This window comes from Aegilops tauschii, chromosome 5, assembly GCF_002575655.3.
Source record: "Aegilops tauschii subsp. strangulata cultivar AL8/78 chromosome 5, Aet v6.0, whole genome shotgun sequence".
In the NCBI taxonomy this organism is placed as follows: Eukaryota; Viridiplantae; Streptophyta; class Magnoliopsida; order Poales; family Poaceae; genus Aegilops; species Aegilops tauschii.
This window is the reverse complement of record NC_053039.3, coordinates 507387988-507458896: the sequence shown is the minus strand read 5'-3', so window position 1 is coordinate 507458896 and position 70909 is coordinate 507387988. Positions and strand designations below refer to the sequence as shown.

The following is a 70909-nucleotide window of genomic DNA, read 5'->3' as shown; positions in this document are numbered from 1 at the left end:
TCTGAACTTTACTCTGCTGTCATGGAACGCAAGTGCATCATCTATGGGCCCTATCTTATGCAGCTTATCGAGGACACTGATACGTCTCCAACGTATCTATAATTTATGAAGTATTCATGCTATTATATTATCTGTTTTGGATGTTTATGGGCTTTATTAAACACTTTTATATTATTTTTTGGGACTAACCTATTAACCCAGAGCCCAGTGCCAGTTCCTGTTTTTTCCCTTGTTTCAGTGTTTCGAAGAAAAGGAATATCAAACGGAGTCCAAACGGAATGAAACCTTCGGGAGAGTTATTTTTGGAACGGAAGCAATCCAGGGGACTTGGAGTGCACGTAAGGGAAGCAACGAGGAAGGCACGAGGCAGGGGGGGCGCCCACCCCCTGGGCGCGCCCTCCACCCTCGTGAGCCCCTCGTGGATCCCCTTACCGACTTCTTTCGCCTATATATCTCCATATACCCTAAAACCATCGGGGAACAGAATAGATCGGGAGTTCCGCCGCCGCAAGCCTCTGTAGCTACCAAAAACCAATCGGGACCCTGTTCCGGCACCCTGCCGGAGGGGGGATCCCTCACCGGTGGCCATCTTCATCATCCCGATGCTCTCCATGACGAGGAGGGAGTAGTTCACCCTCGGGGCTAAGGGTATGTACCAGTAGCTATGTGTTTGATCTCTCTCTCTCATGTTCTTGATTTGGCACGATCTTGATGTATCGCGAGCTTTGCTATTATAGTTGGATCTTATGATGTTTCTCCCCCTCTACTCTCTTGTAATGGATTGAGTTTTCCCTTTGAAGTTATCTTATCGGATTGAGTCTTTAAGGATTTGAGAACACTTGATGTATATCTTGCTGTGCTTATCTGTGGTGACAATGGGATATCACGTGATCCACTTGATGTATGTTTTGGTGATCAACTTGCGGGTTCTGCCCATGAACCTATGCATAGGGGTTGGAACACATTTTCGTCTTGACTCTCCGGTAGAAACTTTGGGGCACTCTTTGAAGTACTTTGTGTTGGTTTGAATAGATGAATCTGAGATTGTGTGATGCATATCGTATAATCATACCCACGGATACTTGAGGTGACAATGGAGTATCTAGGTGACATTAGGGTTTTGGTTGATTTGTGTCTTAAGGTGTTATTCTAGTACGAACTCTTGAATAAGATCGATCCGAAAGAATAACTTTGAGGTGGTTTCGTACCCTACCATAATCTCTTCATTTGTTCTCCTCTATTAGTGACTTTGGAGTGACTCTTTGTTGCATGTTGAGGGGTAGTTATATGATCCAATTATGTTATTATTGTTGAGAGAACTTGCACTAGTGAAAGTATGAACCCTAGGCCTTGTTTCCTAGCATTGCAATACCGTTTACGCTCACTTTTATCATTAGTTACCTTGCTGTTTTTATATTTTCATATTACAAAAACCTATATCTACCATCCATATTACACTTGTATCACCATCTCTTCGCTGAACTAGTGCACCTATACAATTTACCATTGTATTGGGTGTGTTGGGGACACAAGAGACTCTTTGTTATTTGGTTGCAGGGTTGCTTGAGAGAGACCATCTTCATCCTATGCCTCCCACGGATTGATAAACCTTAGGTCATCCACTTGAGGGAAATTTGCTACTGTCCTACAAACCTCTGCACTTGGAGGCCCAACAACGTCTACAAGAAGAAGGTTGTGTAGTAGACATCAAGCTCTTTTCTGGCGCCGTTGCCGGGGAGGCTAGGTAAGCGGCACTCACACCCCGTCAATCAAGCTCTTTTCTGGCGCCGTTGCCGGGGAGGTGAGTGCTTGAAGGTATACCTTTAGATCTTGCAATCGAATCTTTTAGTTTCTTGTTTTAGCACTAGTTTAGTTTATAAAAGAAAACTACAAAAAATGGAATTGAGTTTGTCTCATACACTTCATCTTTTTAATATCTTTCGTGAGTATGATGGAAAGGAAAATTGTGCCAAAGTCTTAGAAGAAGAATGCATTAAAATGTTTGGCACTAAATCTTTGAATGATGAGCATGATTGCAATGTTGTTAGTATGAACTCCTTGAATATCCATGGTACTAATGATGATTGCACTAGTCATGATGAAAATATTTCTTATAAGCATGTCGATTTTTGTGGAGTGCATAGAGTTTGCAAATACATACCAAAAAGGGAAGATAGATTTTGTAAGAGGCACAAGTACTTAGAAACTAAATGGTTGCAAGAGAGGCTAAATGTTAGTGCTGAAAATATAAAATATTTTAGCCATACTTGTGAACTTTGCAATGAACATGGTCATTTAAATATCAAATACAAATTGTTTCATGATCGAATCGTGTCCAAAAATTGTGATGACTTGATTTCCCTTGCACATCATAATGAACTTAGTCTGCTTTTGGGTTATGAAGAATTGAAACATCAAACTAAATTTATTCCAGAATATAACCTCGAGAAATTCCTTGATATTGATCTAGAAGAAATTTATATGTATTGTGCGGTGAATTGCATTGAAAATCCTTATATTGCCAATTACATAAAGAAAAGAAAAGAAATATAAGATGAAGAGAATACTAATGAAAGGGAAGAGACTTCCCAATATTCTCCTAATATTTCTTATGATGAATCAGGTAAGGAGGAGGAGCCTTCTATTCAACCAATCTCATCAATAAGGAGCTCCAAAAAGAGGATTGAACCTACACATGATGTGAAGAAGAAAAAGAAAAGACGGAGAAGCAAAGGTAAAAAGGTATCCCTCCCAAATGATGTTGCTCCTACTACTCATTGTGATGATGATAATTGCTATACTCTTGGTGCTATCCATACTATTAATGATGAGAATGATTATGCTTATGATATGAAAAGGCCCAAGCTTGGGGAAGTTATGTTTGATGAGGATGAAATATTTGAGAATATATTTGCTGAAATTAATGTTTGTCCCAAGCTTGGGGATGCTATGTTTAATGAAGATGATGTTATTAGCCTCCCAAGTTTTGATATGCAAATTTATAATGATGATAGCATGCCTCCTACTTATGATGATTATATTGATGCAAGTGGGTTTGGAAGAGTGTCAACTTTAGGAAGTAATGATCCCACTATTTTGGAGGATGTTGAATCTTATAATATTTATGAAAGTGGATTTGGAGAGGTCATGACTTTATTTAGTGATGAGTCCACTATCTTGGAAGAGGTTTCAATCAATTATGATGAGAACAAAGTTGCTACTTATGATGATTATTGTGATGAAACTTATGCTATAAAAAGTAGTGATGATTATATTTATAAAACTTGTCATGATTATGATTACCCTTTTTCTGAACATTACTCTTTTAATGTGGAAACAATTTATAGTATTCAAGTCTCTTATGATACTCCCACTATTCCGAATAAGAAGAATTTTGCTTATGTGGAGAGTAGTAAATTTTCTATGCAAGTAGATCATGAAAAGAATGCTTTAGGTGCTGGTTATATTGTTGAATTCATTCATGATGCTACTGAAAATTATTATGAGGGAGGAATATATGCTTTTAGGAATTGCAATAATATCAAGTTTCCTCTCTATGTGCTTAAAGTTTTGAAGTTATGCTTGTTTTGCCTTCCTATGCTAGATGATAATTGTTCCCATAAGTTGTTTGATCACAAAATCCCTATGCATAGGAAGTGGGTTAGACTTAAATGTGCTAATCATATTCTTCATGATGCTCTCTTTGTGTTTCAATTCTTATCTTTTATGTGAGCATCATTGAAATCATCATGCCTAGCTAGGGGCGTTAAACGTTAGCGCTTGTTGGGAGGCAACCCAATTTTATTTTAGTTTCTTGCTTTTTGGTTCTGTTTAGGAATAAATAATCCATCTAGCTTCTGTTTAGATGTGGTTTTGTTTTTTAATTAGTGTTGTGCCAAGTAGAACCTTTGGGAAGACTTGGGTGAAGTCTTTATGATCATGCTGTAAAAAACAGAAACTTTAGCGCTCACGAGATTAGCTAAAACTTTTTACTGGAAAGTGATATTTAGTTGATTATTTTTGCAGATGATTACTAGACAAATTCCTCAGGTCCACCAATTTGTTTTAGAATTTTTGGAGTTCCAGAAGTATACGTATGATACAGATTACTACAGACTGTTCTGTTTTTGACAGATTCTGTTTTCTATGTGTTGTTTGCTTATTTTGATGAATCTATGAATAGTATCGGAGGGTATGAACCATAGAGAAGTTGGAAAGTAGATATTACACCAACATGAATTTAGAATGAGTTCACAACAGTACCTAAGTGGTGATTTATTTTCTTATACTAACGGAGCTTACGAGTTCTCTGATAAGTTTTGTGTTGTGAAGTTTTCAAGTTTTGGGTAAAGATTCGATGGACTATGGAATATGGAGTGGCAAGAGCCTAAGCTTGGGGATGCCAAGGCAACCCAAGGTAATATTCAAGGACAACCAAGAGCCTAAGCTTGGGGATTCCCCGGAAGGCATCCCCTCTTTCGTCTTCGTTCATCGGTAACTTTACTTGGAGCTATATTTTTATTCACCACATGATATGTGTTTTGCTTGGAGCGTCATGTCATTTTATTTTGTTTTGCTTGCTGTTTGAATAAAATACCAAGATCTGACATTCTTAAATGGGAGAGAGTCTTCACATAGCTACATAATTATTTAACTACTCATTAATCTTCACTTATATCTTTTTGGAGTAGTTTGTCATTTACTCGTGTGCTTCACTTATATCCTATGAGTAAATGGTTGAATGAATTGAATATCATAAATATGAAATTATATATGTTTCATATGCTTATCCCATGGGGAGTAATGACTTTACATATAAGAAGTAGAGGTGGTAAATTCATTGAAGGTTAGCAAACATTGTATTGGTCACTTGAACAATTCATGAAAGAATATTGAAGGAAGAGAGATTTCACATATAAATATACTATCTTGGACATCTTTTGTAATTGTGAGCACTCATTAAAATATGACATGCTAAAAGGTTGATGTTGGACAAGGAAGACAACGTAATGGGTTATGTTTTCTTATATCCAAAATAAAGTATATTGTCATGGATCGCCCAACACGTTGAGCTTGCCTTTCCCCCTCTTGCTAGCCAAATTCTTTGCACCAAGTAGAGATACTACTTGTGCTTCCAAACATCCCTTAAACCAGTATTGCCATGAGAGTCCACCATACCTACCTATGGATTTGTTGGGGAACGTAGTAATTTCAAAAAAATTCCTACGCACACGCAAGATCATGGTGATGCATAGCAACGAGAGGGGAGAGTGTTGTCCACGTACCCTCGTAGACCGAAAGCGGAAGCGTTAGCACAACGCGGTTGATGTAGTCATACGTCTTCACGATCCGACCGATCAAGTACCGAACGCACGGCACCTCTGAGTTCAGCACACGTTCAGCCCGATGATGTCCCTCGAACTCCGATCCAGTCGAGTGTTGAGGGAGAGTTTTGTCAGCACGACGGCATGGTGACGATGATGATGTTCTACCGATGCAGGGCTTCGCCTAAGCACCGCTACAGTATTATCGAGGTGGACTATGGTGGAGGGGGGCACCGCACACGGCTAAAAGATCAAACGATCAATTGTTGTGTCTAGGGTGCCCCCTACCCCCGTATATAAAGGAGAAAGGGGGAGGTGCGGCCGGCCAGGAGGGGCTCGCCAGGTGGAGTCCTACTCCCACCGGGAGTAGGACTCCCTCCCTTTTCCTAGTTGGATTAGGAGTGGAGGGGGAAAGAGGAGGGAGAGAGGAAGGAAAGGGGGGGCGCCGCCCCCCTCTCCTTGTCCTATTCGGACTAGGGGGGAGGGGCGCGTGGCCCTGCCCTGGCCGCCTCTCCTCTTCTCCACAAAGGCCCACTATGGCCCATTAAGCCCCCGGGGGGTTCCGGTAACCCCTCGGTACTCCGGTAAAATCCCGATTTCACCCGGAACACTTCCAATATCCAAATATAGGCTTCCAATATATCAATCTTCATGTCTCGACCATTTCGAGACTCCTCGTCATGTCCGTGATCACATCCGGGACTCCGAAAAACCTTCGGTACATCAAAAAATATAAACTCATGATATAACTGTCATCGAAACATTAAGCGTGCGGACCCTACGGGTTCGAGAACTATGTAGACATGACCGAGACACGTCTCCGGTCAATAACCAATAGCGAAACCTGGATGCTCATATTGGCTCCCACATATTCTACGAAGATCTTTATCGGTCAGACCGCATAACAACATACGTTGTTCCCTTTGTCATCGGTATGTTACTTGCCCGAGATTCGATCATCGGTATCTCAATACCTAGTTCAATCTCGTTACCGGCAAGTCTCTTTACTCGTTCCGTAATACATCATCCCACAACTAACTCATTAGTTGCAATGCTTGCAAGGCTTAAGTGATGTGCATTACCGAGTGGGCCCAGAGATACCTCTCCGACAATCGGAGTGACAAATCCTAATCTCGAAATACGCCAACCCAACAAGTACCTTTGGAGACACCTGTAGAGCACCTTTATAATCACCCAGTTACGTTGTGACGTTTGGTAGCACACAAAGTGTTCCTCCGGTAAACGGGAGTTGCATAATCTCATAGTCATAGGAACATGTATAAGTCATGAAGAAAGCAATAGCAACATACTATACGATCGAGTGCTAAGCTAACGGAATGGGTCAAGTCAATCACATCATTCTCCTAATGATGTGATCCTGTTAATCAAATGACAGCCCATGTCAATGGCTAGGAAACATAACCATCTTTGATCAACGAGCTAGTCAAGTAGAGGCATACTAGTGACACTCTGTTTGTCTATGTATTCACACAAGTATTACGTTTCCGGTTAATACAATTCTAGCATGAATAATAAACATTTATCATGAAATAAGGAAATAAATAATAACTTTATTATTGCCTCTAGGGCACATTTCCTTCAGCCTCCCACTTGCACTAGAGTCAATAATCTAGTTCACATCGCCATGTGATTTAACACCAATAATTCACATCATCATGTGATTAGCACCCATAGTTCACATCGTCATGTGACCAACACCCAAAGGGTTTACTAGAGTCAATTATCTAGTTCACATCGCTATGTGATTAACACCCCAAAGAGTACTAAGGTGTGATCATGTTTTGCTTGTGAGATAATTTTAGTCAACGGGTCTGTCACATTCAGATCTGTAAGTATTTTGCAAATTTCTATGTCTACAATGCTCTGCATGGAGCTACTCTAGCTAATAGCTCCCACTTTCAATATGTATCCAGATTGAGACTTAGAGTCATCTGGATCAGTGTCAAAAACTTGCATCGACGTAACCCTTTACGACGAACCTTTTTGTCACCTCCATAATCGAGAAACATATCCTTATTCCACTAAGGATAATTTTGACCGCTGTCTAGTGATCTACTCCTAGATCACTATTGTACTCCCTTGCCAAAATCAGTGTAGGGTATACAATAGATCTGGTACACAGCATGGCATACTTTATAGAACCTATGGCTGAGGCATAGGGAATGACTTTCATTCTCTTTCTATCTTCTGCCGTGGTCGGGCTTTGAGTCTTACTCAATTTCACACCTTGTAACACAGGCAAGAACTCTTCCTTTGACTGTTCCATTTTGAACTACTTCAAAATCTTGTCAAGGTATGTACTCATTGAAAAACTTATCAAGCGTCTTGATCTATCTCTATAGATCTTGATGCTCAATATGTAAGTAGCTTCACCGAGGTCTTTCTTTGAAAAACCCCTTTCAAACACTCCTTTATGCTTTGCAGAATAATTCTACATTATTTCCGATCAATAATATGTCATTCACATATACTTATCAGAAATGGTGTAGTGCTCCCACTCACTTTCTTGTAAATACAGGCTTCACCGCAAGTCTGTATAAAACTATATCCTTTGATCAACTTATCAAAGCGTATATTCCAACTCCGAGATGCTTGCACCAGTCCATAGATGGATAGCTGGAGCTTGCATATTTTGTTAGCACCTTTAGGATTGACAAAACCTTCTGGTTGCATCATATACAACTCTTCTTTAATAAATCCATTAAGGAATGCAGTTTTGTTTATCCATTTGCCAGATTTCATAAAATGCGGCAATTGCTAACATGATTCGGACAAACTTAAGCATAGATACGAGTGAGAAACTCTCATCGTAGTCAACACCTTGAACTTGTCGAAAACCTTTTGCGACAATTCTAGCTTTGTAGATAGTAACACTACTATCAGCGTCCGTCTTCCTCTTGAAGATCCATTTAATCTCAATGGCTCGCCGATCATTGGGCAAGTCAATCAAAGTCCATACTTTGTTCTCATACATGGATCTCATCTCAGATTTCATGGCCTCAAGCCATTTCGCGGAATCTGGGCTCATCATCGCTTCCTCATAGTTCGTAGGTTTATCATGGTCTAGTAACATGACTTCCAGTACATGATTACCGTAGCACTCTGGTGCGGATCGTGCTCTGGTTGATCTACGAAGTTCTGTAGCAACTTGATCTGAAGTTTTATGATCATCATCATTAACTTCCTCACTAATTGGTGTACGCATCACTGGAACTGATTTCTGTGATGAACTATTCTCCAATTCGGGAGAATGTACAATTACCTCATCAAGTTTTACTTTCCTCCCACTCACTTCTTTCGAGAGAAACTCCTTCTCTAGAAAGGATCCATTATAAGCAACGAATATCTTGCCTTCAGATCTGTGATAGAAGGTGTACCAAACTATCTCCTTTGAGTATCCTATGAAGACACATTTCTCCGATTTGGGTTTGAGCTTATCAGGATGAAATTTTTCACATAAGTATCACAACCCCAAATTTTAAGAAACGACAACTTTTGGTTTCTTGCCAAACCAAAGTTCATAAGGTGTCGTCTCAACGGATTTAGATGGTGCCCTATTTAACGTGAATGTAGCTGTCTCTAATGCATAACCCCAAAACGATAGTGGTAAATCGGTAAGAGACATCATAGATCGCACCATATCTAATAAAGTACGGTAACGACATTCGGACACACCATTACACTGTGGTCCTCCAGGTGGCGTGAGTAGTGAAACTATTTCACATTGTTTTAACTGAAGGCCAAACTCGTAACTCAAATATTCGTCTCCGCGATCAGATTGTAGAAACTTTATTTTCTTGTTACGATGATTTTCCACTTCACTCTGAAATTATATGAACTTTTCAAATGTTTCAGACTTATGTTTCATCAAGTAGATATAGCCATATCTGCTCAAATCATCTCTGAAGTTCAGAAAATAACGATACCCGCCGCGAGCCTCAACACTCATCGGATCGCATACATCAGTATGTATTATTTCCAATAAGTCAGTTGCTCGCTCCATTGTTCCGGAGAACGGAGTCTTAGTCATCTTGCCCATAAGGCATGGTTCGCAAGCATCAACTGATTCATAATCAAGTGATTCCAAAAACCCATCAGCATGGATTTTCTTCATGCGCTTTACACCAATATGACCTAAACGGCAATGCCACAAATAAGTTGCACTATCATTATTAACTTTGCATCTTTTGGCTTCAATATTATGAAAATGTGTATCACCACGATCGAGATCCAACAAACCATTTTCATTGGGTGTATGACCATAGAAGGTTTTATTCATGTAAATAGAACAACAATTATTCTCTAACTTAAATGAATAACCGTATTGCAATAAACATGATCAAATCATATTCATGCTCAACGCAAACACCAAATAACACTTATTTAGGTTCAACACTAATCCCGAAAGTGTAGGGAGCGTGCGATGATGATCATATCAATCTTGGAACCACTTCCAACACACAACGTCACTTCACCCTTAACTAGTCTCTGTTCATTCTGCAACTCCCGTTTCGAGTTACTACTCTTTAGCAACTGAACCAGTATCAAATACCGAGGGGTTGCTATGAACACTAGTAAAATACACATCAATAATCTATATATCAAATATACCTTTGTTCACTTTGCCATCCTTCTTATCCGCCAAATACTTGGGGCAGTTCCGCTTCCAGTGACCAGTCCCTTTGCAGTAGAAGCACTTAGTCTCAGGCTTAGGTCCAGACTTGGGCTTCTTCACTTGAGCAGCAACTTTGCTTGCCGTTCTTCTTGAAGTTCCCCTTCTTCCCTTTGCCCTTTTCCTTGAAACTAGTGGTCTTGTCAACCATCAACACTTGATGCTCTTTCTTGATTTCTACCTTCGTCGATTTCAGCATCGCGAAGAGCTCGGGAATTACTTTCGTCATCCCTTGCATACTATAGTTCATCACGAAGTTCTACTAACTTGGTGATGGTGACTAGAGAATTCTGTCAATCACTATTTTATCTGGAAGATTAACTCCCACTTGATTCAAGCGATTGTAGTACCCAGACAATCTGAGCACATGCTCACTGCTTGAGCTATTCTCCTCCATCTTTTAGCTATAGAACTTGTTGGAGACTTCATATCTCTCAACTCGGGTATTTGCTTGAAATATTAACTTCAACTCCTGGAACATCTCATATGGTCCATGATGTTCAAAACGTCTTTGAAGTCCCGATTCTAAGCCGTTAAGCATGGTGCACTAAACTATCAAGTAGTCATCATATTGAGCTAGCCAAACGTTCATAACATCTGTATCTGCTCCTGCAATAGGTTTGTCACCTAGCGGTGCATCAAGGACATAATTCTTCTGTGCAGCAATGAGGATAATCCTCAGATCACGGACCAAATCCGCATCATTGCTACTAACATCTTTCAACATAGTTTTCTCTAGGAACATATCAAAAATAAAACAGGGGAGCTAAACACGAGCTATTGATCTACAACATAGATATGCTAATACTACCAGGACTAAGTTCATGCTAAATTTAAGTTCAATTAATCATATTACTTAAGAACTCCCACTTAGATGGACATCCCTCTAATCCTCTAAGTGATCACGTGATCCATATCAACTAAACCATGTCCGATCATCACGTGAGATGGAGTAGTTTCAATGGTGAACATCACTATGTTGATCATATCTACTATATGATTCACGCTCAACCTTTCGGTCTCAGTGTTCTGAGGCCATATCTGTTATATGCTAGGCTCGTCAAGTTTAACCTGAGTATTCCGCGTGTGCAACTGTTTTGCACCCGTTGTATTTGAACGTAGAGCCTATCACACCCAATCATCACGTGGTGTCTCAGCACGAAGAACTTTCGCAATGGTGCATACTCAGGGAGAACACTTATACCTTGAAATTTAGTGAGAGATCATCTTATAAAGCTACCGCCGAACTAAGCAAAATAAGATGTATAAAAGATAAACATCACATGCAATCATAATATGTGACATGATATGGCCATCATCATCTTGTGCCTTTGATCTCCATCTCCAAAGCATCGTCATGATCTCCATCGTCACCGGCATGACACCATGATCTCCATCATCTTGATCTATATCAACGTGTCGTCACATGGTCGTCTCGCCAACTATTGCTCTTGTAACTATTGCTATCGCATAGCGATAAAGTAAAGCAATTATTTGGCGCTTGCATCTTATGCAATAAAGAGACAACCATAAGGCTTTTGCCAGTTGCCGATAACTTCAACAAAACATGATCATCTCATACAACAACTTATATCTCATCACGTCTTGACCATATCACATCACAACATGCCCTGCAAAAACAAGTTAGACGTCCTCTACTTTGTTGTTGCAAATTTTACGTGGCTGCTACGGGCTTAGCAAGAACCGTTCTTACCTACGCATCAAAACCACAACGATAGTTTGTCAAGTTGGTGCTGTTTTAACCTTCGCAAGGACCGGGCGTAGCCACACTCGGTTCAACTAAAGTTGGAGAAACTGACACCTGCCAGCCACCTGTGTGCAAAGCACGTCGGTAGAACCAGTCTTGCGTAAGCGTACGCGTAATGTCGGTTCGGGCCGCTTCATCCAACAATACCGCCGAACCAAAGTATGACATGCTGGTAAGCAGTATGACTTATATCGCCCACAACTCACTTGTGTTCTACTCATGCATATGACATCTACGCATAAAACCAGGCTCTGATACCACTGTTGGGGAACGTAGTAATTTCAAAAAAATTCCTACGCACACGCAAGATCATGGTGATGCATAGCAACGAGAGGGGGGAGTGTTGTCCACGTACCCTCGTAGACCGAAAGCGGAAGCGTTAGCACAACGCGATTGATGTAGTCGTACGTCTTCACGATCCGACCGATCAAGTACCGAACGCACGGCACCTCCGAGTTCAACACACGTTCAGCCTGATGACGTCCCTCGAACTCCGATCCAGCCGAGTGTTGAGGGAGAGTTTCGTCAGCATGACGGCATGGTGATGATGATGATGTTCTACCGACGCAGGGCTTCGCCTAAGCACCGCTATAGTATTATCGAGGTGGACTATGGTGGAGGGGGGCACCGCACACGGCTAAAAGATCAAACGATCAATTGTTGTGTCTAGGGTGCCCCCCTGCCCCCGTATATAAAGGAGCAAGGGGGGAGGTGCGGCCGGACAGGAGGGGCGCGCCAGGTGGAGTCCTACTCCCACCGGGAGTAGGACTCCCTCCCTTTTCCTAGTTGGATTAGGAGTGGAGGGGGAAAGAGGAGGGAGAGAGGAAGGAAAGGGGGCGTCGCCCCCTCTTCTTTTCCTATTCGAACTAGGGGGGAGGGGCGCGCGGCCCTACTGGCCGCCTCTCCTCTTCTCCACAAAGGCCCACCATGGCCCATTAAGCCCCCGGGGGGTTCCGGTAACCCCTCGGTACTCCGGTAAAATCCCGATTTCACCCGGAACACTTCCAATATCCAAATATAGGCTTCCAATATATCAATCTTCATGTCTCGACCATTTCGAGACTCCTCGTCATGTCCGTGATCACATCCGGGACTCCGAACAACCTTCGGTACATCAAAACATATAAACTCATAATATAACTGTCATCGAAACGTTAAGCGTGCGGACCCTACGGGTTCGAGAACTATGTAGACATGACCGAGACACGTCTCCGGTCAATAACCAATAGCGGAACCTGGATGCTCATATTGGCTCCCACATATTCTACGAAGATCTTTATCGGTCAGACCGCATAACAACATACGTTGTTCCCTTTGTCATCGGTATGTTACTTGCCCGAGATTCGATCGTCGGTATCTCAATACCTAGTTCAATCTCGTTACTGGCAAGTCTCTTTACTTGTTCCGTAATACATCATCCCACAACTAACTCATTAGTTGCAATGCTTAAGTGATGTGCATTACCGAGTGGGCCCAGAGATACCTCTCCAACAATCGGAGTGACAAATCCTAATCTCGAAATACGCCAACCCAACAAGTACCTTTGGAGACACCTGTAGAGCACCTTTATAATCACCCAGTTACGTTGTGACGTTTGGTAGCACACAAAGTGTTCCTCCGGTAAACGGGAGTTGCATAATCTCATAGTCATAGGAACATGTATAAGTCATGAAGAAAGCAATAGCAACATACTATACGATCGAGTGCTAAGCTAACGGAATGGGTCAATTCAATCACATCATTCTCCTAATGATGTGATCCCGTTAATCAAATGACAACCCATGTCAATGGCTAGGAAACATAACCATATTTGATCAACGAGCTAGTCAAGTAGAGGCATACTAGTGACACTCTGTTTGTCTATGTATTCACACAAGTATTACGTTTCCGGTTAATACAATTCCAGCATGAATAATAAACATTGATCATGAAATAAGGAAATAAATAATAACTTTATTATTACCTCTAGGGCATATTTCCTTTAGGATTGAGTAAGATCCTTCAAGTAAGTTGTCATCGGTGCATGCAATAAAAAATTGATCTCTAAATATGTATGATCTTTTAGTGTGGAGAAAATAAGCTTTATACGATCTTGTGATATGGAAGCAATAAAAGCAACGGACTGCATAATAAAGGTCCCTATCACAAGTGGCAATATAAAGTGACGTTCCCTCGCATCAAGATTTTGTGCATCCAACTATAAAAGCGCATGGAAACCTCTGCTTCCCTCTGCGAAGGGCCTATCTTTTATTGTTGTCCTTTACCTTATGCAAGAGTCATGGTGATCTTCACCTTTCCTTTTTACATTTTATCCTTTGGCAAGCACATTGTCTTGGAAAGATTATATCCAATTGGATGTAAGGCATCATGAGCTATTATTGTTGACATTACCCTTGAGGTAAAAGGTTGGGAGGCGAATCTATAAGCCCCTATCTTTCTCTGTGTCTGATTAAAACTTTGAACCCATAAATATCGCGTGAGTGTTAGCAATTGTGAAAGACTAAATGATAGTTGAGTATGTGGAGTTTGCTAAATCAAAGCTCTGACATAGACTCTTTCTAAAAATAAGATGAATTGTAATTGTTTGATGACTAATAACACGGTTTGTTAGTTTTCAAGAAAGTTTATGATCTATACTTTAACATGTGAATAGTTTGTTACTTGATCAGGGAAAGTTCTATGACTTGAGCTACTATTATGACATATAATGATGCTAGAAAAGGTGATTAAAATTATCATTGATCAAACTTATGCACCTGCTAGCATTCACACTTCATAAATTATTTCTTTTATCATTTACCTACTCGAGGACGAGCAGCAATTAAGCTTGGGGATGCTGATACGTCTCCAACGTATCTATAATTTATGAAGTATTCATGCTATTATATTATCTGTTTTGGATGTTTATGGGCTTTATTAAACACTTTTATATTATTTTTTGGGACTAACCTATTAACCCAGAGCCCAGCGCCAGTTCCTGTTTTTCCCTTGTTTCAGTGTTTTGAAGAAAAGGAATATCAAACGGAGTCCAAACGGAATGAAACCTTCGGGAGAGTTATTTTTGGAACGGAAGCAATCCAGGGGACTTGGAGTGCACGTAAGGGAAGCAACGAGGAAGGCACGAGGCAGGGGGCGCGCCCACCCCCCTGGGCGCACCCTCCACCCTCGTGGCTCCTCTTACCGACTTCTTTCGCCTATATATCTCCGTATACCCTAAAACCATCGGGGAACAGAATAGATCGGGAGTTCCGCCGCCGCAAGCCTCTGTAGCTACCAAAAACCAATCGGAACCCTATTCCGGCGCCCTGCCGGAGGGGGGATCCCTCATCGTTGGCCATCTTCATCATCCCGGAGCTCTCCATGATGAGGAGGGAGTAGTTCACCCTCGGGGCTGAGGGTATGTACCAGTAGCTATGTGTTTGATCTCTCTCTCTCTCTCTCTCTCTCTCTCGTGTTCTTGATTTGGCACAATCTTGATGTATCGCGAGCTTTGCTATTATAGTTGGATCTTATGATGTTTCTCCCCCTCTACTCTCTTGTAATGGATTGAGTTTTCCCTTTGAAGTTATCTTATCGGATTGAGTCTTTAAGGATTTGAGAACACTTGATGTATGTCTTGCCGTGCTTATCTGTGGTGACAATGGGATATCACGTGATTCACTTGATGTATGTGTTGGTGATCAACTTGCGGGTTCCGCCCATGAACCTATGCATAGGGGTTGGCACACGTTTTTGTCTTGACTCTCCGGTAGAAACTTTGGGGCACTCTTTGAAGTACTTTGTGTTGGTTTGAATAGATGAATCTGAGATTGTGTGATGCATATCGTATAATCATACCCACGGATACTTGAGGTGACAATGGAGTATCTAGGTGACATTAGGGTTTTGGTTGATTTGTGTCTTAAGGTGTTATTCTAGTACGAACTCTTGAATAAGATCGATCCAAAAGAATAACTTTGAGGTGGTTTCGTACCCTACCATAATCTCTTTGTTTGTTCTCCTTTATCAGTGACTTTGGAGTGACTCTTTGTTGCATGTTGAGGGATAGTTATATGATCCAGTTATGTTATTATTGTTGAGAGAACTTGCACTAGTGAAAGTATGAACCCTAGGCCTTGTTTCCTAGCATTACAATACCGTTTACGCTCACTTTTATCATTAGTTACCTTACTGTTTTTATAATTTTCCGATTACAAAAACCTATATCTACCATCCATATTGCACTTGTATCACCATCTCTTCGCCGAACTAGTGCACCTATACAATTTACCATTGTATTGGGTGTGTTGGGGACACAAGAGACTCTTTGTTATTTGGTTGCAGGGTTGCTTGAGAGAGACCATCTTCATCCTACGCCTCCCACGGATTGATAAACCTTAGGTCATCCACTTGAGGGAAATTTGCTACTGTCCTACAAACCTCTGCACTTAGAGGCCCAACAACGTCTACAAGAAGAAGGTTGTGTAGTAGACATCAGACACTTGGGCAGCCAAGTTTCCAGATGAGGAGCTTGTCACAGACAACATGGTGTCTCATGACACTATCGAGCTGCGTCAGAAGGAGAAGTGGAGTTCGTCTACTCCGGCACCTCCAGTGGAGGAGACTGTCCTATCTGATGATGAGGAGGAGGATGATGATGGGCCGGAGTATGTGCCCCCATCTGAGGAGCCCTCTTGGGCGAAGAAACTCAAGGAGAAGATGAAGCGTCTGTTCTGCCTTCAGGCCAAGGGCCAGTACAAGGCTCACAAGGAGGCCAAGATGGCTCGTCGCCTTGAAAAGGCTATTATGAGACAGGTTGGCCTTGAGGCTCCAGATGGCTCTGCGGAGAGGATCACTGATGAGGAGTCCTGGATCAAAGTGCATTGCCCGTGGTCTGACACTGAGGAGGACACCAGAGTTCATACTTCTCCCCGTGCTGCAGAGGTTTCTGAGGATGAGGAGGAGGAGGAGGAGGAGGAGGAGCATGACTGGTGATGCCATGGAGACCTACTACCATCATGTGTCGTGTCGTCCCTTTTGGTGTCTTGCTGCCAAAGGGGGAGAGTTAGGGATTTGCCTTAGGTCTTGTGTTGGCGTGTATGTTGGCGTGTTCGTGTTTGTGTCTCGTGTTCGTTCGTTTTCGTTCGCTTTATTTCGGCTGTGAGCAAGACCATATGGTGTAAGACATATGTGAACTACCCTATCCTATCTACTTTAGTATCAAGTACCCTATTATATTGTGAGATGCTTCTTTTTCAGCATTTATATTATTGCTCTTTGCTCGTCCTTGCTTAGTTGTACTTGTTGTTATTCTTATATGCAAGGATGTTGCCTGACTACAAAATATAGGGGGAGTTTGATCCTAAAGATGTGCACATAGCCTTTCATGCTAATTCCTTGGTGCACATCTCTAGGGGGAGCCAGTCTATATTTTGTTAGAAGGGGGTTTGCTTACTTTCAGTTACTATTTTGTGCAAACCCCGTGTTGTCATCAATCCACCAAAAAGGGGGAGATTGTAAGGGCATATTTATCCCTTAAGTAGTTTTGGTGATTGATGACAATACGTATCATGTGCACTAAGTGTTTCAGGTGATCTAATATAAGGGAACTTTGTGATTGTTACCCCTTGAGGCCTTCACTTTGAACGGATTATTTTCCTTCGTTTCTTTTCGGTGGAATTGAGTCGTAGGGATAACCGTACTATCAAGAGGGGATCCGTTTCAGAAGAGTATGGGTGGAATCATCACGTACACATTTTCCTTGCACCCACACTGTCTTCCTGCCTGTTGGAGTTTCTGTGTTGTGCAAAACAAGGGGTGCCTTGTGCTAAGCGGTAGTACCGCGGCCAGAGCGGTAGTACCGCTTGTTAGTGCTGCTGGTACTACCGCTCCTGCTGTGGTCTCGACTTTTTCGTGTCGGGTTTTCATATAGGACCACGCAGGGGGCGGTAGTAGGGACGGCAGTAGGGCGCGGTAGTACCGCCCTGAGGGCGGTAGTACCGCTCCTACTTCCGCTCCACTGCCGCTCTGCTCGCTGACCTCCCCTATTTTTCCAGCGGCTGTAGGAAGCGGCAGTACCGCCTATAGGCGGTAGTACCGCTCTCAGGGTGGTAGTACCGCCCTAGTGCGTGTACTTCTTCCTCCTCGGTCCTGTTTGTCCGTCTGCCTGCTTGCCACAGCGGTAGTGCCGCTGTGGCTGCGGTACTACCGCTCCAGCAACTGTAGTACCGCCCAGATGCGGGCTGCGGGCTGCATAACGGTTGGATGTGTCTCCCCACTATATAAAGGGGTCTTCTTCTCCAAGAAGACTCACCTCTTCCATCCTCAAACTCCATTGTTGCTCCAAGCTCCATTTTCGCCCGATCTCTCTCCCTAGCCAATCAAACTTGTTGATTTTCTAGGGATTGGTTGAGAAGGCCCGGATCTACACTTCCACCAAGAGAAATTTGATTCCCCCCACTAATCCCTTGCGGATCTTGTTACTCTTGGGTGTTTGAGCACCCTAGACGGTTGAGGTCACCTCGGAGCCATAGTCCATTGTGGTGAAGCGTCGTGGTGTCGTTGGGAGCCTCCAATTAAGTTGTGGAGATTGCCCCAACCTTGTTTATAAAGGTTCGGTCGCCGCCTTCAAGGGAACCAATAGTGGAATCACGGCATCTCGCATTGTGTGAGGGCGTGAGGAGAATACGGTGGCCCTAGTGGCTTCTTGGGGAGCATTGTGCCTCCACACCGCTCCAACAGAGACATACTTCCCCTCAAAGGAAAGGAACTTCAGTAACACATCCTCGTCTTCACCGGCTCCACTCTTGGTTATTTCGTACCTTTACTTGTGCAAGCTTATATTGTGTTGCACCTCTTGCTTGCTTGTGTGCTTGTTGTTGTTGCATCATATAGGTTGCTCACCTAGTTGCATATCTAGACAACCTACTTTGATGCAAAGTTTAATTTGAGAAAGAAAAGTCTAAAAATTGTTAGTTGCCTATTCACCCCCCATCTAGTCAACTATATCGATCCTTTCAGTAGCCCATGTCAGGGCCAAAAGACACTAGCAAATTGGTGGGACGTATTCCCACCTTAGGCCACCGCCACGACAGTGAAGTGGACGCCCATGTCTCGACGCAGAATTGGTCATTGCCATTCCACACCGGTGCGAGTCCATCATATGTCGTTGTCGATGTCCCGATGCTAGAAGCCGGTAGTGAACTGCCAGTGCGCCTCTTGCTCATCAACGGCGGACTATGCCAGTGGCACCTCAAGCAAGCCTCCTTGTGCGGTGGCCGCTGCTCTCGTGGACGATTTTTTTTGCGTCGCTAGGGATGGCCACATGCGACCATCATCACAGCGCCTGTAAATAGGCCGACACGCCTTTAGATGCGCTGTTGCGCCCCTTGATCTCCTTGTCACGTTCGTCTAGGCGACGCACTGACCAGCGGCCATCGCCACCGCCCTCTCTTTCCCTCGATGGACCAGGCCACCGCCTGACACTGTCGTTGTGTCCAACAGAGGCCGCCATCGTCATGACTCTCAGCCGTGCACCTACACATCAGTTTCAGCACCATGGTCTTGCTGACGGTCCCAACAATCTCATAACATCCAAGAACGCCGCCGTCGCACACGGTGTGCCCCCTGTGGCAAAGCCCAGACCGCCACGATTACCATGCCAGCCTTGCAGATCGCGAACGGCAGTGCCAGCACTGCGCCGCCGCGCAGCACCGACATGGTGCCCTGGTGAATCTAGCCCTCGCCGTCCAGAGATGGGGCCTTGGGCTCCGATGAGAACATGGACGGCATCGAGAAGGGGGCTAACTATGCTGAGACGAGGTTGGCCGCCGCCATGCAGTGGCGGAGACAGGGGGGAGGCGGCCCCGCCTGCCCCCCCTAACGATCGAGTGAACGTTGAGTATAGGCTAATATAATTAGCGATAGTGAAACGTACAGAATACTTGGCCTCCCCTATCTTGACGTCAATTCTAGAAAAATGGAAAACGGCCCATGTTAAAGCCCAATAGTGAAACGTTTTCAGGTCCATGGCAACATCCGATTGGGCAACTGCTCTCTGCTATCTCCTGCGCGTCGGGCATTATCTCCCGTGATCAGCCCCGCGCGGCCGCCGTCCTGTGCCCTTGCCGGCCGCATGCCCGCCTCTGCTCTTCCCACTCACGATCTGACTCTTACGGCGGCACAACGCACAAGCTGCTGCTCGTCGATTCTTCAGGATGTAGCCAATGAAATAGCAAGGTTAACACATCACACTTTCTACTAATCTCTCTCAATTCACATCTTGTATCGTTTCGAACATATTCATCAGATTTATTTTATTTTGGCTATGTGATTTGTGATGCATCATTAGGGCATATGCACCCGCAATCATTCTAAAGCTTGGATCTGAAATATCGGTGAGCAGTGACGGTTGCCTAGAGTATGCCAACAACGACCAGCCGATCTACTTCTACCTAGCGACAAAGGGGACGAGCAGAGGCTAGATTTATTTCTCTAGGTATGTGTTCTGCCAATTTTGAATACTTTTGCCTAATACAACAAACAAAAAAGTTCTAATGTAATTACTGATGATTTGCCATTCAAATATTATTTTTGCTGGGATTTGCAATTCAAATATGTATAAATACAATGATTGTTCTTTCCATATGACAATGTTTTGTAGCAAGACATTTCATGTCATGTTTCGGAGTAGTTTGATTATCACTTGGTCTACTTTGCGCATACGTGAAATTATTGACCATATTAACTATAGCTAGACAATCCACACAAAAAAAAACTATAGCTCGACACAACCCAACTGAAAAAAATCTGTCTACACAAATTAAATGCAAAATATACTTGGATATATAACTATTGGATAGTTTGCGAGAAAAAAAAAATTCCCGCTTGACCATCATTGCCCCCCCCCCCCCCCCCCCCCCCCCAATGCCTAAATCCTGGCTCCGCCCCTGCCGCCATGCCAGTCGCCACCAGTGGCTGCGACGTGTCCAGAGCCTCCATAGATCGCCACACAAATCACCTCTCCAGCGGCAACAGGGGTCATAGTCGATTAAACGAAAGATTAACCATGGACAAAGAACATCTTTACTGCTAGACGGGAGCACAAGTTTTCAAGCGAATATTATGTGTGCCATGCCACTGCCATCCATGGCCTTCGGTTCATACATTCTCCCTTCTTTCTCAAAAGAAGCACGTGCTGTTCCCACTAATTTTCGCAGTCACGATCCACACACAGACTTGTCCGGTGCTCTGCCTCCGGGGCCTTGTTCCGCACCTCGCCGTAGAAATAGGAGGCGAGGCCCCAGAGCGACAGCCCCAGGGCGACGCCCTTGGTGCCGCTGAAGGGTTCATGGAAGAAGACGACGGCCAGGACCTCGGTCACCGGGAGGAGCACGGTGATGATGACTCCGGCGAGCAGCGCCGAGCCGTAGTAGATGGCGCCGATTATGCCGAGGCAGAAGCACTGGTACACGGCGGCTGTGCCGACCAGCAGCAGGTAGTAGCCCGCCTGGCCGAGTTCGGACTGCCGGGCTTCTCCTGGGATTGCCTGCATCACAATGCTCAAATTAAACTCTCGATTTTATGCTAATAATTTTAGGTCAGATATTCTAGTTTATACGAAAATCAAAAGTATTCAAAAAAAGTAGTCCCTCTGTAAGAAAATATGAGATTGTTTAGATCACTACTTTAACGATCTATAAGCGATTTAGTATTTCTTTATAGCGAGAGTACTATGGGCACTAGGCTCAAAAGCAGGCATTGATATCCTCCCTGTCAAGAACCTTTTATAGGCGAGAAACAGTGAGGTAAAAAAAGGAAATACCCAATGGTTCTTGGTTGTATATGCACCTTATATGGAGATTTTTAAATAATTAAATAAAAAGTCAAAATAGTTCAAAAGTATTTTTAGATTAAACTTGACTTTGTTTTGCACTAGTATATAAATTTTCACGAAAAAAAACAACGTTGACTTCAGGGCAAAAAAGGCAGAATTTATTTGCTATTATAGGTCATTATTCACACTATTTTGACCGAAAATTTGTCTTTTTGAAAAGAAGTCAAAGGGCGATTTTATTTTTGTGAAAATTTTCTCACAAGTATAAAGATGGTAAAGTTTATTTCAAAAATATTTTCTTATTTTTGACTTTTTGTTGAATTGCTAATTTATTTTTTCATATAAGGTGTATATACACCCAGGAACCAAACGTTCCCATCCGGTAAAAAACCACTATTTTCTTTAACACAAAAAACCACTATTTTTATAGCATCAAGAAAGGAGCGCAGCTAATAGCAACAGCCTTAGCGTATTGTAAGGGAATTTAGACAGATTTCATTTATACTTAATCCAGATTAGCATGATCACAAGATTACTGGCGTGACAAATCGCATACGACAGGCTAGAAACATTTAGTGCATAGGCATATGGACCAATGTCATATGTCAAAAGAGAGACATGATTAGAACGAGGGCACCGGAAACTCCGATGCAACATGATGTTCGGGCATGGTGATGAAGATAAGGTGGTCGTCCGTCGTAGAGGAAGTAATCAAAGCAGTCAAACTGACGTCGAGAATATAGTCGAACTTGAGCGAGCAGTCGTGCAGACGCTTCTCAAAAGCCCTATCACCCCTTACTTGATGCAGATTCTCAAGAGACGGGGTTGTTAGAATAATCCGATGCGCATAGTCGATCATCTGAGGATCAAGGCACGACACCAAGATTTGTTAATGAGGTTCACCCCCAGGGCATGACTACAGGCGTCCATCCCGTGACACCGTCACAATACCGCACATCGGTCATCAGATGCCAGTACACGCCCCAGCTCCCCTTGCGTGTGCCTGTGCTATATGTTGGCATAGTTTACATCGAGTGTCTACCCTTTCATTATATAAAAGGCGTATGATACAAGTATCCTATTAGGACACAACTCCTACATTATCTAGATACAGTGCAACTCAAAATCTAACTGTAATCTACATTGTACACAATATTCCACACAACTCTAACAGAGGTTTCAGATGCCTGCTCTACCGGACGGCTATGCACGCAATCATCAGGATGGGGTCGTCGGAGAAGCATCTAAGCATATTGAAACTCGGCATGTGTTCTGTTCTGTGTGCTGTGCAATCTGTAGTCTGTCTCTTCTTTGTACTACACCCGTTCTAGATTATTGGTCCCCTTTATAATTTGTGCTAAATTTAATTAAAGATTTAACTAACAAAATATTAATGCATGTCAACAAAAATTATATCGTTGGATTCGTATTTGAACCTAATTTTTAATGATACATAGGGAGAAGAGATGCAACTGATACGTGGTACTAGAACTCAGAGGAAGGATAAAACGTGCCCACAACGAGCTTGAGTATTGGCGCGTGCACCAGAACTAGGTAGTGCATTGCCAAGCGAAAATTTAGTTCCTTCAATATGACGCATAACATTAATTTAGTTCGATTCACAAAACGCAACATGTGCATTGCGCGTGAGAGAGTGAGTGAGCATGCATGTTAATGCTTTTTTTCGTACTACTCCCTCCGTTCCTAAATATTTGTCTTTCTAGAGATTTCAGCAAGTGACTACATACGAAGTAAAATGAGTGAATCTACACACTAAAATATGTCTATATACATCCGTATGTTGTAACCATTTGAAACGTCTAGAAAGACAAATATTTGGGAACGGCGGGAGTATAAGGAGAGGTAGAACATTATTGGCCCACTTGTTATGGATTCAGCCTACTCGCACCCACAGCCACATGTATCACCGGGACTAATATGATTAACCGAAAAGACGTGGAGATGTCGATCATATTGACCCACTCGCTATTGAGATAGGGAAAAGTATATTTTTTGTCCCTCTATTTTTTTTAAAGTATAGAAATGGTCCCTTAACTTCAAAACCAACAAAACTCAGTCCTTCAATTATCAAAACCAGCAAAACTTAGTCCCTCAACTATCAAAACCAGATAAGTTTAGTCCCTCGTGCGGTTGTGGGTGGTTTTCCGCCAACATGGAGTGGTATACTGTAAAAACTGAGGAGCAGGGGAAAACTGCGCGTTGCCGAGGGCCCTCGTCGCGACTCGCGCTCCCCTTCACCACTTACGCCGCCATCTCGCCGGCGCACAAGCAGAGCAGGTAGCACCACACGTCTGTCGAGCCGGCTGCGCCATATGCCTGTTAGACTATGCCGATGGCGCGACCGTCCGGATTCCAGCCTGATGGACGCCGAGAGGTGGCTTGCAGCGCTGGCGTGATGTGGTCCGCTCCTAGTAGACACGCTGCAGGTTGATGCACTCGCACGTACGCAGCAAACGCACCGGCCAGAAGCGCGCGTCAGGAGAGCTTTGCTTTATACGCGACCTGATTGATGAGCTAGTACGGGGCTAGCTTTGCACAAGAAAATCACAGCAGGAAGAACTACATTAGCTAGTCACCAGCGACGGACATTGCTCATCCCACTCGTCATGCTGCGTAGCCAGTTACTGAGCTGCCGTCGCTCATGGTGGCACCGCGCTTCGTCCGGCCGAGTCGCCTGGAGACTATTCGCTGCCCGCTGCGTGATGTCGGCTCCATAAGAATTTAAAGTGAACAAAAATGGGTGGATGAGGTGGGCCCACACTGGCCAGCTAAGCCAAAAACCACTATCGTCGGTAGAAAACCACTCGTTGTGACATGAGAGACTAAACTTATCCGGTTTTAAAAGTTGAGGGACTAAAGATTGCTGGTTGTCTAGTTGAGGGTTCATTTCTATACTTTCGAAAGAGTTGAGGGACGAAAAATATACTTCTCCCATCGAGATAAGCCTCAATCACTTGCAATCTTGTCATCTTTATGTCCCAATTTAAGTGGAGTAACACACAACTGCTTTCTGGCCCTTACTATTTCCGAATAGTAATAGCCGTGGAAGCTTTGAAAAGTTGAAAATTTAGTGGTCAAAAGATTTGAGGAGTGCTCAGCGAAAAAACAAACGGAAATCTGGGTCTATAAGAAAGTTTGAAAAAACACCTTGTTGAAAGCTGATTGTTTTTTCCTGAGAGCTACTAATGTCTATTCATCGTGAAATTTTAGCACACTAAAGCATCTTCAATGCCAACAAATTTTAGTTTTTTTTGTCAATGCCATCATTTTTTTTCACTATTATTTTTGAATTTACTGTCAACTGGATAGAGATGAGCTTGGACTCAGACTGATTGCCGCATTTTAACCTCTTTTTTAGTTTTCTCGTTGGAGTATTTTACCAATCGCAACAGAAAGTAGGCGAAGAGTCTATAGATAGCAGAGGCAAGTGAAGCAGGAATTAGTGCTGAAAACTCACCTGGAAATCGTTGTTCGCCAGCATGCCGACGGCGCAGAACGCCGTGGCGGTGAGCCCGATGACGACCTGAATCTCGACGACGAGCGTGTAGGTGAGGGCCGCGGCGCCGGCGCGCGCCGCGTGCCACGCCTGGCTGAGCTCCATGACGGGCAGCACGAGGCCGTAGAGCGCCGCGGCCGCCAGCGCCATGCCGAACCCGGCGGCGTACTGCGCGCCCGACACCCCCGCCGGGCGGTCCCCGCCGGAGCCCATCCCGAGCATGGCGGCGCCGACGCTGAGCAGCACGATGGCGTTGACCGTGGAGCCGGTGAAGCGCTGGCGCACGAGCAGCAGCGCGAAGGCGGCTGTGAAGGCGAGCTGCGTGGAGATGAGGATGGAGGAGGTGGACACGGGGAGGTAGGCCTGGCCGTAGGCGTAGAGGAAGTTGTCGGCGCCGGTCATGAGGCCGACGACGGCGGACGCGGCCAGGAGGCGGGGCGTCATGAGGAAGACGCCGCCGCTGGCCGTGGCGTCGTCGCCCTGGCGGCTCCTGCGGCGGCGGCGGGAGGAGAAGGAGAAGCAGAGCGGCACGAGGAGGAGCGGCCAGCCGGCGGTCTGGAGCAGGCTGGAGAGCCACTTGCGGGAGCCGCCGCGCAGGAAGTAGAGGCGGAGGAGGAGCGGGCCGCAGGCCGCGCCGACGGCCAGGAGCAGGAAGTTGACGGCGAGGAGTGGGTCCCGGAGCGGCTTGGCGGCGGCGCCCGGGAGATCACGCCATCGCCACGCGCTAGCTTCAACCTTGGGCGCGCGGTGCTCGGTCGGGATTTCGACCTCCATCTCTGCAGTGCATGCAGCTGAGAGCTAGCTCGTCACTCCCTTGAGCGTGTCCTTATCTTGGTGATCGAGTTTGCCAAGACCTCCCGCCATTTCGGCCTCGTATTTTAAGAGTACCCAGTCGTTCTCAGCACTGATTGCAGAGGAAAACGGGGACGATGCTTGGAGAGTCAGAACTGTCGGCTGCGTCTACGATCATCTCGGTTGTACGACTTCCACGCCGGATGGATAGATGTTGACCGTATTCTTGTCCGTGCTACTGTGCCAAGGAGAGTGGATTTCTTCCTCCTCAGCTCCATGGAGCCCTGTTTCTGAAAAAAAATCGAAATTTGTATTTTAAAGTTTATACGGATCCTGGAAAAATAAATACACATAAACATTGCGACGCTTACTAATAGTGGAGCTATGTTAGCAGTACTGATGCCAGAATTTTTCTGAAAAAAAATCGAAAATTGTTTTTTTCTGTTTTGATTAAACTGATTTGTTTGGGTATGGTTTGTCATTTCATTTCGTCGGGCAGATGGCCTGCTGGGAGTGGGAGGGACTCAAACAGACTGACAGACACAGACCAGTCGTAACTGAAAGCGACTGTGCATCGCGCTGAGCAAAGCTTCTTTAAAAAAAAAACTAGTAGCTTCTAGCGCACGAGATTGGTACGTTTCAACTAGCCGGGTTGTGTTGCATGCAAAATAACAAGTTGGTAGCAGTGATTCATTCGTCAACCTCCATATGGAAATATTAATCATTCTTGTGCTATTACTTTTGCCTTTCAAAATAAGTTCCAAAGCCTCAAGTCTTGCTGCGGTCGGTTGTTGTATATGTTCACTAGTAAGCAGAGCTAGACGGTAAGCACTACGACCTGGGAAGCCCATCTATGGCTAGGTGGTGTAGTTCGGGTAGTTTTGATTGGTTTTCGTCTCTGTTTCCTGTCGTTGTGGCTGAGGCTGCGACGACAGCACTGATGGCGAATAAAAGACCCTCCTGAATATGTTTCCACTTTCATCTGCGTCATCTTACCCTATTTTGATCGGTTGTGGCAAGAAAATTTAAGATTATCGTCGTATTGTTTGAGATCTTGTTTTTGAACCTGAACTTTTTTTAATAATATGAATGAAGAGGCCGTGGGTATTCCTTCTTTAAAAAAAATATCTCCCGCGACCGTGGGGTTCCCATGGAGGTGGATGTTGAATATGCCCATTGTAGCAACGACACATCCAATTTCGACGACGGTAAAGGAAGCAAATAACGAATGTTGTGGTGGGTTGCGCAGAAGACGTCTCTTTCCGGACACTTTGCAGACACTTCTCCGCCTTTTGCATTGTATAGATATTTATTGCATGTATTATGAAATAAAGTACCTTCAGGTGTTCTTTCTATGAAAAGGTTGCCGCCAAAACTGATGAGCCAGTGTAAAACCCGCTGGTATAGGGGTTGCAAGATCATCGGCCAATTTTGACGTTGCATAATGTACTGTAAAAAGTCCCAAGAATATATATACGTAGTGTACTCTTTCTGTAAACTAATGTAAGAGTTTTTAGATCATTAAAAAGATGTTATGCTTGAAAAATGTTCTTATATTATGGGACGGAGGGAGTAGTTTACAGATGGAGTATGTACATATCAAGGAAATTGATAAAGTGGCACTCTTTTATTTCATGTTTCACTCATATCTTTGAGTGACCATTAGATCAAATGTCACATCTGTTTTTTGTCGATAAAATGACATCCGGTCCTTTGGCTTTGGTCTGCCCCCGGTGACTGTGAGGCTCGATCAGATCGATCGATTTTTGTGTGCGCGTGCGTGAGGAGGCTGGCGACCAGAAGCAGAGGAGAGGCGGTGCAGACGGAAAGAAAATTCCCCGCGCCACCGCCGCCTGGCCGCGCTCCACCCGTGTCCCTGCGCCGCTGCCTCGCCGTGCTCGGCCCGATCCTCGATTCTCAGGCGGATTTCCGCACCAGGTCCTCCCATCATCGCCCCGCGTACCGCACGTCAGGGCGCCGCTGTTGATCAGGCAGTCTCGTCGTTAGACGGTTAGAGCATCTGTCTCTTTCTTCACGTAGGAAATCGGCACCGCATGTCATATTCTGCTCCGCTGCCGTGCGCGGCCGCCGCCCTCACGCCTCTGCAACTGCAAGCGGCCACCACCACGGCCACAGCGGCGGCGTTCTCTTGTACGGGAGCACGCGCACGCAGGGTCACAACTCACGGCGCCATCTACATCGCTCCGGCCGATTCATCCCCTCCCAACCCCTTCTGGCAGCCGGTGTGCATTTAGGCCAGCGCATCCTCTCTGCATCCACTCCGCTTGGTTGGTTCGCGGACCGATTTTGTTGCTGCGCGGTGGTGCCCTGCGGCTCCGACCGTGCCCCGATAGGTTTCTTCTTCTTCAGCCCCCAAAATCCGTACATTCCTGCCTAAGTGTGGAGTAGACATTCTGCGTTCTTGTGCCGATTTGTGAAGTGGAAGTAGCTTTGGGAAGTAACTGCAAGTCCTAGGCATTGGCTGTTCATGTTGAGCGGGTCAATTTAGGCGCATGCCACGCGTCACCCGGCCAGGTTGTGTCCTAGACAGTTGTAGGATCATCGCAACACGAACCATGTTGCAGACAACCATTGCAACATGAACCATATTGTGGTCACCTTTGGCTTGCGTGACATTGCATTACTTGGGCCTTTTGTCATCCAATGCAATATGGGCCATGTTGTGGTGACCCATTGCAATATGTCCGATGTTGCGAACCCACCTTCCCATCAACGAAGCCTCTCATGGCCGCAACATCATCCATGTTGCATGCCTTGCTACCGCAACATTGTCCATGTTCCAGTCGTCTCATGTGTCCCATGATCACAACATCTCATTGTTGGTCGACGTCTATGGTCGCAGCTCCGCTGCCCAGGGCTCGTAGCATGACCTCCGGCAACACGACCATGGCGATTTGTCATAGCAAGATCCAACCAGGGGGCACATGTATGTGGTCGATTTGGGTGCGTCGAGGAGGCACATCCATGGCGGAATCAGGAGGCAGGAGAAGAGGGGGTCCTTAGCAAGTTCATGGAAGGTAGGAGAAGAGGATCCATGCCAGGAATAGGGAGACAGGAGAAGAGGGATCAGGGGAACATGTGGTTGTGCTCGATTCGGTTGGAGATCTTTCCTACTTCTAAAGATTTGAGTTGATGGTGAGTTCACACACCCCCTCATGCTCTTACGTGCGGGACATGTTGTAATTGAAATAAAAAAATTCCAACACTGGATAGGAGCAAGCACCTCCTTTTCACGTGGAGCTTCCTCATCTTCTCATGCAACCGCAAAAAATAAAGGAGCTCATGTAACCACCACTGTCCATCAAGACTAAGATGAGTAATTTAAGCCCCCCCCCCCCCCCCCTAACACGTGTAAAATAAATTGAAACAACCGACCATAATAACATGCTAGAGGAAACAATAATCATAATTTTAAACTTGTACTTCAATATGAATTTTTTTCGTGAATTTCAAAACAGTTAATGAGTTTTTAGAATATTCACAAAATTTTAAAATTCATGAATTTAGAAAAGTTTGAAATTAAAAAATTGTTCCCAGTTGTACAAAACTCTTCACAAATCTAAAAATATGTTCATGAATTTATTTATTTTCACAAATTTGGAAAACTTTTATGAATTTGAACTAATGTTCATTGATTTAAAGTATGTTCCCAAATTTCAAAATATATTCGTAAATTTGAAACATAATCACGGATTAATTTTTTAAAAAGAATAGAGAAAGGAAACAACTATAAAACAAACAGGAAAAGAAAAAGGAAAAAGAAAAGAAATACAGGTAGAGGAACAAAAGAAAAACTGGAATTGAACCTTCCCAAAACAGAAACAATCGTCGTACTTAGCCGGACCATAGCGCCCACCGGGTTTCGTGTGCTCGACCCCTTCGGAGATGTGCGTGGATTATGAACTACTTCCTCCATTCCATAATATAGTGCGCCCACGATTTTTGAGATTCAACTTTGACCATAAATTAGACCAATAGTACATAAATTATTTTACTAAAAAATTATGAGTTTGAAAACTTTTTTCGAATACAAATTCAAAGGTATCTGTCATGCTCTCGCCGTAGTCGCTCATGTTGGTTAAATTTATGATCAAAGTTAAATCTCGAAAAATGTGGGCCCACTACATTATGAAATGGAGGGAGTACCATAGTAACTATCAGGAGAAAAAAAATGAAAGTAATTCCACAACCGAAGAACGACGCGATAAAGCGAGCATTACCCTTTCATTGAGTAATTAAGCTCCCTATAGTTGGAACCTCTTGGCGTGTCGAGGGATGTGGGGTCGTTGGGCCCGGCCTATCAAGGTGTTAAATTTGTGAATAATTTAAAGTTCACCAACATTTTAAAATTTATGAATAGTTTTTAAATTCACTAACCTTATTACAAATTTTTGAAAATTTTATGAAATATATAAATCATTGTTTTTATTTGCGAAAAAATAAAATTCAAAATTTAGATCCATCTACATCCTTTGATTTAACAAACTTTGTGAGATAAAAAAACATCACCAACTTTGTATGGGCTGCAGTTGAGCGAGCAGAAAAAGAAAAAGTTTGGTAACCTGTATTAGGGCCAGTCATGCCCGCCAGATGCAATTATGAGTGGTTGCTTGAGTTGCAATGAAATCTTGGGCCGTATGAACCGTAAAGCATCTCGAATTGTCATTTTTTCACAACCACCCATACCACTCAAGAAACAGTGAAGATTGAGTGTCAAAAAAGAAAAAAACATTTTATAGGCCTAAAAAGGAAGCAGATTTTATTCGCAAAAAAAAAGCAGATTCTAAAAAAGGCTAAAATATGGAATTCTTTCTTCCTGCACCGCTGCACGGCCAGGATCTGATCAGGAACGGGAAACAACGGTGGACGATCGGACATGGGATGTTCACATGTCAGAGGCCTCGGCTCGGCTGGCCGCCACTCTCTCCGGGCCCCAGCAAGTTCCCCTTTACCACCGCCTACGCCGGCCGACCGTGTCCGATTCGCGGAATCTGAGCCAGCCAGCCACCGCCCGCCCACCATCACAAGCCACCGACAGCTGGGCCCCTCCTTTCCACTTGGGCCAAGATTCAGGCATCCTCATCCCCATCCCATCATGCCACCTCATTCCCTCACTGACAGCTCGGGCCGTGCATCTGGTCCCACACCGTCAGCGCGTGGCGGCTACGCGAGCCCACGGCTCACGAGGGAGGGGAGGGACGTCACGCTCCTCTCGCCCCTCCCTATACCACCCCCCTTTTCTCACCCCCGCACACGCTCGTCCGCACCGACGAAGCTTCCCTCCGGCTCCCCACCCCCGCACCGCCACCCGGGGAACCCCAGCGAGAAGGGAGGGGAGACGCGGCGGCGGCCGCCGGGCAGGGCAGGACAGCGCGTGCGCGCCGGGAGCGAGGGATCGGTCGGGATGTCGACGCCGGCGAGGAAGCGCCTGATGCGGGACTTCAAGCGGCTGCAGCAGGACCCGCCCGCCGGCATCAGCGGCGCGCCGCACGACAACAACATCACCCTCTGGAACGCCGTCATATTTGGGTAACGGCACAAATCCTGCCCTTTTTCTCTTGTTGTTCCATCCCTAGGTTTTGGTGCTTGGGGATCTCGCGGGGTCGCGATTTCCGTTATAGCTCGGTGCGTCGTTGATGTATGGTACGGCTGATATCGTCCCCTGATGTTGTTGTTGTTTCGTGTGATTCTGCAGGCCTGATGACACGCCGTGGGATGGAGGTGAGCCGCCGGTTCGATTTAGGTTTCAGTTTGTTTCATTCATTCATCCGTGTGTATGTAGCTGCTCGATTACTAGTGTTTGCCTGTTGTGTGATATGCTGATTGGTTGATTGGCGCTGCGGCTGGACCTATTTATGATCTGTCTGTAATCGCGCGCGAAAGATTGTCGTCTTTCTAGTTTGATTTCTCATGTACAAGGTGTGGATGTAGAGCTAATTGAGTAGAAGAACTTTCTGCCCCCAAAATAGCAACCTGCCTAACTAAGCCTGTCGTTTACCGGTCGGTTTATGTCACTGGTATGGCAGGAAACCGAAAGCTGTAGCATCGGTGATGTCCATTGTTTAATGGAAACGTAATGGGCTGCCTGTTGTGATATAGTGATTGGCTAATTAGTACCGTAGTACGGCCTATTTGTAATCTGTAATCGTGTGTGAAATTGTCGTCTTCCTCTTTTGATTTCTCATATACAAGGTGTAGATGTGTAAAGCTAATGGGAAGTGCAATAACTTTCTGCCCCCAAATGCCTACCTGCCTAACTAAGCCTGTCGTTTACCGGTCGGATTATGTCACTAGTACGGCACGAAACCGAAAGCTGTAGCATTTGTGATGTCCGTTGTTTAACGGAAACGTAACGGGCTTCCTGTTGCGATATAGTGATTGGTTAGTCGGTACCGCAGTTGGACCTATTTGTAACCTGTCATTGTGCGACAAATTGTCGTCTTTTTCGTTTGATTTCTCATAGTGTAGATGTAGAGCTAATGTGAAGTACATTAGTCTTTTGCCCCCAGAATAGCAACCTGCCTAAGTAAACCTGTCGTTTACTGGTCGGTTTATGTCACTGGTATGACGACAGGAAACCGAAAGCTGTAGCATCCGTGATGTCCGTTGTTTAACGGAAATGTAAAGTGCTGCCTGTTGTGATATAGCGATTGGTTATTTGGTACTGAAGTTGGACCTGTTTATAATCTGTAATCGTGTGAGAAATTGTCGTCTTCCTTGTTTGATATCCAATAACTTTTTTTGTCCCAAAATAGCTACCTGCCTAACTAAGCCTGTCGTTTACCGGTCGGTTTATGTCACTGCTACGACAGGAAACCGGAAGCTGTACCATCTGTGATGCCCGTTGTTTAACGGAAACTGAAAGGGCTTCCATCATGTGTTTGATTGCTGCTTTAATGCTAAAGGGTGTCATCCTCTCACAAGTTAGCAAGAAACATGCTTTTACAGATGTTAAATTTGGTCTAGTAATGTGCACAGTGCAGCTATTTTAAAGCAAGGTTAATTCCTACTCTTGCCTCTGTGTAGTGCCTATCTGGCCTAAGCGCGCGCCTAGCAGCGCTTAAGGCTAGGCATTTCGTTGTCGCCTAGTGCCTAGGGCACACCTAAGTTGCTATAAAGTGTACGTTACAGTTTGCCATACTACCTGGCACACCTGAAATCAGTAATAAGCATATGGCCCATAAAAGAACATGCTCTTGGCCCTTGAAATAATAGTGACGGAGTGTGTGCGTTTCTCCCGCTGCATCAAATATAAGATGTTATTTGACACTATGACAGTGTCAAAAAAGGTCTTATATTTTGATACAGAGGGAGTAGTATGTACTACCTTAGTCTTAGCCTTATGTCATGAGTTCGTCATGTACATGTGTAGCCATCATATGAGCGGTGATTGGGGAGCCCTTGTTTGAGATGGGGTCTCTATTCCTGCCTGTGCATATTGAAGTATGATTTATTTAATTATTGGTATTTGTTCTCGTAGCACAACTGGCATATTTTATCGTGGCACAGTGTATTTTTGTTGGGCGAGGTCAATTCATCTCTAGAGCCCAGAGGACAATCAATTTTGTCTTCTGCAAGGTACTGAGGTGGGGCTGCAGTAATTAAATATCAGCTTTATTTTGCGGGGTTTTGTTTGTTTGGAACAAAATACTCTAGAAGCCTAGAATACATGATCATCTGATTCAGGAATGTCTACTTTCTACCCAATTTCGGTTGCCTGCAAGGCTGCAAGACTTAAACACACCCTGGAATTGTGATAACTGATAATATTGTTTTTTTGGATCCAGTTCGATGTTCATTGGATTGTACCCCTTTGGTTTGGTTTGTGGTTTATTAAGATCGCAACCTACTTAGTTTAGTTTGACAACCTTATGCTCATGATCCAAGGAAACTACATACATGGTACCAGTGTAATATGGTTCACACTGTGTCTTTCCATTGCTGTAGTCTGGAGAACAAACTAGTGGTTTTAAGTAATCATAAGTTTTCTAACATTTATTATGTTACACATTATAGGTACGTTCAAGCTGACCCTGCAATTCACAGAAGATTACCCCAACAAGCCACCAACTGTTCGGTTTGTCTCAAGGATGTTTCACCCAAACAGTATGTCCTCTTTATGACTACCATTCAATCAATTGATTACTTCTTCAAATGACTAAACTGTTCTCAGGGATTGAAGCCCTAAAGGTCTGTTGGAAATTGGTTTAATGTATTCCATTATCTGTCCAGTTTATGCAGATGGAAGCATCTGCTTGGACATCCTACAGAACCAGTGGAGCCCTATATATGATGTTGCAGCAATATTGACCTCTATCCAGGTATTCTTTAGGCCATCTCTTACTGTGATTATATCAATTTGACAGCTTTGTTGGTTGCTGTTCACTTCATTACACAATGCAACCATTGGTACCTACCAACTACTCTTAAGTTTGCACAATCTGTAATTCTGTATTGCTGTCATCAGAAGTAAAACCTGTTTCATTTTAACAGTAGTATAGAGGCAACAAGAACGGTGCTTGCCTGTGGATTTGCATGAGTTGCACAGTACTGTCACTGAGGCCAGATCCAGATCTTATTGACAACTTTTATTGTGTAACAACCACCTGTCCTATAGGTAACATGCGACCAATAAATAGTTACCAGTGACAGCATGCTAAAGTTTGATCATAAATAGCAAGTTACCAAATACAGCCTTTTCTTCCGTTCTGTTGTGGATGTAAAGATTATTTTCCTTGCTTGCTTCGAAAGTAGTGACCTGGGGCGCCATGGGTTATCTGTCCCTGAATCCACACACTTTACTTAGTTTACTTATTTCTGTCGTGGTTTGCTCTGCAGTCCCTGCTGTGCGACCCGAACCCGAATTCTCCTGCGAACTCTGAAGCAGCCAGAATGTACAGCGAGAACAAGCGCGAGTACAACCGCAAGGTTCGTGAGGTCGTGGAGCAGAGCTGGACAGCGGACTAGCGTCGCCAGATCCTGCAATAAGCAACGCCCGGAACGTCTCCATTTCTGGCTTTGCTGGTCTGTACCGCCGAACTAAAACATTGAAAACCCCATGGCCGTTGTGTCCCTGTGCTTGATCTCCTGTTGTTTTTTCAGTGTGTGTGACCTGTTTGGTGAACTAAGGCATGTTAGCCATTGTAAAGATTTTATGTTATAGCTAAGAAGTTGTTGCTGGTTGCGAGTCTTTGAACCCTTGTGCTTCCTACAGATGGTATTTGTGCTGTTTTTTATACTGATCGGCGTAATTCTCAAGGCATTGGTAGAAACAGGAACGATATGCTTGCCCAACATTATTATTATTATTACTAGCATAGAGTAAAAACATAGGAAAAATTGCTCTCTCTTGAGATGAAGGCTTCAGGTAGAGAAACAACAGGGGGATTGGAAGGGAAAAAAGGAGCTCTACACTGACAGAAGAAAAACAACCCTAATAGTTGGAGCCTCCTTTTCTGCACATCCTGGAGGATAACTCGGTCACCTGCAGCGGCATGTTCATCCATCCTCCTGGGAGCTGCACGGTTTGGACGGGAGAAACAGCTGGTTCATCGTCTATCTGCTGAATCTGGAGGACCTGGCGGTCCGGGACGACGACACCGGGGACTCGTCGCCGCTCCGGATCTCCCCCTCCCAGTCGTCCTGCACCTGGGTGGCGAACTGGAGGTTCCAGAGCACGTCCTCGACCGACGGCCGGTGCACCGCCTCCTTGGCCAGGCACCTCAGGCAGATCTCCATGACGGTCCTCAGTGATTCCTCTGAACAGCTCTTGCTCACCGCAGGGTCCACGAAGCTCCTCCTCCTGGCCCTGTCCTCCTCGGCCATTGCCCACAGCAGCTGCAGCACAAGCAAGATTCAGGTATCTGTGCTGCGTTGTGCACTACCATCTACAACTAGGTGACCGATCATACATACCAGTTCCTTCATTATCTCCACCTCATATATGGATGTGATCGGCTTTCCAGACACAAGCTCAAGCAGGATCACCCCGAAATCAAATATATCGATCTTGTCGCCGAGCATCGTGCTGTAAAGTGACATTGCAGAACAAGGAAAGATGAAGAGAATATTAGTTGTGCCGGTCGAAACCGCTAGATGGTAAGCATCTGAAGCTCGAACCTTGTATATACCTATCAGTTTGGTGCCTGCTTCCAGCCCCTCCCTGGTTGGATTGACAAACAACATGCATTGTTGGTCAGCAATAGCCATAAAAACTTCACTCTAGTTAGTTTTTCGCTGAATTACCTCAGATTTTGCAGCCTCTCCTAGGATTGGGATATTGTAGCTGCCGATTTTGGCGACATGGTTCTGGTCTAGAAGAATGTTGCTGATCCTCAGATTATTCCCGAATAGACCAGGTATGATCCCTCCATGCAGGAACTGGATGCCCTTCGCGACACCAATGGCGGCCGATATCCTCTGCCCCCAGGTAAGCTTCCGTCCTTCGGTTCCGTCTGGTAAAGAACAGTTCAAACAAGAAACATAACATTCAGCCATTCGACTGCCAGAGCAAGTGAAATTATGAAGGAGATAAGAACCGACAACTTACGTGAAATCCTGCTCCTCAAGTTCCCGTTTTGCACATACTCGAACACGAGGTAGAGTTGGGTTACGGTGGAATCGTCGAGATCATATTCAAAGCAATGCCCTAGGGCGCTGACCAAGTGCCGATGCCTGAGCCTAGATATCGTTTCGATGTGGCGGTTGAAGCTTTGGGAGCTCTGGTTCCTCTTAACCTTGAGGCTCCTGATTGTCACCGAGGCACCATTGCTTAGCTTCCCCAGATACATCTGACATAATGAACTCATATCATGAGCATAACTGAACAAGTCGTGGTAAAATTTCAGGAATCACTTGCCCAACTCAGAACAGACTGAAGAAAAGTCAGTGGAGAGATCGACGACGCTGTACCTCGCCATAAGAATCTTGCCCGAGCAGGCAAGAGTTTGCGAAGTTGTTCGTCGCCGCCTCGAGCTCGACCAGAGAAAATGATCTGTATGGTGGGATCCCCAAAGCTCCTAGCTTCACTGTCTGTGATATGTAACCTTTTTTTCGTGGTCCCAAATGCCAAAAGGGAAGCAAATGTTAGTGATTTTTCATCAAGTTTGATTTCAAGAAATGAAATTCAGGGTCTCTTAGACTAATTTCACAAGTCAGATGATGAAATTCAGAGATCGATCGTACGTGCATCGGCGAACAGCTTGGAAGGGTAGGCACTGGAAGTAGAAGTATGGTCCTCCATCAATGTCGCCGAGGGCCTGGTCTTCGCCCCTTCCATGGTCATCTTCTTGACGGCGAAGAAGGCCATGGCGCCGACGAGCGAGACGGCGACGAGGACCGCCATTACGATGCCGGCGATGAAGCCCGCGTGCCTGCTAACTTTCTTCTTTTCATTGTGACGAGGAACTATCCCCACGGCCAGTGCCTGGTTCTGACAGAACGGCGACGGGTGCTGCGAGCCGTCGCCCCTGTCCAGACAGTTCTCCGACGAGAGCACCACCGTCGCCGGCTTCCCGCCCGGCCTCAAGCAGGCCGGCACGCTCCCCATCAGGAGGTTCGACGACAGGTCGACGAGCCGGAGGTTGTCGCCGCAGGGCACCTTGTCGGACAGCGCCCCGGTGAACCTGTTCCCGGCGATGCTCAGGTACTGGAGCGACGGCAGGGACAGCAGCGCCGGCGGGAACGGCCCGACGAAGCGGTTCAGCGACACGTCCAGATGCTCCAGCAGGTAGAAGGAGCTCAGCTCGGCGGCGGGCAGGCCCCCGGTGAACTTGTTCCGGCTCAGCACCACCGACGCCACCTTCCTCCCGAGCCGCGGGAACGCCGGTCCGAGCGAGTTGCCGCCGACGTCGAGCACCTGGAGGCTCGCCAGGCCGCGCATGTCGGGGAGGTTCCCGGAGAGGTTGTTGGAGGCGAGCACGAGCGAGCGCAGCGACGGCGCCCTCCCAAGCGACTCCGGCACGGTGCCGGCCAGCGAGTTGTTCCGCAGGCTGAGCACGGCCAGCGCCGGCAGCGCGGTGCCGACCCAGCCCGGCACCTCGCCGCCGATCATGTTGTCGTCGAGGATGAGCGTCTGCAGGCCCTGTAGCCGCGAGAGGCCCCTCGGGATGGGCCCGTAGAGGTAGTTGCGGCTCATGTTGACGATCTCCAGCCCGGCGAGCCGCTCCAGCTTCCCCGGCAGGGGGCCCCAGAGGCCGAGGCCGGAGAGCGTGAGCACCTTGAGGTCGGGGAGCCTGGACAGCGTGGTGACCAGTGCACCAAGGGAGAAGTTAAGCGGGAGCGGCGGCGCGCCGCCCGCATCCCCGGCGATGTGGAGCTGCGTGACGGTGTCCCCGTAGCAGACGACGGAGGCGGAGGGGGCGACGGTGCCGCCGCCGCCGCAGAAGTCGGTGGTGCGGCGCCAGTGCCGGAGCGCCGGGGGGCGGCCCAGCAGCTGCTGCACCTTGAGCAGAGTCCACGTCTGGGAGGCCTGCAGCAGCGGCGCGCCCCCCGGGAGCAGCACCGCCAGGAAGACCAACGCCAGCAAGCAGCTCGGACCAGCCGCCGCCATTGCCGGCCAAGAAGACGGCGATTCCTTCGGCGTCACTGCTCGAGCGATCGATCAGCAAGAACCGGCGGAGCAAAAAGGCGATCGGATTAAGAATGTGTACTGCACAAGCCAATCTGCTTTGGCGATTGCTTTCCGGCTTTGGTGATCGAGGACTGTACGTCCCGGCAGCTGCTGCGGAATGGAGCTTTGGATTGTGGGTTGTGGGTACAGGGAAATTTCAGAGGCCTCGCCTGGATGTAAAGCGGCAAAGCCGCCTGAGGGACAGGTGCTGGTGAGTGGTGACCAGACAACAACAATGTGCACAAGCAGAATGGCGTCCAAATTAATCTCTCACAAGTCACAAAGATGTTGGCACTAGACTAGACTATAGCTTCCTCCAATGTCCAATGCATCCCCGCCCAGCAGCATTAGCAGAGAAGCCTGCTGCAGAAAGATTTGCAACGGCATTAGAGTATATACTTGCTCAGCAGCTGGCGAAAAGAAACATAAACAAGAGTCGGCGTGCCGAGCTACCACTTTGGGGCCAAAGCTGCTTGACAGGAAACCATTCAGAAAATAAAATGAGTTTTACCTTGTAGTTAGTGGAGGAGCAGCAGCCATGGAAGAGGCCAAGAGAAGTTGTGATGGGCAGGACGATGAGCTCTGTTTCCTATTGCGTTTTGGCTGTCATACACACATGCATGCATACGCTCGTGGTGCACTGTGGTGCCTAGTGGAGGGAGGGAGTGTCCTGTGAGCTATGCTACTGGTGCAACTTGTAGCTGCTGCGGTGGAGATTAGTACCGTTCACGGGGGTGGCGGCGGAGGCGCCAGGGAACCGGGAACCCGGAGCAACGGACAGGTGGTGCCTGAGCTGGAAGGCTGGCGCAGGCATCAGTCCGGCGCTCTCCTTTACTCTCCGACGCCCTCTTCCTCTGTCTATTTATATACCGTACCAGCTACTGTAGTATAATCCTTCATTGCTTTCTTGGGATTATACAGATTTTGGTCTCCACCGGTTTCCAAGTATGAGTAGGATATGGCGTTGCTTTATGTCTCGACCTTCTTTTACACAACTTTGCTGATTAAGAGGGACGTGACAGGCTTTCAGCTTTGAGAATGGTGGTGCCGATTTGCCATGCTTCACACCAAACTACCAACACTTTGGCTAATACAGTAAGTAGTAATATAGTTCTGGCCTTCCGGGGCAGAAGTAGCCGTTAGGACATAACATGATGCTATGATTGCACGGTAAACCGTATGGTGCTAGGCTAGCATTGCCCTTCAAATGAACCTTTTCCAAAGTGATGAGTACCTGTGCTACCTCCATTCCATACGGCCGCCCCTTTTCGCACCTACTGCTGGCTACTGTGATCAAGTATCATCAACATGGCTCGCCTCTTTTTCTTGCTTTTCCCTTGGATTCCTTGGTTCTTTCCTTTCCTTTCCTTTCCTTTCGGTAGACCACTTTCACTTGTAGTGCAAGAGGCCACTTGATTTTTCAGGATTTCCTCTCTGCTTTGGTTAAAGATGATGAGGGGGCAGGAAATCAAAGAATGCTCTCTATTCCTGGCATAGAAGAAGGCGTACTTGTGTTAAAGATGAGGTGAACACGGAATGCAAAGGGAGGCACCGCACGGGGTTGTTTTTTGCACTGAACCCATGATGGGTTCTTCCAACTGCAGAGTGCTCTGATGTCCGTGAGATTTATGCGTCGATCGAACCTTGTGAGATAATAAATGCCCATCCCCCAGCCAACCTGTGCCTGTGCCTGTGCCTGTGAATTGTCCTACTCAGACCACGGACAGAAAAAGTTCTTCTCGGTTAACTTTCCATCTCCTCTCAATTCACTTGGCATAAATCAATCATTTTCCCAATTCCTCACATGTGCATATGCAATTGGATTATGGTGAAAATAAAGAATGCATACTACCTCCGTTTCAAAATAGATGACTGTTAGTACAAAGTTAAGTCATCTATTTTGGAACGGAGGGAGTAATAAAGAATGCACTATGCTTTACACCGGAAACACGTAAATGGTGTGTACGGTGCAAATCCAGAACCTTGTAATAATATTGATGGACTGTTTGGAAAGTAGGATGTGAAAAACATAGAAACAAGAAAACTGTAAGACGATATAATATCTTGTGTTGATTGTTTTTGAGATAGCTAACCGCTCATACCAAGGGGTGATATAATATCTTCTGGATTTGTACAGAAATCTGCAAAACATAAATGGTACAACATCGTTCACCACATCCAGGAATTCTTCAAGCTTTGGATGCTTATTAACCTTCCACGTCGACGACCTCGCGGAGGATGACATAATTTGGAAGCACATGGCAGTGGTATCTACTCAGCACACCCCACCCCCCCTATAAGGCAAAATTCTCTCACCCATGGACTATATGATTTGGAAGATCTGGGCACCACCTAATGTCAATTGTTTTGCTTGGTTGGCCATTCAAAATGTCAACCACAAGTAGATTGGTCAAGCGAGGTTAGATAAATTGTGGTCTTTGTCCGCTTTGCAAGAGGGAGCAAGAGACCGACGCACACATCCGCTTCAAATACCGCTTCATCTTGAGACTTTGGAGTTTGGTAAAACATTGGTTGCATCTCGAGGTCGATATCTCCTCTTGGCACTTGGACCGCTCCGTGAAAGAATGGTGGACCAACCGGGCTGGCTCTAGCAAACCAAATAGAAAAGCCATTACATCCCTCACGATGCTCGTTATTTGGACAATTTGGAACGAAAGGAATGCAGTGCTCTACCTGCACAAGAGTGCACCACCGTCAATCTTGCTAAACATCATCAAGACCGGCGCGAGCCTTTTGTGTCGCTTGATGACCCACAAGTATAGGGGATCAATCGAAGTCCTTTCGATAAGTAAGAGTGTCGAACCCAATGAGGAGCAGAAGGACATGACAAGCAGGTTTCAGCAAGGTAATTTCTGCAAGCACTGAAATTGTCGGTAACAAGTAGTTTGATAGCAAAATAATTTGTAACAAGTAACAAGTAGCAATAGTAACAATAGGTGTACTTTGTGGCAAAGGACAGGCCAGAATGGTCTCTTATAATAAGCAAAGCGTTCTTGAGGGAACATGGGAATTTCATCTAGTCACTTTCATCATGTTGGTTTGATTCTCGTTCGCTACTTTGATAATTTGATATGTGGGTGAACCGGTGCTTGGGTGAGGTTCATACTTGAACAAGCCTCCCACTTATGATTAACCCCCTCGCAAGCATCCGCAACTACAAAAGAAGAATTAAGATAACAATCTAACCATAGCATTAAACATATGGATCCAAATCAGTCCCTTATGGAATAGCGCATAAATTAGAGTTTAAGCTTCTGTCACCCTAGCAACCCATCATCTAATAACTACTCCACAATGCTTTCCCTTAGGCTCAAAGATGGTGAATTTTCATGTAGTCGACGTTCACATAGCACCACTAAGGGAATCGCAACATACATATAATCAAAATATCGAACGAATTTCAAATTCACATGATTACTTGCAACATGACTTCTCCCGTGGCCTCAAGAACAAAGGCAACTACTCAGAAATAATATTCATGCTCAAGATCAGAGGGATATTAAATAGCACAATGGATCTGAACATATAATCTTCCACCAAATAAACCATCTAGCATCAACTACAAGATGTAATCAACACTACTAGTCACCCACAGGTACCAATCTGAGGTTTTGACACAAAGATTGAGCACAAGAAATGAACTAGGGTTTGAGATGAGATGGTGTTGTTGAAGATGTTGATGAAGATTGACCTTCCAAAGATGATAGGGTTGTTGGTGATGACGATGGCTTCGATTTCCCCCTCCGGGAGGGAAGTTCCCCTGGCAGAATCGCTCCGTTAGAGGGAAAAAGTGCTCCTACCCAAGTTCCGCCTCGAGACGGTGGCGCTCCGTCTCGAAAGTCCTCTCCTTATTTTTTTCTAGGTCAAAAGACCTTATGTACCAGAAGATGGGCACCGGAGGTGGGCCAGGGCCCCCACTACCCACCAGGGCGTGCTAGGAGGGGGTGGCGCGCCCTGGTGCCTAGTGGGCACCTGGGTGGCCCCCTATGGTATTTCTTTATTCCATTATTTTTTTATATATTCCAAAATAATTCTTCGTGAAATTTCAACTCATTTGGAGATGTGCATAATAGGTATCTCTGACATGGCTTTTTCAGGTCCAGAATTCCAGCTGCCGGCATTCTCCCTCTTTGTGTAAACTTTGCATATTATGAGAGAAAAGGCATTAAAATTACTCCACAAAGTGTTATAATGAATAAAAACACTATGAATAACAGTAGGAAAATATGATGCAAAATGGACGTATCAACTCCCCAAGCTTAGACCTCGCTTGTCCTCAAGCGAAAACTGATATAAAAAATCATGTCCACATGTTTAGAGAGACATGTGTCAATAAAAACAAAATACGGACATAGTAGCATCATGCTTATTATCATAACAACAATAAACTTTATCATATAACTTCTTATGAGCAAGTAACAATTCATCACTACATCGAAGTATAAGACATAAACTTTATTGAAAACTAGCAAACTATGTTCTTAGTCAACTTTGCAATTACAATTCATCATATTTTCAGGAAGGGTCTCGTGTCGGAGCCTTTTGGCTAGTCCACATACTCAACCATCATTTAGGCTTTTATGATTGCTAACACTCACAATAGGGGCTTATAGTTTCGTCTCCCAACTTATTCACCTCAAGGGTGATGTCAACAATAATAACTCATGATCACTCACATCCAACTTGATATATGTGCCTAGATCTTTCCCCACCACATGTTGCTTGCAAAAGATAAAAATAAAAAGGAATAGAGTAAAATACTTTGACTCTTGCATAAATGGTAAATACATAAAAGTAAAACATAGGCCCTTCGCAGTGGGAAGCAGAGGTTGTCATGCCCTTTTGGTTTTGTATGCACAATCTCTTAATGCAAGAGAACGTCACGTTATATTGCCCCTTATGATAGCAACCTTTATTATGCAGTCTGTCGCTTTTATTACTTTGCCATCACAAGTTCGTAAAACGCTTATTTTCCTTTACACCAAAAGATCAAACACATTTAGAAGCAATTTTTATTGCCCTTTTTGCACCGATGACAACTTACTTGAAGGATCTTACTCAATCCATAGGTAGGTATGGAGGACACTCAAAACATGAATTTGGGTTTAAGGGTTTTGGATGCACAAGTAGTATCTCTACTTAGTGCGGATTTTTGGCTAGCAAAGATATTGAGCAAGCACCACATGTTGGAGGATCCATGACAATAACTTCTATGTGAATATGAACAAACATAAATCATTATGTTGTCTTCCTTGTCCAACATCAACAATTTGGCATAAAATATTTAATGTGGGCTCACAATCATAAAAGATGTCCAAGATAGTATATTTGCATGTGAATCTTCTCTTCCCTTATTAATATTTGTCGGAGTAATGGGCCACGGGTAGCCTAACCCGAGTCCCTGAACCTTCCAAGACATCGGGGCCGGCTGCGCCCCTCGGAGCCTTGAGATGAGGCGCCGCCTTCTGATGGCCGGCTGGCCCAAGCGGCCGGCTGCCTGAAGGCGGCTAGGCTCCAGAAGGCGGCACCAAGACGGGCCGACTCCTTGCAGGCGACCTCCAGAGAGGCCGGCTTCTAGCAGGCGGCCCACGGCGCCCTCAGAGTCTGCGCCCCCATTAAGAAGACAAGACATGGTGAGGCTACAGTGTAGCCCATCACCCCCATATCCAGGGCCGGACGTGGCCACAGTGCTCCGTACGGGCGGAGATCTCCGCTCGGCGCGGCACTGTTGCCACTCCACCCTTGACGTCATTGCTGGCAGGCGGAGCCCTGTTCCCACAACGGCCTGTCGGTATGGCCCGTAGGCGGCGGGCCCTACTAGGCAGCGAGAGCCCGGAGGACGGCGGAAGCCTGGCCAGTCGGACCCGAGGAAGGCCGGCCTCTAGCAGGCGGCCCATTCCCTCCCCGGGGCCCACGCGCCGTTAACCAGATAAGACGCGGTGTGGCTACAGTGATCTCCCACCAGGCGGCGGGACTGTAGCCACGCTCCCCTGACCAAGCCTGCGTCATTAGTATCACGACTACAGTAATCAGCAGCCGGCAAGACCCCCGAGCGGCGGAGCGGCCTGTCGGCTCCGTACCGGACCAGTCGGCAGGGCCCACCAGGCGGCGGGCCCCAGCAGCCGGCGGAGAAGCCGGCGACCAGAGACACTGACAGCCGGGTCCTACACCCGGCCAGATTACCATTGTACCCCTGGGGGGTAGGCCTATATAAACCCCCAGGGCACCGATGCAAAGGGTTCCCAACCTGTTAGAACTAGACTCACACCTAGAGGAAGGAGAGAGCGTGCCTGCCTTCTTCTACCTCTAGCATACAACTCGAGGAGCACCATTATACTCGCTAGTGCCTTAGTGATCATGCGGAGACCCCGCAGAGCAGGACTAGGGGTGTTATCTCCTAGGAGAGCCCCGAACGTGGGTAAAGTGCGCCGGCGTTCGTGTCTACGCCTCATCCCGCTTCCAGGCACTAGCGACATTCTACTCGCTCCCACCATGATAAGCCATCCATTGGCATATGTCGCACCCAACCCCCGACATTTGGCGCCCACCGTGGGGCGAGGTGCACCGTCTCCCGGAGACCTGTTCTGGACGGGAACCTTGTTCCTTCCTGGCGAGCGCAGCCAGTCCGGCACGCCAGACGGCATCTGCGCCGATGCGCTGCACGGCGTGGAGGTCGCCTGCGCGGCGAGCTCCCTCGCCGATCTTGTTGGCGAGATTCGCCTCTCCGACGAGCCCGCGTCTGATGCGGGCACAGAGGGCCCCGAGAGCCGCCTCGTGAGCCTCCTCGACCAGCTCCACGTCGCCAGCGAGCCTGCTGCAGACTTGGAGTTGGTTGGCTCCACCGACCCGATGCTTTTCGACTTTGACACGGCGTCGCTTAATGCGTTCCCCACCAACGCGGTGGTCTACGACGAGCCGCTTCCTCGCGCGGACAGCGGTGGCAGCACCATCACGGAGGTGCTCGTCATCAGCCATGGCGAGCACTCTGGCGGAGGTGGCCAGGATCCGTTGCAGGCGGTGATGCAAGACCTGACTGCGCCCATCCCGGAAGACGCCGACACCGAGACGCTGGAGGCACGCCGCGTCCAGCTCGTCGAGAGCGCCAACCGGCTGGCCAGCATGAGACGCCTTTCGGAGGCCTACCAGCGTGAGATGGACCGTGCCGTCGGTGGCACGCCGGCTCTTGGTGGGCCTAGCCACATTGGCCAGATCCGACAGCGTGGCGTAACCATCACCAGCATGTTTGGGATAGATCGTCCCGTCTACGCCGCGCCTGCGGAGAACATACGAGCTGCCCAGGCGGCAACAGATGAGCTAGACAAGCTCGAGGGCGATGAGCGTCGCCACATGACGGAGCGCGTCCAGCAGCTCCTTGACGCGGCTGCTGAGCAGCAAGAGGCCGGGTGCCGCACTGAAGCGCCCAACCGGCGAAACGACGACCTGCCTCCTCGCCGAGACCAAGGCACGACATCCCGTATGCCGACTGGTGGCGTCCGCGGTAGAAGAGACAAGGAGCCGGCTGCCAGCCGTAGCCAGACTCGCATCACCATCGAGCGCGACCAAGACGGCCGCCCCAGAGGAGTGGAACGACGGGACGACTGCCCACCTCCTCCTCCCCCTCGCAGGGAGAGGCGCGTTTCCCCGCCGCCTGTCAGTCACCCGACACTCGGTGACCGCCTTGGCCGCCGAGAAGGAGTCGAGAAAACGATGCCCGCCACCGGATCGACTGCCTCAACCGATCTCTGGCGCTAGAAGAAGAAGACGAGCTGGGTCCGCCTTGTTTCGGCCCCCGCATTCGAGATGAGCCCTTCCCCAAAGGGTTCACTCTCCCAAGAGATACGCCCAAGTACACCGGCTCCGTGAAGCCGGAAGACTGGTTGGTCGACTACTCCACAGCCGTCAGCATCACGAACGACAACAAGCGTGTTGCCGTGAAGTACGTTCCGCTCATGCTCCAGGGCACAGCCCGGACATGGCTGAACAGCCTGAAGCCCCGAAGCATCAACAACTGGGTTGATTTCACTGAAGCCTTCATTCGCAACTTCACCAGCACGTAGAAGCGGCCGCCCAAGCCTCGCCAGCTCTCCTTATGCGTCCAAGGCCCCAACGAGTCGACTCGCGACTATCTCACGCGCTGGGCCGAGCTGCGCAACTCCTGCGAGGGTGTGCACGAGGTGCAGGCCATTGAGTATTTCACTGCCAGGTGCCGAGAGGGCACCCTCCTCAAGCACAAGCTTCTCTGCGACGAGCCGACAACCCTCGATGAACTGCTGATCATAGCAGACAAGTACGCCACGGCCGACTCCTCCATGAAGGCGGAGATCCAAGTTGAAGCATCTGGCAAAGTGGCTTCCCAAGCTCCTCGGACCCCGGCTGGTGACACCAGTCGACGACAACAACAGAATGACCATAAGCACAAGGCCACGCAGCCGGCTTCCACAAGCCGGCAGGTGGCGACAGTCGAAGACCAGCAGCCGGAAGGGAAGCCCCCACCCAAGCGTCAGAAGGGCGGCAGGCCCAACTGGTTGCCCGCCTTCTCGTACGAGCAGACCCTTGATGCACCCTGCAAGTTCCACAGCGGCGTGAAGCCGTCCAACCACACCACTCGGAAGTGTCACTGGCTCACCAGGATCGCCAAGGGTGACGGACTCCTGCCTCCTCCGCCCGCCGGCCCGCCGCCTCCTCCTCCCCAGCATCCGGTGGTTCGGCCTGTCGGCGCAATACAAGATGAATATCTTGAAGAGCATGGAGCCTATGTCGTGTTCACCAGCGTGGTCGACGATAGGCACAGCAGACGGCATCGACAACAAGAAGTAAACGCAGTGGCATCAGAGACCCCCGAGTTCATGCATTGGTCTGAGAAGCCAATCAGCTGGAGCAGAGCTGACCACCCGAAGGTGATGCCCAATCCCGGTTCTTATGCCTTGGTTCTGGATGCCACTTTTGCCACGGAGAGGCGGGCTGCTCGCTTCTCCCGAGTCCTGATAGATGGCGGCAGCAGCATCAACATCCTGTACCGAGATACTATGGAGAAGTTAGGAATCAAACAGAGGCAGCTTCAGCCCAGTCGGACCGTGTTCCATGGCATAGTTCCTGGCCTTTCCTGCTCACCAATCGGCAAGACCCAGATAGATGTCCTCTTCGGAGACAAAAATCATTTTCGCCGAGAGCCAGTCTGGTTTGAGGTGGTGGACCTTGAGAGCCCTTATCATGCACTGCTTGGCCGGCCTGCTCTGGCCAAGTTCATGGCGGTCCCCCACTATGGCTACCTCAAGATGAAGATGCCAAGCACCAAGGGAATCCTGGCCATAACAGGGGATTACAAGAAGTGGTCCGCCTGTGCAGCAGACAGCAGCCGACTAGCCGAGTCCCTCGTGATCGCGGCTGAGAAGCGGCTCCTTGACCGGGTTGTGGCGATGGCAGGCAAGCAGCCGGAAATGTCACCCAACCCCAAGGAGTCGGAAGCCGAGGGCTCGTTCAAGCCGGCAAAGGAAACAAAGAAGATACCCTTGGACCCGGAGCACTGGGAGAGGCACGCTGTTATAGGTATGAACCTTGACAGCAAATAGGAAAGCGAGCTCGTCGATTTCCTCCGTGAGAATTGGGACATCTTTGCATGGTGTCCCAAGGACATGCCGGGTGTTCCAACGGATTTCGCCGAGCACAAGCTACATTTCCAACCTGATGCCAAGCCAGTCAGGCAGCCCTTGCGCCGCCTGTCAGAAGAGAAGAGAAGAGTTGTTGGAGAAGAAATAGCCCGGCTTCTAGCAGCCGGCTTCATCATGGAAGTGTTCTTTCCAGAATGGTTAGCCAACCTAGTCCTTGTGCTGAAGAAGAACAAGTAGTGGCACATGTGTATTGATTATACCAGCCTCAACAAAGCATGCCCCAAAGACCCATTTGCCTTGCCAAGGATAGACCAAGTGATTGACTCCACAGCCGGATGCGAGCTGTTGAGCTTTTTGGATGCATACTCGGGTACCATCAGATCAAACTGAACCCGGCCGACAGGCTGAAGACCGCCTTCATCACGCCATTCGGAGCCTTCTGCTACCTGACCATGACGTTTGGCTTGAGAAATGCCGGTGTCACATTTCAGCGTTGCATGTAGAAGTGTCTCCTCAAGCAACTCGGCAGAAATGCCCATGTCTATGTGGACGATGTTGTGGTGAAGACGGAGAAGCGTGGAACCCTACTAGAAGACCTCAAGGAGACCTTGAGAACTTGCGCCGATTTCAGATCAAGCTCAACCTAGAGAAGTGCGTCTTTGGAATACCAGCCGGCCAGCTCCTTGGCTTCCTGGTCTCAGAGCGCGGCATAGAGTGCAACCCCGTGAAGATCAAGGCCATCGAGAAGATGGAGGTGCCCGCCCGACTGCTAGACGTGCAAAAATTCACCGGCTGCTTGGCATCCATCAGCCGTTTCATCAATCGGCTGGGCGAGTAGGCTCTCCCCCTGTACCAGCTCATGAAGAAGACCACTTTTTTCGAGTGGAACGACAAGGCGGATGAAGCTTTTATCCAGCTAAAGAAGATGCTGACCACTCCGCCTGTCCTGGCGGCTCTGACTCCTAAGGAGCCCATGCTCCTCTACATCGCCGCCACCAGCGGGGTGGTCAGCACGGTCATAGTTGTGGAACGAAAGGAAGAAGGCAAAGCACTACCGGTCCAGAGGCCGGTGTATTACCTGAGTGAAGTGTTGTCCGCCTCCAAGCAGAATTACCCCCATTATCAGAAGATGTGCTACGGCGTGCATTTTGCCGCCAAGAAGCTGAAGCCATACTATCAAGAGCACCCAATCATTGTGGTCTGCACTGCTCCGCTTGCCGAGATCATTGGAAGCCGAGATGCTTCAGGCCGGGTGGCCAATGGGCCATAGATTTGGCCCCCTACACCATCTACTACCAGCCTCGCATCGCCATCAAGTCACAAGCACTGGCCGACTTCCTCGTCGACTGGGCCAAGACCCAGTACCTGCCGCCAGCGCCAGACTCCACCCATTGGCGGATGCACTTTGATGGTTCCAAGATGCGCACCGGTTTGGGAGCCGACATCATCCTCACCTCTCCCAAAGGCGACAAGCTAAGATACGTGCTGCAAATCCACTTTGCCGCCTCCAACAACGTTGCCGAGTACGAAGCACTCATTCACGGGCTCCGGCTTGCCAAGGAACTCGACATTCGCCGGATCCTGTGCTATGGTGATTCCGACTTGGTGGTCCAGCAGTCGTCAGGCGACTGGGACGCCAAGGATGCAAACATGGCGAGCTACCGCTTCCTCGTACAACAGCTCAGTGGATACTTCGAGGGGTGCGAGTTCCTTCATGTGCCAAGAAATGACAATGAGCAAGCTGATGCCTTGGCACGGATCGGCTCTACCCGGCAAGCAATACTAGCCGGCGTCGCCCTGCAATGCCTCCTCAAGCCGTCTGTCAAGCCGTCACCAGAATCAGACTCCATCTTCGTGCCGGCTCCTCCTGAAGCAGTCAGATCCGACTTGAGGACCCCAGCAGCCGGCGTGGGAACTTCGGCAGGCGGCTCGGGGACTGCAGTAGTCGCACCCGGCCCGGGGACTTCAGAACCCGGCCCGGGGACCGTAGCAGTCGGCCCGGGGACTTCATCGACTCAGCAGGCGGCCACCGACTCCAACCCGCCGCCTCCCCGCCCAACCACCCTCGTGCAAGTAGTAGTCCTAGCAGTCGAAGAAATTGCAGCACCTTCATGGGCTCAGCCCATCCTCAACTTTCTGGTGAACAAAGAGCTGCCGCCTGATGAGATCTCGGCCCGGCAAGTGCAGCGCCGGGCAGCAGCATACACCATTGTCAACAGAGAGCTTGTGAGGCGCAACATCACTGGTGTGTACCAGCGCTGCGTGGAGCCGGAGCAAGGCCAAGCAATCCTCAAAGATATCCATCAAGGTGAGTGTGGTCACCACGCGGCCTCAAGAGCACTTGTTGCCAAAGCTTTTCGCCACGGTTTTTTCTGGCCGACTGCTCTAGAAGACGCCAAAGACTTGGTCCAGAAATGCAAAGGGTGTCAGAAGTTCCGCTCGAAGCCACATCAACCGGCTTCTGCACTCAAGACTAACCCCATTGCCTGGCCCTTTGCCGTCTGGGGCCTGGACATGGTGGGACCATTCAAGACAGCACGCGGCGGCATGACTCATCTGCTTGTCGCGGTGGACAAGTTCACCAAGTGGATAGAATCAAAGCCAATTAAAAAGTTGAATGGTCCGATTGCTGTGACTTCCATCTCCGACATCACCATCCGGTATGGCATACCGCACAACATCATCACCGACAACGGCACAAACTTTGCCAAAGGCGCCTTGGCCCGTTTCTGCGCGACGCAGGGCATCCGACTGGACTTAGCGTCCGTTGCCCATCTGCAGTCAAACGGCCAAGTGGAGCGAGCAAACAGCCTCATTTTGTCCGGCATCAAGCCCCGACTAGTCGAACCCCTGGAGCGTTCGGCCGACTGCTGGCTAGACGAGCTGCCGGCCGTCCTATGGAGTCTGCGCACAACTCCGAACAAGTCAACCGGCTTCACGCCTTTCTTCCTCGTCTACGGTGCTGAAGTCGTCATCCTGACGGACATAGAATTCGACTCCCCTCGAGTCACCATGTACACCGAAGAGGAGGCAAAAGAAGCACGAGAAGACGACGTCGATCTGCTGGAAGAGGGCCGGCTATTGGCACTCAGCCGGTCCACCATCTACCAGCAGAGCCTGCGCCGATACTACAATCGGAAGGTCAAGCCAAGATCCTTCCAAGAGGGAGACCTTGTGCTCCGTCTGATCCAGCGAATAGCCGGCCAGCACAAGCTCTCGGTACCTTGGGAAGGCCCCTTCATCGTCAGCAAGGTGTTGGGCAATTACTACCTGATCGATGCTCAGAAGCCTCGAGCATGCAAAAGAGACGACTCCGGCAAGGAGACGGAGCGACCATGGAATGCAAACCTCCTCCAAAGGTTTTACAGTTGATGCAGTATGTACCACGCCAAGTTTTGTATTAAGCACGAAGACTCCGGGTCCCCCGAGAAGAGCTCGGGGACTGCCCTCTTTTATCTATATGATAAGTATTATGCCTATCAGTGTGTTATTTCATTTAGTCCGCCTGGCACCGGGTTCGACCAGTCGACCCGGGGACTCGCCGCCTTGTACTATGTAATGCTTCCTACAGCCGGACAAGTAATGTGTTGGCACTTAAGCTTTCTCCTGCAAGAAGCCGCAGCTCGCAGAGCGACTGTTCGGTCGGCAGGAGTTAAGGCAGAAAGGGTGTCTGCATGAAAAATGGCTAAGGACCCAAAGCATGCACATAGTCCAAGCCGGCTTCCCGCTTCACCGACCGGCTGCTGAGCAGCCGGCCGGCCGGCTTCTACTTAACTTGCTAAAAAACTCTAATCGGCTAAGTACTTGCCTCCCGAAAGTGGCTAAGTACTTGACCCAGCTACAGTCCCCAGAGCGGCTGTTCGGCTGGCAAGACGGCAACCGAGGGAAGGCGGCAAAGGAAAAAGCCAAGGAGCAGAAAGCAAGGAAAGATAGAATTCGGCGAGCATATTTACATATCAAAAGGCCCTTGGCCAGCATTCAACAGAAGTTTGAAATACACACCGCGGGTGGAATTGTGCGAGGTTAACAAAGTTTGTCGAGACTGATAAGCAGGTAAAAACAAAGATAAATTGGCAGCCTAGGGAGCAGCAGACGAGTTCGGTGGAACGGTGGAGTCGGTGGTGCCAGTTGGTGGAGCGGCCGGCTGGTCAGTCTCCGCTTGGTCGCCTTCAGTAGCAGCCGGCTCGCTCGGGCGTGGCTCATTGCCGGAGGCGCGGTCGAGCTGAGGCTGGCCGTCCGCTTCAACCTCTGGCGCTTCCTCTTCGCCTTCCCCATTCTCCTCGTCTTCTCCCTCGTCGCTGGAGTCGATCACTTCGGCCGAGTCCTCGCCATCCTCCGGGTTTAGCCCGAACCACTCTGGTGGCGCCTCGGCGCCGTTCTCGGCCAGCTCCGAGATGAAGATGCTGGTGTTGGTGTATTCGGCGATCGCCGCCGCCCGCTTGACAAGATCACCCTCCACCGCCACCAGCTCCTCCTGGGCCTTCTGTCGAAACATGGTCAACTGGGCTAGATTTAGCCCAGGGTACCACGCCTTGACGAACTCCAAGGCCCGGCGTGCTCCAGCCCGGGCCGAGGAGCCCTTCCAGGCCTCAAGACGGCCGGTCGCCACCTCCAGCCAGTCGGCAGTCCGACTGGGAGTGCGCGGTGCCGGCATGTCCGGCCACAGGGCGGAAATGGCCTGTGCCCCGATGCGATGAAGACGCCACAACATCTGATGAGCCGGCCGAAGGCGGGCCTGGATGCTGAGGAGCTGTTCGCTAAGGGTCCGGGGGCGTCGGCAGCGATCTCCGCGCCTTCCGCCCTCCGCCCTTCGCGATCGGCCTCGATGGCCTGATTGGCAGTGCCGCAGTGACCGGGAAAGAAGTCTACTCAAACAGAAAGCAAAAAAGCCAAAATTAGAAACAAGAAGCCGGCGGCTCGAAGAAAGAGTAAAGAAGGAAGCTCACCGTCAACCATGTCTTCAATCTCGCTGAAGCTGGCAGTCAGCATTGCCTCCTTATCGGTCCAGGTGAAGCGTTCGGTCTCGAACTCCGCAAGGGGACCGGCCTCCTTGTCCTCCGCCTCCTTCTGGGTCTTCTTGAGAAGCTCCGCCTGCTCCGCCAGTTGCGTGACCAGCCGGTCACGCTCTTCGGCCAGCTTCCTGCAATCCACCTCCTTGGCACGCAGCGCGGTGTTGGCTTCACCCAGCTGTTGCTGTAGGGCAGCGTTGGCCTCTGCGAAAGTAGAAGAAGAAAAAGGCGTCAGTAGCCAACATAGAAGAAGTACAGTCGTCGGGGAGATCCGGCCTGACTGCTCAGTAGTCGGCCCGAATCTCGGGGACTACAGCCCGCGGGTGCGCCAGCGCGCCCCCGCAGAAAAAGAAGTTATCAATACCAACAAAGAAGAAGAAGAGTTGTCGGGGAGATCCGGCCCGACTGCTCATCAGTCGGCCCGAATCTCGAGGACTACAGCCCGCGGATGCGCCAGTGCGCCCCCGCAGAGAAACAAAACAAAGACTTACTTCGGCTTTCCGACAAGTCGCTGGTCCGTTGATTCAGCTCCTGGACTTTGGAGTTGAAGGCGGCCGTGCGAAGGTTATGATAATCCTGCAGTGAAGATGTCAAACAATGTCAGTACTCGGAGCTTGCCAATTAAAGTTCCGAGCCGCCTGCTCAGCAGCCGGCCCGAAACTCGGGGACTACACCCAGTGGGTGTGCTGGCGCGCCGCCACAGTGAAATACAAGAATTAAAAATAAAGAAGCAAGGAGTGTACCCGGACGGCTGCTCGCGACTCCAGGAACGCTTGGTTGCACCGCTTCAGAGCGTCGGCCTCGGCTCGGAGTTTGCCTTGGACGTCCAGGATCGCCTGGTTCAAAGGGCCCGTCCCGCCTCCCCGCACCCAGTCAGCGGGCGCGACGCTGGACGCTTCGGCGTCCAGGATCGAAGAGCTCGCGGCGCCGGCTTCTAGCGGACGTGGCGCCGAAGCCGCCTTTGCAAACCGGCGGCGCGATGGTGTGCGGACCTCGGGAGTCAGGCCCGTCACCACTGCGTCTCCGGCTGGCGGCACCGGCGGGTCTGCCGGCTGTTTGTCTCGTGCCTCTTCAGATGGTGGTGGCGGAGGCACGGCCGCGTCCGGCATAGCGACATCGCCGCCATCCCTCTCCATGATTGGGTGCTCGTTGCCGGCTCCTCCAGTCGGCGCCACGAACTCTGGTGGTGGCGGCGCGGAGTTTAGGGGGACGACGAATAACACCGACTGACGGCGTGCGGCTTCTTCGGCCTGCTCCTTCGCCGCGGCAGCAGCTTTGGCTTCCGCCAGCTTCTTCAACGCGGCGGCCTCCGCCTTCTCCAGGCGGGCGGCTTCCTGCTCCTCGCGGACGTCCCGCACGTTTCGCTCCCGCGCCTCCCGAAGGTCGGCGGCCGGATCGATTCGCCGGGTGGTGGTGGAGGTCTCCGCCGACCAATGATGGAGGCGGCGGCCGACTTCTCAAGAGAGAGCAGGGCCCTAAGACAAGGAAAGCGAAGTGAGAAAGCTCAGAAAGAATCGACAAGAAAGAAAAGCACAAGAAAGGGTACTCATGCCGACACCATGGGAGGCGCCTTCGGGAGCTTATGAAACTTGGCCGCCTTCGCGGCGGCCTCCTTCCGCCTGGTCGCGGCGGTCGGATTCTTGGCCTTCTTCAGCGCGCTGCCGAACAGGGCGGCGCCCTGTTTACGCTTTTGCGTGCCGCCTCGGACAGTCGGCTCGGCGGAGGGGCCCGCGTCCGCCCTGCCGGCGCCTCGTGCAGGGCGCGGCTCGTCCTCCTCCTCGTTGTTGTCAGGCCAAGTCTTGATGCCCCCTTCCTCGGAGCCACCGGCTCCATAGACGCCGCCTGTGGCGTCGTCCTCCAAGGCGGCCGCCCCCAGGTCAGGTTCGTCCACGTCACTCACAGCCCGGTCCGGCGCATAGGGGCCACCCGGCCCCACGATGGCGGCTGTCGCCTCAGACATGTAGATCTGTTTCAAAGGGCAAGAGGCCGACTGTTCAAGCCCGCAAGACGGAATCAAGATGAAGTACTAAAGAAAGGAGAGATTGAAAGACTTACAGCTGATGGCGGGTCCGCGCGGGAATACAGCTGCTTGCCAAACTGCCAGGACCCCTCTAGCTTGAGGTCGGAGATCTCGTTCACCAAGTTCGCCACCTCAGCAGTTGGCATCTCCTTGGAGCTCAGTCGGCACGGGTCGCGATGCCCTCTCATCCGACTGATCAAGTGAGGCCGGCCTTGGAGCGGGAGAACCCGGCGCGCGACAAAGGCAACCAGCAGGTCGGACGCCTTGAGGCATTCGGCTTCGGTCAGCACCCGGAGTCGGTTGATGGCGGCGACGCCGTCTGCTGACACCGGCTTCGGCTTGTAGCCCCAGTTGGCCCGAGGCTCAGCCGGTGGGCCGGCTTCATAGGCCGGCAGGTTGATGAAGTCGTCGGCCGGGCGACGTTCTCCACATAGAAGTAAGATTGCTACCACATTTTGACCGACTATGGCAGCTTGATGGAGGGGAAGGCGTTCCTCGGAGACGGACGGCGCACCGCAATGAAGGCGCCGCACTGGGCTGCCACCTCCCGGACGAAGGTGCCCAGCTTGGTGTAGAAGAACGCTCCCCACAACTCGATGGTGGGGAGGATGCCGAGGTAGCCTTGGCACATCGTGACGAAGGCGGACAGAAGCATCACGGTGTTGGGCGTGATGTGATGAGGTTGGAGATGGCAGAACTCGAGGAACGAGCGGAGGAAACCGCTCGCCGGCAGGCCGAAGCCGCGGATGAACTGCGAGCGGAAGACGACCCGCTCGTTCTCCCCCGGCGCCGGCGAGATCTCCCCCGCAGGAGGCACGCGCGCCTTCACATAGTTTACGCCGGGAAGGCCCCACGTGTCGCGAAGGAAAGCGATGTGGTCTTCATGGACGTTCAACCCGTCCTAGTCTCCTCCCCGCTCGCGCACCATGAAGAGCTCGACGAGGCTAATGGCGCAGCGGGGGAGCTGGGGATCGGAGCAAGGCCAAGAGGGCTCGGGGAGGAAGAACTCGACGGAGACGAGAAGCGGCAGCACTCCGGCGGAGCTCGGGGGCGTTGCGGCGAGAGGAAGAAGAAGGAGAGAAAAATGGGGTGGAGGGGCGCGCGTGCTTCGCCGGTCCCCCTCCTCCCCCTACTTATAGCCGACGGGCTACGAAGCCGAGGGGGCGGGCGTGGGATCGTGGGATTAACTGTGCCCACGACCCCACGTCCCTGCGTTTACCGCGCGAGTTACTGCATGCAGTAACTCCGCGAGGGAGCCCAACCGCCCGCCTCGGCCGCAGCGGATCCGCACGCGCGCCGAGGCTCGATGGTGGCGGGCCCAGCCTGCTGTCGCGTCCCATCGCGCGCGTGGGCTGGCAGGCTGGCCCAGCTGGCTGACGACACATGGCGGGCTCTTGACGGGCGGCGGGCCTGGAGGCTTCACTAGCACGCCACCTAGTTCCCGCCGTTGCGTTCGAAGTTTTGGACAAATCCGACTAGACGTGGCCGACTCCCACCAGGCGCCTCGCCAGGAATCGGACGAAGCTTCTGTTCAGAGCACCCGGAGAAAGAAACTGCTGAGGCTCCTCGGCTCCTCAACCGCGGTGCCTCACCAGCTTCGGGGACTACTGTTGGAGTAATGGGCCACGGGTAGCCTAACCCGAGTCCCTGAACCTTTCAAGACATCGGGGCCGGCTGCGCCCCTCGGAGCCTCGAGATGAGGCGCCGCCTTCTGATGGCCGGCTGCCTGAAGGCGGCTAGGCTCTAGAAGGCGGCACCAAGACAGGCCGACTCCTTAGAGGCGGCCTGCAGAGAGGCCAGCTTCTAGCAGGCGGCCCACGGCGCCCTCAGAGTCTGCGCCCCCATTAAGAAGACAAGACATGGCAAGGCTACAGTGTAGCCCATCACCCCCATATCCAGGGCCGGACGTGGCCACAGTGCTCCGTACGGGCGGAGATATTCGCCCGGCGCGGCACTGTTGCCACTCTGCCCTTGACGTCATTGCTGGCAGGCGGAGCCCTGTTCCCACGACGGCCTGTCGGTACGGCCCGCAGGCGGCGGACCCTACTAGGCAGCGAGAGCCCGGAGGACGGCGGAAGCCTGGCCAGTCGGACCCGAGGAAGGCCGGCCTCTAGCAGGCGGCCCGTTCCCTCCCCGGGGCCCACGTGCCGTTAACCACATAAGACGCGGTGTGGCTACAGTGATCTCCCACCAGGCGGCGGGACTGTAGCCACGCTCCCCTGACCAAGCCTGCGTCATTAGCATCATGGCTACAGTAATCAGCAGCCGGCACGACCCGCGAGCAGCGGGAGCGGCCTGTCGGTTCTGTACCGGACCAGTCGGCGGGGCCCACCAGGCGGCGGGCCCCAGCAGCCGGCGGAGAAGCCGGCGACCAGAGGCACTGACAACCGGGTCCTACACCCGGCCAGATTACCATTGTACCCCGTGGGGGTAGGCCTATATAAACCCCCCAGGGCACCCATGCAAAGGGTTCCCAACCTGTTAGAACTAGACTCACACCTAGAGGAAGGAGAGAGCGTGCCTGCCTTCTTCTACCTCTACCATACAACTCGAGGAGCACCATTGTACTCGCTAGTGCCTTAGTGATCATGCGGAGACCCTGCAGAGCAGGACTAGGGGTGTTATCTCCTAGGAGAGCCCCGAACCTGGGTAAAGTGTGCCGGCGTTCATGTCTAGGCCTCATCCCGCTTCCAGGCACCGGCGACGTTCTACTCGCTCCCACCATGATAAGCCATCCCTTGGCATATGTCGCACCCAACCCCCGACAATATTTTCATGAATTTCATCCTTGACCAATGTTATGTTTGTCAACTTTCAATAAATTTTACCACTTATACTTTTCCTTATGTGATGTCATTACTTACCATAAGATTAGCATATGATCTTTTTCATTATTTCCTTTATTTTTATTGAAACATAAAAATAAAGAAGCAAAAACTCAAACTAATCTTTATTATATAACTGTCACTCGATTACATAGATAGATAGATCATGAAACTAGCACTCGAAAATAGATCATACTAAACATTTATTCAACTAAATCACGAAATTGCTACGGATCGAACTAAAAGCTGTGAATATAATAAAAGTGATGGTGCTACGATACCGGGGCATCTCCCCAAGCTTGGCACAAGCCAAGCGGAGTGCCCATACCCGTGTACTCAAGCCTCCTTCTTTGGTGATGATGGTGATGGTGGTGTTGAGGTAGTAAGCTTGTCCTCCGGCTTCCATGGAAGGGGTTCACCATCATAAGAGGATGCACCAGTATCCTGAGTCCTGAAACCGGCAACTAAACTCATACCTTTAAATCTTGCTTCATACTCAAAAACTTGATTTTGAAGATCATAGATTTGGCTTTGCAGAAAGTTGATTTGCTCATTGAATGTGAAGACGATGTCCTTCATAGACCGGCCATCCACTTTGTGATCACGTGTCTGTAATCATGGAGTGATTAGCACTAAGTCCACTCTCCACCATCCCTTGGCACTTGAAGATCTCTTGCTCCACCGCCTCGAGCCTGGCCTCCATGCTTCCCGTCTTCTTGGGGCCTCGAACATCCCGGATGTGGATCACCCCCTCACGCATCTCAATGGCTTGAGGGTGCTTCAACACCTCCGATAGGTACGGGTTGATGACCTTCTCAAAGAACTTGTCCTTGGAGGAGCTTGGTGGAGCCATGGCGATCTAGATCTGACAGAAAAATAACACGAAACAAGAATAGAGGATATTTCCGCGATGAGGTGGTCAAATCGTCCGGGGGAGTATATAAAGATTTTTTATCTTGGGAAACAAGTATACTACAGGAAAACGAAGTCAGGAGGGTGCCCGAGGGGCCTACTACCCACCAGGGCGCGCCAGGTGGGGCAGGCCCGCCCTGGTGCCTAATGGGCACCTGGGTTGCCTTACCGGTTGTTTCTTATTTTCTTATTTTTTTCTAATATTCCAAAACTGACAGACAATATTTTTGCGGATTTTTCAGAGTTCGTTTACTTACCGTATCACTTACCTCTTCCTTTTCAGGGTTCTGGAGTGTTCTAAAAGGTTTCTCTTATGTGTTCCTCCGGTGTCATGGTTTGAATAATATTAGTTTCAACATTAATAGTTGTACCTGAAATATAGTGCTTAATTCTTTGCCCATTGACCACCTTCGGACTAGTGCCTTCGGAATTATTGATCTTAATAACCCCAGAGCGGTAAACTTCTTCAACGATGTATGGTCCTTCCCATTTGGATAGAAGTTTTCTTGCAAAAAATCTAAAATGCAAATTGTACAATAGAACATATTCAGCAACTTTGAATTCCCGCTTTTGGATTCTTTTGCCATGCCATCTTTTGAATTTTTCTTTAAATAGTTTGGCATTTTCATAAGCTTGGGTTCTCCATTCATCTAGTGAACTAATATCAAATAACCTCTTTTCGCCAAAAAGTTTGAAGTCATAGTTGAGTTTTAATTGCCCAATATGCTTTATGTTCTAACTCAAGAGGCAAATGTCAAGCTTTTCCATAAACCATTTTATATGGAGACATACCCATAGGATTTTTATAAGCTGTTCTTTAGGCCCAAAGTGCATCGTCAAGTTTCTTAGACCAATTCTTTCGGTATCTGTTGACAGTTTATTGTAATGTTAACATTATTTCTCTATTGCTAAGTTAGAGTTGTCCACTAGATTGAGGATGATAGGGTGATGCAATTCTATGGTTGACATCATATTTAGCAATCAGTTTACGGAAAGAACCATGAATAAAATGTGAACCACCATCAGTCATTAAATATCTAGGGACTCCAAACCTAGGGAAAATAACTTATTTAAGCATTTTAATAGAGGTGTTATGATCATCACTGCTAGTTGGAATAGCTTCTACCCACTTAGTGACATAATCAACAACAACCAAAATATGTGTATACCCATTAGAGGAAGGAAAAGGTCCCATATAATCAAAGCCCCAAACATCAAATGGTTCAATAACAAGTGAATAATTCATAGGCATTTCCTGACGTCTACCAATATTACCAATTATTTGACATTCATCACAAGAAAAGACAAACTTATGAGCATCCTTAAAAAGAGTGGGCCAATAAAAACCAGATTGCAATACCTTGTGTGCAGTTCTATCTCCCGCATGATGCCCTCCATCGGCTTCAGAGTGACATTTCCATAGAATCTGTTCCTGTTCAGGCTCAGGTATACAACGCCTAATAATACCATCCACTCCCTCTTTATAAAGATGTGGGTCATCCCAAAAGTAATGTCTTAAATCATAGAATAATTTTTTCTTTTGTTGGTATGTGAAACTAGGTGGTATAAATTTAGCAACAATGTAATTAGCATAATCAGCATACCAAGGAGTATTCTGAGAGGCATTTATGACAACCAGTTATTCATCAGGGAAGCTATCATCAATAGGTAGTGGGTCAAGAATGTTTTCTAACCTAGACAACTTATCAGCTACGGGATTCTCAGCTCAAAGATTAGTAAGAGGCCTCGAAATTTTAGAGAAGTCTTTAATAAACCTCCTATAGAAGCATGACCAAGGAAACTAAGAATACCTTTAATGTCTTTAGGACATGGCATTTTCTCAATTGCATCAACTTTAGCTTTATCCACCTCAATACCTCGCTCGGAAATTTTGTGCCCTAAGACAATACATTCATTCACCATAAAGTGGAACTTCTCCCAATTCAAGACGAGATTAGTTTGCTCTCATCTCTGCAAAACTCAATCAAGGTTTCTTAAGCAATCATCAAAAGAAGTTCCGTAAACAAAGAAATCATCCATGAAAACCTCAACAATCTTTTCATAAAAGTTAGAGAATATAGCAGTCATACATCTTTGAAAGGTAGCAGGTGCATTACATAAACCAAAAGGCATACATGTCGTGGGAAACCATGATCACCTATGGGGCCATGAGCCCCTTTTGGTTCGGTAGGGGGAATGAGCACGTTGCACAAAGAGCGGAGAACGTCGCGCAGCACAGCAGAGATCACACAGGCATTTTTACCCAGGTTCGGGCCGCCGCGAGGCGTAAAACCCTACTCCTGCTTTGGTGGATTGATGGTGGACTGTTTTGCCACCTTCTTGCCTGCCTGCTTGACACGTCGCTGGACGGGTGTTATTTGGTGGTGTTTTCCATAGGAAGTGGCTGCCATGTGGCAAAAAACAACCACTTAGTCACTTGGGGGCTTGAGGTGGAGCGGTGGATCCTTGGCGGGGTGGTTTTGCCTCCGTTGTGCCCAGCAGGCCTGCCGGGAAGGTCTTGATGTTTACTCTTGGGGCCACCTCGACCTCGTCAGGCTCGCCTGCCCGGCAAGGGAGGTTTTCCCTTAATGGTATCGTGCTTCCTTTGGCTTGACTTGGTCCTCTTGATTTGTACTCTGATTTCTCAAAGAGCCGATCTCTTTAGCTTGGCCTTGTCTTGGATGTTGCAACTTTGCTCTTTTGGGCTTGTGCATGGTCTGGGCAACAGACCCAGGGTTTGTTGCACCGACAGGTGCCCTCGGGCCTGGCCCGAACAGACTGCCGGGCTTCATCGGGGTAGGCCCTAACCAGTGCACAAGCAAGAGGGTAGTAATTGCTTGTCTTTGGTGGTCTCCTTTGCTTCTTCATTAACCTGTGCCCAGGTCAGTTTTCGGTTCTCCCGTGCGTCGTGCAACGCCAAATTGTAGTGGGGCCATCCTTGTAATGGGCCGTGAATGAATTTAATGCACGGGTGAGTAACTGCCAATTCACTTTTCCCACCACGCCCTTATCCCCGGCCACGTATGTTGTATGCATTGAGTGGGGTAGGTAACGGGGGCGCGTGGTGCGGGAGAGCGTCAAGGTAGGGCCCCCGTCTTCTTGGATTGGTGGAGGAGGGTGGCGGTTACTCGCCGAGGGATCAGTCCCAGCCCCAGTCCACCTATAAAAGTGGGGGTAGGAGGGAGCGCAAATATTCATCCAAGCACCTCTCCCCCTCCATCCCCTACTCTTCTTCTGGTTATGCTGAAAGGGAGAGCCCGGGGTCCAGCCCGGGCCCTAGCTTGGGGTCGACGACGCTGAATGCTCATGTCGACGTCCGGGGAGTCGAGGGTCATGGCCACGCCTTTGCGGGGGCTGGACCACTTTCCTGTCTCTGCACAGGCCCCAAGGGGGCGCACGGTGGTAGCACTAGAGGTAGCGACTCTGGTGCGCTCGTCGCAGGGCCGCCCGAAGCTTCAACTTTAGTGAGATGTCACGTGAGCGACACCACCCCGAAGCCCATAATGGACGCAAGGCGTGGTAGTCGACCGTGGCCTATCCCCATTTTTCTGTGACGTCAAAGGGAGATCGCGGGGGCGACTTGTCATCGCTAGCGACAGATCCCTCCCTTCGGGGTTCTGCCTGTCTTGCGTGTGGGCGGGTTCCTTGTGCCCATGCATGCTTCCTCAGAGGGCGGCATCCTTCTAACTTCGGGTCGTTGGAGACAACCATGCTCTCTGTGGAGCCCTCCGGAGCGCCCGGCGTCCGCTCCGGCCGCTGTGGCGGGGGCTTTGAGCGACAGCGGTGAGGAAGGCGGCAGCAACCCACAACGCGTCAAGAGCGAGGACGACCGCTTGGGCCTCCGGCAGCACCATCATCACCGGTTGGGCCTCCGGCAGTGTCATCATTTGCACCTGCCCTTCGGTTTCTTCCTCTAGCCTGGGGACGACACCGCCCTGATCCTGGGGAGGCGCCGAATCCCAGTCAGGCCTTCCCTCTGTCTTCTTCATCTCCCCCTGCAGCTCCACGTAGGGGAGGACAGAGATAAAGGCGTCACGGGCATCTTATCTTTTTTCAATCTAAAACTTGTAGGCACTTTTCAAACTTTAGTTCAAATTATGTAATCTCTTTTATCCATGTTTGTGCTCTCTAAGATCTTGTACTTGTTGATTAGCATATTAATGAAAAAGATAAACCATGCTGGGTACTCGCGCATGTAATATGTCCATGCAGAGGTGAAATGCCTCTATACATTCGAGTAAACAAGTTTCCCCGGCAGGCTATCATGTCGGTGCCCTTAGTTTGTTGCCATGGAGCCAGGCCTGCTGGGCACAAACCATAAAGAGGGGCCAACCCCCTGCCACCCCTTTTCGCCGAAGGCCACTACGACTATCCTAACTGAAGCAACGTTCGAGTCAAAGGATGGGAGCACCTAAGTCTCAAAGGCGGCGAGGTTTTCTTATGCACAAGTACTTATTTACAGAACACATATGGACAAATGAAAGAACTTATATGTTTTGACTTGCCGGGGATCGCAACGTAGGCTCGTCTTCTCTTCTCCTCTTCGGGACCAAGTCCGCGGCAGGAGCCTGCAGTTTGATGCAGATGAAAATGATGCCTCATGCGATCTTATCTACATGAACATGCAATGCTCATGATATGCTTATGCATGCATGCAATTTGTCGGGGGCCCCCAGCGCTTCATTTATTTCTCTATTGCTCAGGGTCTGCGCCTGGCATTGTACAAGGGGTTACATGCAACTGAGGCAAGGCCTATACGAAAGCGTGGCTGCCGGGCAGGGCCCGACAGCCGCGCCTTACGGGTAGAACTTGCGGAGATGCTCAATGTTCCATGAGCTATGCAATTTAATGTCATCTCCGGTCTCCAGACGGACTGTGCCAGGTCTGGTGACTCGTACTACCCGGTAAGGGCCTTGCCACTTCGGCGTCAACTTGTTTGTACCCTTGGCGGACTGAACACGCCTAAGGACAAGGTCTCGTTCCTCAAAACACCGGGCATGAACCCTGCGGCTGTGATAGCAAGGCAGGGCTTGCTCGTAGCGTGCAGCACGCGTAGCAGCCCGAAGACGGTTCTCCTCGAGTAGCACAGCGTCGTCACGCCGGTGTTGTTCCTACGCTACTTCATCGTAGGCAAGCACTCGAGGTGACCCATAAATGAGTTCTGTGGGAATAACTGCTTCTGCCCCGTAGACCAGGGAGAAGGGAGTCCACCCGGTAGCTCAATTTGGTGTCGTTCAGAGGGACCAAAGAACCACCGGTAGCTCGTCGATCCACCGCCTGCCACACTTCTGCAGCTTATCAAATGTTCTCGTCTTGAGTCCCCGCAACACTTCAGCGTTCGCCCTCTCAGCTTTCCCATTGCTCTTTGGGTGAGCAACAGAGATGAATGAGATCTTGCTTCCGAGGGCATGAACGTATTGCATGAAGGCGCGGCCCATGAATTGGGTGCCGTTGTCGGTGATGATCCGAGCAGGGACTCCAAAGCGGCACACCAATCCTTTCAAGAACTTGATAGCCGACTGAGTAGTCACCTTTCTCACGGGCTCTACTTCTGGCCAGTTTGTAAACTTGTCGATTGCAACGAACAAGAATTCAAAGCCCTCGGCAGAACGGGGGAAAGGTCCCAAGATGTCGAGCTCCCAGACCGAAAACGGCCACGACAAAGGGATTGTCTAAAGAGCTTGGGCAGGCAGGTGGATATTCTTAGAATGGAACTGGCAGGCTTCGCATTTGGTGAGCAACTCAACTACATCTTGGAGGGCTGTGGGCCACTAAAATCCTTGCCGGAAGGCCTTTCCAACCAGAGCCCTCGATCCGATGTGTGATCCGCACATACCCTTATGTATTTCCGCCAGTAGTTCCTTTCCTCCTCCCCGGCAGATGCACTTCAATTTCACACTGTTGGGCCTTCTTCTGTACAGCGTGTCATCCACGAACTGATACATACCGGCCCTCCGTGCTACTCTTTTAGCTTCTTCTTGCTCTTCGGGAAGTTCTCCAGTTTGGAGGAAATGGACTATGTGCTGCGCCCAAGTTGGAGCCTGGGGCTCGGCAACGAGGACTAGCGGCACTTCCTCCTTCGTGGGAGTGCACTCTTCAACCACGGGGACCGGTGGTCTGGCGGGAGGAGGCAGCTCAGCAACTGAAGGGAGTCGTTCCCGCCAAGCTCTCTGCCGAGATCCTCGAGAGGTTCTATCGGGAGAGGCCTGCCGGAGTCCAGTTTCCTCCTCTTTCTAGCGATTGTTGCCGGGGATACGGAGGGCTGATTCAGATGGAGAACAAAAGTCGATGGTTCCAGAGGGAGTTTTTGCACATCGCACTTTGACAGATGATCAGCAATGTTGTTTTCCGCATGGGGTATGTGCTCTGTTTGCAATCCGTCAAAGCGCTCCTCGAACTTTCTCACTTCCTCAACGTATGCCTGCATCAATGGACTTTGGTAATCCTTGTTCACTTGTCTCACCACAAGCTGTGAGTCTCCGCGGATGATTAGCTTCTTGATCCCCAGTTCTGTGGCAATCCTGAGCCCGGCAAGGAGCCCTTCATACTCTGTAGTATTGTTGGTAGCCTTCTCGCAGGGAAAATGCATCTGGACAACGTACTTAAGGTGCTCTCCAGTGGGAGCAACGAGAAGCACGTCAGCCCCTGCACCTTGTAGGGAGAAGGCACCATCGAAATACATAATCCATTCTTGGGGCGCTTCCTTGCCAGGAATAACTGTTTCCAGCACTTCTTCATCAAGGGCTGGCGTCCACTCTGCAATAAACTCCACCAATGCTCTGCTCTGGATGGTTGATGTGCTCTCAAACTTCAAACCGAAGCTGGATAACTCCAGGGCCCATTCCACTATCCCGCCGGTGGCTTCAGGGTTTCTGAGTATCCATTGCAGAGGGAAGCGAGTGACAACCATGATCTCATGGGCTTGGAAATAGTGGCGCAGTTTCCTTGAGGCCATGATGAGGCCAAAAATCAAATTTTGCGCACCAGAGTACCTCGATCTAGCCCCCTGCAATAGGGAGCTGACGAAGTACACTGGGCGCTGCACCACTTTCTTCCTTGCCGCAACCTTGGGGCTGTCTCCACTGCCTTGCTCTTCTCTGTCTTGATCTGCATCTGACCTTGCCGGGGTGTGCTCACTACCCTTTCTGGAGGGGACTGGCCGTGGCTGCCGCTTCTTCCACTTCCCACTGCGCCACTAGCGCCGCGCTAACCACTTGATTAGTTGCCGCCAAGTATAGCAGCAACCACTCTTGTGGTTTGGGGGCGACCAAAGTAGGCATAGAGGACAAGTAGGCATTCAAATCTTGTAGTGCAGCGTCTGCCTCTGGAGTCCACTCCACGGGTCTTGCCCTCTTCAAGATTTTGAAGAACGGCAAGGCACGCTCGACAGACTTGGAAATGAACCTGCCGAGCGCGGCAACGCATCCAGTCAAATGCCTCACATCCTTGAATGTCTTGGGTGCTTGAATCTGCTCGATAGCCTTGATCTTATCGGGGTTGGCCTCTATCCCACGACGGGACACAAAAATGCCAAGTAGCTTGACGGAGGGAACACCAAACACACACTTCTCCGGGTTCAGCTTCAAGTTGATCTTGCGCATATTGGCAAAGTTCTCTTCCAAATCCTGAATAAGAGTTGATCTGTCCTTGGTCTTGACCACAATATCATCCATGTAAGCTTCAATGTTTCTGTGCAATTGAGACTCAAAACTAATCTGGACTGCCCTTGCAAAGGTGGATCCGGATCTCTTCAATCCGAAGGGCATACGTACGAAGCAGTAAGTGCCACATGGAGTGCTGAACATTGTCTTCTCTTCGTCTTCCTTGGACATAAAGATCTGATGGTACCCAGAGTAGGCATCCAGAAAAGAAACCAAGTCGTACCCGAAGGTGGAATCCACAATCTGATCGATGTGCGGCAAAGGAAATGGGTCCTTCGGGCAGGCCTTGTTCAGATCAGTGAAATCTATGCACAGCCTCCATTTCCCATTAGCCTTGCGCACTACCATTGGATTTGCTAACCATGTTGGATGCAGTACTCCTCTGACCAGACCAGCTACCTTAAGTTTCTTAATTTCCTCGGCAATGAACTGCTACCGCTCCAAAGCATGCTTTCAGACCTTCTGCTTGACGGGTCGGGTATGTGGGCAGATAGCAAGGTGGTGCTCAATTACCTTCCTGGGAACACCGGGGATGTCAGACGGTTGCCATGCAAACACATCGACATTCTCCTGTAGGAAGGCAACGAGCGCGCTTTCCTATTTGTCGTCAAGGGTGTCACTGGAAGTAAAGGTACCATCAGCGCCAGCCAGCCCTGCCAGGACCTTCTTCACAGCAGGCGCAGTGGCTTTGGATCTCTTGCTATTGGAACTCTCTGGCAAGTCATCAACAGACGCAGCACACTCCGAAGAGACGCGCTTCCCGGATTCCTCACTGGAGCCCTTGTTAGCTTTCTTCTTTTTCTTGTTTTCCTTGGCGGGAACGATGGCTTCCGCGGCCTCTTCCACAACTGCGTCCCGGTACATCTTGTCCACGCAAATGATTGCATCCTTCTCGTCTAATGGAATGGAAACGATGCCAACCGTCCCCGGCATCTTCAAGGTGTTGTAGGCATAGTGGGATGCCACCATGAATTTGGCCAGGGCTAGGCGACCAAGGATTCCATTGTACGGCAGGGGGAGGTCGACCACATCAAACACAACCTTCTCCGTCTGGTAATTCAGCTCTCCCCCGAATGTCACTTGCAACGTAATCTTCCCTTTAGGACGGCTCCTACCGAGGTTGACTCCTAGAAACGTGCCAGTAACCTCGAGCTCTTCCTCTGCTATCTGGAGTTTGCTGATGATCTTTGGAGAAATTAGATTCAACCCGACCCCGCCTTCAACCAACATCTTTTTGACTTTGCGGTTGCGGATCGTTGGTGAGACCAACAACGGCAAGCACCCTATCGCAGTGGTGCGGTCAGGGTGGTCCTCTTCATCAAAGATGATGGGCGTGCGGGACCACTTGAGCGGCCTCCGAGAATCTGCCGCTGGCTCCGCAGCGTTGACTTCACGCGCCCACTATTTAAGTTGGCGGTGAGAGGAGTTGTAGCGACCCGACCTCAGACAGTCAAGTCTCCGTGCTTAAGTGTCATCCCTGGATCGGTATTGCTGACACACACAGTACTCGAGGATTTATTGCAGAGTTCAATCACACACTTATTACATCAAGTGTCTCAAAAAGAGTACTTATTACAATGGCTGAAGGCCATCTAAATAAGATAACTGTGGAATCTTCGAAGATAAATGAGTCCATCCAACTCCACGGCAAAACTGAGTGCATGACAACGACCTAGAGCACCTTACTCCTCGTCTGAAAATTCTGCAACATGATACGTTGCAGCCTGTGTAGGTCAGCACATGGAATATGCTAGCAAAATAACACTATAGAGCAATGAATAGAATAACAACTATCACTACATGCATATATGGCTGGTGGAGGCTCTATGGTTATCATTTTTGCATAAAGCTAGTTTTTCCCTACAACAAGGAATATATTTTATTTAACTACATAGTTTGTTGAAAACATTGAGAAGGTAACCGCAACTCAATCCCAAAATTTAGAATTAATAACCCGACAAATTAATTAAGTAGAGTGATGAGATCAACATAGTAATTCAAGCACCAGATACTCAGGATGTCCATAACCGGGGACACGGCTAACCATGATTAGTTTATACACTCTGCAGAGGTTTGCGTACTTTCCCCCACAAGACTCGATCTCCTCCGTTGAATTTCTCGCACTACATGACGTTTGAGAAACGGATGACCGAGACGCAGTCTTTCAGAAGCACTACTCTTTATGATGGGTAGACATTACCACCAACATGCCCTACATGTGCTAGTCTACCACTGAAAGAGGTCACACAACATACTCAACTATGCCAGAGCCCATAATGGCTTGTGGCTGCACACAGAAGTTTCCAGCATGAATAAATATTATGATCCCTTTGAGCCTGGGTGGCAAACCATAGGATGATCACACGGGTTCCCCGGGATCTCCTTGGACAGCACTGGAATATCCCTAGGTGCCCACAACCAATCCACCCAGATGTGTATTACAATAGCCACCTTAAGTTAAACCTTAGTTAACAATAACTCTCACATCTTTCATGAATTCTCTCAAACCAAACCACGTCTACGAGCATAGCAAGCAGTATAAGCACACCGTAGTAACACCCAAGGTTTGAATATAAGACAATAGGTTCCTACCTCATCAACTACTTCCCAATACCCACATATCATCAAGTCCTACTCATGCAATGTTTGAGGGTTGAAAACTAATGCATAAAAACTGGGTAATAAAGGGATATGATCAAAGTGTTACTTGCCTTGCTGACGATCGGAAAACCCTAGAGATTCGTAGTAGCAAGCCTCGCACTCCGGAAACTCTATCATGAACAAACAATAGCATACATAAGCACTCAAGCATAAGATTCAAAGGTAAAACCCAAAAGAAAAGATCTAAACTGAAAGTTCAAGTGAAGAGCTTCGATTTGGAAAAAGAATCAATCGAATCGAAGTTACGAAACTCAAACTACGATCAAAAGAAGTTCAAATTCAAATCTGCTAGAAACCAAATTTTTAACTTTCAAAATCATGTTCAAGTGATTATCTGGATAGAGGGGAACAAGACGAAGATTTTGGCATTGGTTTCACTGGATTTGGACAAACGAGCAAAAAGTAGCGAGGGTTTGAAGATCAGGGACTAATCTGTGATAAAAGTAATTACGAATAGGTCCCTGGCCGAGAAATAAAACTAAAAAGAAAAATCTATCGGACGAACGTCCGCTAACAGAGACTAACGAACGAAATCGTTCGCTAACAAAGAAGATCGGGTGAACATTCGCTAATTAGCGAACCCAAAAAAAATAAAACCGATCTAAACGAATAAACCGAAAAAAAACCGGGGCAGCGGTTCGGTTTTATACCGGTTCGGGGTGGTTCGAAGAGGAAAAACCGGCGGCGGCAGTGTCTTGCTCCGGCGAGCGGGCCAAGGCGGCGAGGCAGCGGGCGGCGGCGGCTACGCGGCACGGGGAGGCGGCGTCGGCGGCGGGGAGCGGCGGCGTGGTGCAGGCGGCGGCATCGGTAACGCGGGCGGCGGCGCGTGCGGCTGCGGGGTGCCGCGGCTGAGGAGAGAGGGGGGTCCGGCTGGCCTTTTAAAGGGGGAGGGTGGCGGCTTGGGGAGGGGGTAAGGGCGAGGCGGCGGTGGTCGCAGAGTCCGGCTCGGACTTTGCCGGCGGCGGCAGGGCGGACTCCCGCGCGGGGAGGCGGCGACTGCGTGGGTCGGCTGGGCCGTTGGCCTAGTTCGGTCCAAACTTTTTTTTAATATTTTTGCCAGAACGGAAAAGTCCAAAATAAAATAAATAAAAATCCTAAAATCCGAAAACAATTTTCACGGTCCTCTACTAATATTTAGGACAACGTGAACATTTTTCTCGGCTAAAATGCAATTTTCAAAAATGCAATTTTTCCCTAATTTACTCGAATAAAAACTCAAATAAAATATATTTTTATTTAAAATTAAATTTCCATTATTTCCTCTGTTTTGAAGAAGTCATATTATCTTCTCTCATTATTTTATTTATTTTTGAAATAATCGGAAAAATAATTTCAAATAAAAATCTCTTGATCCAATTTACCAATTTTGAAAAATTCAAAAATGGATTTTATGGAAACCTCCAACTCTCTCAAATGGTCCTTGAGTTGCTTAAGGTCTCTAGGATAAAAAATGGCCAAATAAACCAAACAAAAATGCAAAGAGCATGGATGCATATGATGACCTAATGATTAACATCCAAATTGAAAATTGGGATGTTACAAACCTACCCCCTTAAGATGAATCTCGCCCTCGAGATTCGGGTTGGCTAGCAAATAGGTGTGGGTGGTCTTTCCGTAGGTCTTCCTCTCGCTCCCAGGTGGCTTCCTCCTCGG

General features: G+C 48.7%; 3 protein-coding genes across 5 annotated transcripts; 1 reads left to right on the top strand and 2 right to left on the bottom strand.

Moving 5' to 3' along the window:
• Positions 1-20834: 20834 nt before the first annotated feature.
• LOC109759451 (purine permease 3) lies at positions 20835-25995 on the bottom strand. Its single transcript, XM_020318277.4, has 2 exons — positions 25078-25995; positions 20835-21311 (listed from the first exon to the last, which is right to left on the bottom strand). Exons 1-2 carry the CDS (start codon positions 25888-25890, stop codon positions 20970-20972), a joined length of 1155 nt encoding a protein of 384 aa, XP_020173866.1. The 5' UTR covers positions 25891-25995; the 3' UTR covers positions 20835-20969.
• Positions 25996-31101: 5106 nt separating this feature from the next.
• LOC109759418 (ubiquitin-conjugating enzyme E2 2) lies at positions 31102-35125 on the top strand. The gene is made up of 5 exons (XM_020318244.4): positions 31102-31458; positions 31625-31650; positions 33946-34035; positions 34162-34250; positions 34768-35125. The coding sequence occupies exons 1-5, from the start codon at positions 31334-31336 to the stop codon at positions 34894-34896; spliced, it is 459 nt and encodes a 152-aa protein (XP_020173833.1). The 5' UTR covers positions 31102-31333; the 3' UTR covers positions 34897-35125.
• Positions 35126-35212: 87 nt separating this feature from the next.
• On the bottom strand, positions 35213-39310 carry LOC109759401 (probable inactive leucine-rich repeat receptor-like protein kinase At3g03770). Of its 3 annotated transcripts, none has more exons than XR_012183217.1 (8): positions 39051-39262; positions 37114-38899; positions 36841-36974; positions 36479-36719; positions 36175-36383; positions 36049-36091; positions 35845-35956; positions 35213-35766 (listed from the first exon to the last, which is right to left on the bottom strand). XR_012183217.1 is itself a non-coding variant. In XM_020318226.4 (8 exons), exons 2-8 carry the CDS (start codon positions 38477-38479, stop codon positions 35485-35487), a joined length of 2376 nt encoding a protein of 791 aa, XP_020173815.1. In that variant the 5' UTR covers positions 38480-38902; positions 39051-39310; the 3' UTR covers positions 35213-35484. The 3 variants fall into 3 exon arrangements, 2 of the variants coding, with proteins under 2 accessions (XP_020173815.1, XP_020173822.1); XM_020318226.4 differs by having other exon boundaries at positions 36060-36091; positions 37114-38902; positions 39051-39310; XM_020318233.4 differs by having other exon boundaries at positions 36060-36091.
• Between the last annotated feature and the right edge of the window lie 31599 nt (positions 39311-70909).

Bases quoted from the DNA above. Each gene is read 5' to 3' on its own strand.
- LOC109759451 (XM_020318277.4), bottom strand. From the start codon at position 25,890: ATGGAGGTCGAAATCCCGACCGAGCACCGCGCGCCCAAGGTTGAAGCT. The intron at 21,312-25,077 runs GTGAGTTTTCAG...ATTGTGATGCAG, and splicing joins TGGCGAACAACGATTTCCAG to GCAATCCCAGGAGAAGCCCG.
- LOC109759418 (XM_020318244.4), top strand. From the start codon at position 31,334: ATGTCGACGCCGGCGAGGAAGCGCCTGATGCGGGACTTCAAGCGGCTG. The intron at 31,459-31,624 runs GTAACGGCACAA...GTGATTCTGCAG, and splicing joins TGGAACGCCGTCATATTTGG to GCCTGATGACACGCCGTGGG. The intron at 34,036-34,161 runs GTATGTCCTCTT...TTATCTGTCCAG, and splicing joins AAGGATGTTTCACCCAAACA to TTTATGCAGATGGAAGCATC.
- LOC109759401 (XM_020318226.4), bottom strand. From the start codon at position 38,479: ATGGCGGCGGCTGGTCCGAGCTGCTTGCTGGCGTTGGTCTTCCTGGCG. The intron at 36,975-37,113 runs GTACGATCGATC...CACGAAAAAAAG, and splicing joins CAAGCTGTTCGCCGATGCAC to GTTACATATCACAGACAGTG. The intron at 36,092-36,174 runs GTAATTCAGCGA...CAATCCAACCAG, and splicing joins GAGAGGCTGCAAAATCTGAG to GGAGGGGCTGGAAGCAGGCA.